Source organism: Ambystoma mexicanum, chromosome 2p, assembly GCF_040938575.1.
Source record: "Ambystoma mexicanum isolate Mex_15411 chromosome 2p, UKY_AmexF1_1, whole genome shotgun sequence".
NCBI lineage: Eukaryota > Metazoa > Chordata > Amphibia > Caudata > Ambystomatidae > Ambystoma > Ambystoma mexicanum.
Genome location: NC_090923.1, coordinates 246909765 through 246981853, shown reverse-complemented (window position 1 = coordinate 246981853; position 72089 = coordinate 246909765).

The following is a 72089-nucleotide window of genomic DNA, read 5'->3' as shown; positions in this document are numbered from 1 at the left end:
CCTCGCAGCCACAGGGAGCCAGTGTAGCGATTTCAGTCCTGGAGAGATACGGTCCCGGGGCTTGAGGCCAAGGACAAGTCTCGCAGTCCTGTTCTGGATGAGTTGCAGAGGGCGGAGAGTAGAGGCAGGCAGATTTAGGTAGAGGCTGTTACAGTAGTCCAGCTTCGAGAGAACCAGGGATCTGGAGACAGTGAGCTTCTGGGGGAAGGAGAGGAAAGGAAGGATACCTCTGAGGAGGTGCAGCAGGTAGTGTGACTTCTTAGAAATGTCAGAAATGTGAGGCGAGAAGGAGAGAGTGGAGTCAAAGATGTCCCCAAGGTTTTTAGCCTTGCAGGTAGGAGCAGGAAGAGGGCCAAGAGAGGCCGGCCAGAGAGCTGCAGGGAAGGAGGGAGTGGGTGTGCCGATGAGTAGAATCTCGGTCTTACTGGCATTAAGGCAGAGGTCGTTGGCGGCACACCATTCCTGGATAGCAGAAAGACAGTCAGAGATGAGGGAAGGAGAAGAGGAGGCCGAGGGTAGCCTGAAAATGAGCTGGGTATCATCAGCATAGCACTTAAAGTAGGGGCAGAGAGCAGCGATGCGGTGGGCGAGAAGTGCCAGGTACTGGTTGAACAGCCAGGGAGAGAGGTTAGAACCCTGGGGGACACCACAGGTAGAGAAAAAGATGTCAGACAGGAAAGACCCCAGTTGGACCTGGGAGGGTCGATTTGAGAGGAAAGAGATCAGCCAAGCCAGAGCCTGACCCGTGATACCCAAGTTATCACGGAGACGGTTGAGCAGGATGGTATGGTTGACAGTATCAAAGGCAGAAGAGAGATCAAGCAAAATGAGAACACAAGGAATGTTAGAGTCAAGGTTCGAGAGAAGGTCCTCACGGATGTTCCGGGGAGCAGTTTCCGTGCTTCTGGCAGCTCTGAAGCCAGACTGGTGGTCATGAAGGCTACCAACAGATTCAGCATGGAGATTAAGCTGGGAGATGGCAAGTTTCTCCAGGAGCTTGCCCAGGAAAGGAGTGATAGAGATAGGGCGATAGTTAGCTGGGCAGGACGGGTCGGAGGAGGGTTTCTTAAGAAGGGGGTGCACAAGGGAGTGCTTGAGAGGGGATGGGAAGACTCCAGAGGCGAAGGAGTGATTGCAGAAGTCAGCAAGGGCAGGACCTGCACTACTTACCTGACGACTCTGTGATGCCGGACCCATGTCACCTCCCCCTGCCAGGCAAACCCCTACACTGGATTTCTAGAAAACCCCACACTTGAGGACTGTTTCCTGTATGCCTAACACCTTGTGTGTGCACTTATCCATACACTTGGCACACTGACCCATATTGGCCCATATTTTTACTAGTAATTTCTTCTTCTTCCCATGTACTGTACCTTCGCCTCCCTCCACCCATGCACTAAGGCGATCTAAGTCACACCTGGCCTAGTAGGTTAATTGTCTCTGTCTCCCCTCTGTTTGCCTTCCTTTGCCTCGTTGTGCTTTGCTACAGGTGTGAGTAGGCGAATTATGAATACCGTAGCATACAATCGCACATCATATTATATCATACACACAATGCATGCACAACAGTGGGATGCCTGCCACTTACCGTGTACACCGCAAAGTTTTTGTTTGGTTTCCGCACTACGCCCCTTACTGCACACTTGTCAAAAAATATTGGGCACACACAGCACACCTTGCATGTTACTAACTCCAAAGAAATATATACATTTGATGCATACACCCATGCTGCCTGCCCCTTACATTGTTCACTTCCACTTTAGCATTATGCACTTCTTTGTACAAAGAAACCTTCTGGTACACTTTTTGAGTACACACCTGACCCACCAACCTTATAAACAATGTCTTTTGCTTCACAGTTTCCTTTCCATGGCTCCCATCCAGAAAATGGCTGAATGTGGCACGTGCAAGCATGTTGTACAGCGTACACTGCTGACTTTTCGTGGTAGGGAGGGAGGGGTGTGTGGGTGATTTAGGGGGGTAAATGTAAAACAGGATAAGGAGTTGGGTCTGCAGTACTGTCTAAGAAAAGAAATGTTGTTTTAAAAACTTTTTTGTCCGATTTTTGTTACGTAGATGCTTGCTTACACATTTTTTTTGTTTTTTATGTCTTCCGATGCGTTTCTGTTAAAAAAAATCAATTTCCTTGCACCCAGTGCAAATCTTGCTCCTTAATGCAGTGATAGTCGGTGCTGAACATCCCAGCACTGCACATAAAGGCACACATGCATCTGTTTATTAAACACCTCCCGACCTGTAGCTGTGGGCAACTTACAGCCTAATGTGCAACACCTACAAATACCTACAGCATGTGCTTGCCTACAGCCCTTGGCCATGTACCCAATAATGTAGGCCTTACCTACACCCAGCACAACATAATGGCCTCATGAAAGAGAACATTTCCAATATACCACAATCCAGAAACGTAACATATGGCGGGTGGTGCAAAAAGCAACAGATATCAACCACAAGTAGCGCCATGTGGCCCCCTAAAGTGCAAGGTGGTGGCATAATGGGTACCATATGGTACCAGACGCCTATCCGGGTACTTGTGCTGTTCAACCACGTCTACAAGGTCCTGCATAACCATTTTTCCAACGTCGCCACCAGCGGAGACATGCATACTTAAAAGTGCATGTCGGCGTTATGGTGGCTTGCTATTCAGCAGGCCTGACCTTACTGGGCTATGGGCTACAGGCTTTTTGCCATACACCCAACAGTGTTGCCCTTGGCTGCACCCAGCTCAACATCTCAACATAACAGACTTATGCAGGTGAACAAGTGTCCAGGTATATGTAGGTCACCCCTATCCACTTCTAAGCATCCACTACATCAGCACTTCTCCCACAGGACACACTGGAGGAGTCGACACTCCATCAGGTCCAACCATATACTACATAGTTTAATAATTGCAACCAATCCCCACAACCATAAAACCACACATCGAGGATAACATTGTAAATCCTACTTTACCACACAGCACTCTTTTGCCAGTGCAAGGTGGCCACCCATTCATGGAAGGGTCTATGGGCTTAGAACATGCAAAACACCGTACTGCAGTGTAGGTTGAAAGTTTCATGTTTTCTGCATTGTTGTCCCCTTCTGCCATTGCTCTACCATCACTGACCGCTGGGCCTCACCACACACTGAAAACCCTAGTGCAACCTATATTTTACTTCTCATTTCATGTGTAATGCAGGCCCTATCTGCAAATGGGCCTGCCAACTTTCACCCTGGCCACACTTGTACATACATTGCTCAATTACATTGTGTTACCTGTGCATACCGGTATGTGAGTGGCTGTGTACATTTTGCATTTTGACTTCCTTTCATGGCGCAATGTGGTAAAAGGATTTGTCAAGGAAGGGTCATTTAAGGCCCTACCCATAGCAAATACATATGGTGACATGTGGTTCCCTCATGTGCAACAGGGGCAATGATGTACACCATATACTAATGTAGGCATAGCAGCTCACTTCTGCTATTCCACCAAGTGCGTAATGTTCCCCACAACCATTGTGTGCTACTCACCAACTCCAAAAGCATGCACAGTAACAACTGAATTGCTGCATTATGTTGTAGAGGCTTTGATTAAGGCCTACACGGTCGGGTGCATTGCTTTTGGCCATGCACCCAAAAGTCTAGGCCTAGGCCACACTCACCACAACATAACAGAGCTATGCAGGCGACCAGGTACACATGTGCCAAACATCACAAAGCAAACATATGCATCAGCACTTCCACCCAACCGCCACATCATAAAGCAGAGACGCAAGGACACGTGTTCCACTTACCGTAATGGAGCAACATACCGCTGTGTTTGGCACCGCTAACCACTTCCAATCAGAAACCATTATAAGCATCCTAACCAAACAAGACAATCTTCACAATATTCAGCCTGCTCTCACCACTCTAGTACGTGCATAGAACGAATGGTGCATACTGCACTGCAACACTTACTAATCTGTGCAATGGACACTACACAAGCATATACAAGAAATATTTGCACCAGGACCTCTTCATTATGTACACTATTCCATTAATACACTCAGTGGACACACTGCATAACTGCTCACTGCACCATCTCTACCCATACACCGACAACTGCATGTTGTTCTACCAATCACCAAACACATACAACCAACATTGTGTGCACTGCAGCCAAATCTGACACAATAATCAACAATGTGGCACCTACTTTCAACCAATGCACTTACCTTTTCAACCACTAAACATCATTTTCTGTGGTAGGGCTGAAGGCATGCAGCCAAGGGACTACAAACTTACCTCACACAGCACACCATAGTACACGCCATCATCATGTGCCGTTGAATGCACTCCCATTCAGCAAATGTGCCTGCCACCGGATACCGCTGTTGGACCACCGACTTCTTGTATATTGATATATATCACATGAAGTTCTTCTCACTCCTGCACCCTTTCCATCCCTTCTTCCCACCCCCAGATGCCGTACACTATGATTGTCAAATCCTTTTGCCCCTGCATTTTCTTCCGATACAACATATTTTTTTTTTTTATTAAAAGTTGTTTTATAAGTTTGATTAACAAACATTTACAACATCATCACATTCAGTTTATAAAATCAATTCATATAAAAATAAATGTGTCCGTTAAACTTCATATTACATATTCTAGTATATATAGAAAAAATAGAGGAATTTCATACATTTTTATACGTATGAGTTACTAGAAAAATTTACTTCAAAAATGATTTCATTTTTCTTTCTCATCTAGTTCCAATACCAATTTTTCAAGAAATGCACATAATAGAACAATTACTTTCATTGAGTATCCCCACATGAATTTTTCCAACACCAAGCCCTCGCTTCCTGCGTCATACCCAGCACATTCGGTCCAATTAGCGTGTATCTCAAGGGTTCAAAATGTTCACAATATAAGGTGAGGTGTTTTAAGTTTTCTATCCAGATTTTGCCCTCACAAAATCTACACCATGGGTTCTGTCCAACTTGAGTATCTTTTTCCCATTTAATAGTTTTATCAAAAGTATGGAACTGATTAAGTTTGAATCTCAGATACAGATCTCTCTGTTTATTCGCCGGAATTTTTGTCAAATAGGCTTTACGAGGCACTCTCGATGTTGCGAATTTTGCAGCTTCAGAGTATAATCTTTTTATTTGCATTTCCTCTATTGTTACTAACCAATCCTGCTCGTATAAGCGTTTCTTTACATATCCCGGCGGAATTCAAGATCTATTGGTTTTAAACCACATTTAGCAAGTTTCTTTATCATACATTTTGAAAACACCAGCAACGATGTAGGAACACGATTCCCAATCATAATTAAGAATTCCTCATACAATGATTGTTGCAGCGGAAACAACATCTTCCCATAATTTGTTAGCTGTCGCCAGTGAAACCTGGTTGATAAGGCGGAGATTCCCAACTCCTGTCGTAAGATACAGTTTGGTAGTGATTTTGAGAGTCTCAAAGTTGATTTCCACAATTGCCCTTGGATTTGATCTAATATTGAGCCTATGTTACAAAGACATAGATCAAGTCCATAAAGTAGAGTTGCTTCCACTTTCAGCATGTAGAATTGCAACAGTGGTTCCATTGAAAATTTACAATGTTTCATGAATACCATCCGCATTTGTGTGGTTAGAACATTTTTTTTACGTTTAGATTTGCAAACCACGTTTTTCTTGACGGTGAATCAATTACATCATATCCCAAGTATCTCATGTTTAATGCAATGGGCATGTGGATAGCATTTATAGACCGTTGCATTTTGGGAAGTTTCTTTTTCATGTTTTTTAGTATGAAAATACTTGACTTCTCGACGTTGCATGTTAAGTTGTTTTTAAAAAGATAAGCTGCAAATATTTCCAATTTTCTTTGTAAGCCATATGGGGTTCGGTCAAAAATCAGCACATCATCTGCAAATGCAATCCATTGGATACGCAAATGTGCCAATCTTGCTGGATAACCTATTTCCGCATTCCATATTGCCTCAATGTCAGAGATGTAGAGGTTAAACAGGGTAGCTGCCAAGTTGCAACCCTGCTTAACCCCCACCTCAGTCGGAATCGGGACAATTGTGAAGCCAGAATTGTTAATGCGGACCAAATATGATGTATTTTCATGTAATTTGGCCAACATTGCAATTAAATGATGCGGAATCCCCATTGCATCCAGCTTTTCCCAAAGAAGAGTCCTAATGATGCAGTCGAAAGCTGCTGTTAAGTCCACGGATGCCATATACAGTGGACCCGTATTTGGAATATTCGTTTGGGCAATTAAATGCGCGAGAACGGTCGCATCAAAGCAGTTCCCATTCCGGCATGGAAGCCGATCTGAAATGTCGAGAGGATAGCTCGTTGTTTTATGATCGCCTTAAGCTGTTGTAGCAAGAGTCTTGGCACTTGCGTCAATCAAAGCAATTGGACGAAAATTGCTTGGATTTGTTTTGTCACCTTTCTTATGAAAGAACTATGACCGATTGGAGCCAAGATGAAGGAATGGTAGATGAGCGAGAAATCTCATCAAATTGGGTTTTTAATATCGGAGCCCATAATTGGACATTTTCTTTCAATACACATGGTGGAATGCAATCCGGGCCAGGAGCTCTTGATTTATGCAGCTTTTCGAGTGCCCATGTGATATCCTCTAGTGACCAACCCTCACATTTTTCCAACGATTGGTCATTAAACTTAGAAGCAAATACTTTAAATCTTTCTGGTAAAGCAAATTTTTCTTTGTAATGTTGTATCCATGTTTCTGCGCTTATACTAGAACTTTGATTCACCATTTGTTGGAGATCATTACCCCTTAGGATTGACCAGATGGAGCGCCTGTCATTTCTACACAATGAGGCTATCATTGATTGATTTGTTGAGTTATGAAGGTAGATTCTATAATTTTTTATGTGATTACCATATTTATTGAGTACCTTTCGTTTTTGTTTATGATAATCAAGGTTAGATAAACCCATTCTATTTAATTGCGAAATTTCACAATGCTTTTGTTTCTTTAGGATTGCAACTCGAGTGGCCAATTGATCAACTACTGGCGGCTTTGTTATTTCTTTTGCTTTTAGAAAGACCAAATATAGGAGCGCTATTGTGATGATTATTGAGTTTTGTATTGTAGATGAGACGGTTACATTTGAATCATAATCATTCCTGCAACTATATGCAAGCATCTTAATGATAACATTTAGATTTTTACAAGTTTTAGTATTCCATCGTAAGGAAGCACCTGGTCGATCTTCCAGAATAAACACACTAAATGGATCTAATGGCAAGATTGGAATAATTAGTTGAAAAGCTGCATATAAAATACAATGATCACTCAATTCAATCGTCGCGATCTCTGCTCCTTTGCAACCAGATGATAGTTCCCCAGATACCGCAATGTAGTCAATACATGAAGATCTGTTGTTTCGGGACCAGGTGGTCACCTTTCCTATTGCAAGAAAAGGTAGTATGTCTATATTCCAACGCTTAAAAAATTGATGAAAGCGTATTCCTCGTCTCCTACTAATTTGGGTTTCATTTAGGGGAGTTACAAGGCAATTTGAATTAAAATCGCCCCCTATAATTATTTTTGCATTAGGCCATTTGCAGAAAACTTCGTCAAGCAAGGAATCCAGATCATTCAATAGTGAATCCACTGCGGTACCCAATGGGTTAAATTGTCTGAATTTGGAAAACAGCCAATCCCAGCATTTTTAGATCTCGTCTGTGGTTCCAAATCAATTCAGCAATTATTGGAGATTGAAGTTCCAAAACCATCCTATAATTTTTTATGGATGGAAGAGTGATCCATATGATGTAATTTGAGACCAGCGCTCTTAGTGCAGGATTTTTTTTAAAGGACTGCAATATAAAGGATCTATTCAGATCTTGGTCTCCATTAATTTCCGGCGTACTGATCCAGCCCAAAATACTTGAAATTGGCTTTACATACATGGATTGATCCACAGATTCCTCGGCGTGATTGGATGATTGGTGGCTTTGAGTTGCATATTTTTTTCCGGAACCAGGCAGGTCAGGTATCTCCCAATGCTTTGTCGTTCCGTTTTCCTCAGATTGCACTGAGGGTACGTTTTTTGTTATATTGGATGTCTGCGCCTCTAACTGCGGGGCATTTATTTTAGACTTTTGTTCAGCCTTCAGTTGAGGAGGAGTGATTTCATCGTTATGGTTCCCCAATGGTAGCCCACTGTCTTCTGAGGAATCTACTTCTGTGATTGTTTGTTCGGTAGTTTTCTTGTTGGGAATTGGTTTGTAGAACGCTATTAACAAAGACTGTTAAGAGGAGGACAGTGAAGCCGCAAATTCTTTCTGTTTGGCCGAAATGAATTTATCGGTCACATACACTTGGTTTATTTCGTTGTTAGGAGCGGCATTCAATTGAAGTTGCAAAGCAAGGCGACTTTCAATAGTGAGTTTGTCCACATCAATCGTTACGTCAGATTCTGTATTGCCAGCAGAGGCATCAATGTTTGCCTCAGTTGGGTTTACCTTAACATTCAATTTTGGATCGAGGTTAAGATTTTGTTTCTGATTTGTTTTTTTTGTTTTTGGTTGAAGTTTTGCATACCTTGTAATTTCTCATTGCGTAAGTTTAATCTATTTACTGCACGGGTATGCAATCTTTTTTGTTTGCGTGATAGAAATAGTTTTTGACCTTGAGGCTCAATGTGTACCTCTCGTGGGGGGGTGGTTCCAAATTCACAACTTCCCTCACATTTTCCTCATTTATTAATTCAATCAAGTCGGATGGACTATCAGGTGATTGATCAGAAGCTTTATTCTGTTCAATCAACTGGTTAGAACCATTCAATTCTGGTTGCTGATCATTAGGTTGAGTAAAGAAAAGTAATTGGTCAATTTTCTCTGCATGAAGCGTTACCATTTGGCAAAGCTGTGCATGTGAGTAAATTTGTATCGTGTCCACATTTTTTGGTGCATTCACAATCTGGGCAAACGTCGAGGGAAAACTATAAACTGGATCCCCCCCATTCCCTTTTGAAGGATCCTGTGGCTCACTAAGGTAATTCTCTGTTTGAGATGCTGTCGTGACAGTGCATATGGAAGGAGTACTGGGCGAGTAACAGCCTTTTTCCTTTTTGTAATTCTCAGCAAAAATATAACCCTCCAATTTGTTAAGTTTCAAAGATATTCCGAGCAACGCTGTTTTTATATCACGAAGTTCGTAATGCGTGTACTCGTGGCCCTTGTCAAGTAAGTTGAGAATCCTTGACATTACGGGGTAGGAAGCTTCAAAGATCAGGAGATCCTCCACATCGGAGGATGATCTGGGTTGGAAATTCTCATGAGTCTCCATCTTCAGCAGTTTACTGTGAGTGGAGTCTTGCGTGTCCGGAGAAGAACATACCACTCCCCCTTTAATTTGAGAAGGGCCAACATTACATAGGTCTATAGTGACCTGATTGGAGGCAGGATTTTCGAAATCATTATAGGAGTTAGCAGTTTCCGGTGCTGAAATGCGTGGGATATCACAATGGAAATGTACTTTATGCTTGCCAATTGGCCGTACTGTAACTGGTGTGGACGGGCCATCAGACATTATGATCCGTTTCTCCAATTCCATTAATACCGCAGGAGCCAAGATCGAAATGTCAGATGGTGGAACTATATTAATGTCTTCCATGCTACCCAAGGCGTGATTAATCACTGTCTCTGGCTCTGGGACACTTAAGAAACTTCTCCTTGTTTTAGATGGATTGGCGAGATTCTCATGCTTATTAGCAGTACTACTTACATTTATTGGATTGTCATTCGCGATGGCATTAACATTCGCGATAGCCTTATTATTTTCATACATTTCATCCAATTTCTTCATTGTAGCATCAATGTTATGTTTTTTTGGAATGATAATCATTTCCTTTAGCCCGCTCCGTAGTGGAGAAGACATCATTTTACATGCAACAAAAGTCGTGAAATTTTTTCGTGAGCAGTGGTGGATCGCGAGCCGGGCTTTTAGCCTTACTCTTGTTTTTACAATATAAAGGTGCTAGCCTCTAAGCGTTAGGGGCTACCCCCCGAATTATAGAAGGATAGTAGCACGTGCAGGAATAGATTATTAACGCAATACCCCTGCTTTCATAAAACCGTCACTCCTGCAAGTAAAATTTGATTGAAGAAGGGTATCAAACCAGCAAACCCTAAATGTTCCTTCCAAGTTCCCAAGTTTAACGCTTCCAGCGCACCACGAACAGCAAACAGTACTGGATTCGTACTTGGCGGTGCGCGCGCGGTGCGCTGGGAGCAGTGTAATTGAAGGCACAGAAAGAGGCGTTCTCCTACACCAGGCGGAGCCTCCGCTCCGGAAGCAACCTAAACAAAAATCAAACAGCTATGGGTTAGTGTTCAGCGTGTCAAAACTGCACTAGCAACACACTCCAATTCTATGCAAGTCCACAGTCCCTAAACAACAACAACACAACTCCACAATTAATGGAGCGGTGTACCTACTGTGCACACTGAGTGCACTGTGCACGCCCACACCCTATACCGCCCGCTTACTAATCCAGGCTGGTGGATACCGTGTCCTTAGAATGGGGTGTTAAACAAAAAGTCATCTAGGTCCTGGTAAGTCAGGCAAAGACTGGTGTAACAGCTTGAGACGTCCTCCAGTCGGCAAGATTTTTCACAGGCTTAAGCCTTCAGCGAAATCCCTCGGAGTCAGTGAAGTCGGGACCACGGCAAACTCAGCAAACAGGGCGGCAAACTCAGCAAACAGTACTTGATTCGTAATTGGCGGTGTGCGCGCGGTGCGCTGGGAGTAGTGTAATTGAAGGCACAGAAAGAGGCGTTCCCCTACACCAGGCGGAGCCTCAGCTCCGGAAGCAACCTAGGTCCTGGTAAGTCAGGCAAAGACTGGTGTAACAGCTTGAGACGTCCTCCAGTCGGCAAGATTTTTCACGGGCTTAAGCCTTCAGCGAAATCCCTCGGAGTCAGCGAAGTCGGGACCACGGCAAACTCAGCAAACAGGGCGGCAAACTCAGCAAACAGTACTTGATTCGTACTTGGCGGTATATATATATATATATATATATATATATATATATATATATATATAAATATATATATATTACATGGCCACGGTAGTGGCCATGTAGTTATGGTTAAGTTGGTGTTTCCATACGAAGAACACTTTTTGGGCGGCTTATAATTTCGCTCTCCCTGGACGGATTCTCACCAAACTTTGCAGAAAATGTATTTGGGTCACTCTGAAATTTTTTGCAAAGTTTGGTGAGGATTCGTCCAGGGGGGGCAAAGTTATAGGGGGGTCCCAAAACTTTTTTTTTTCCCATAGACTGAATGGGAAAAAAATGTTGTTCGTGTCTACAGCCCAAACCGCTGGACGGATTTTCACCAAATTTGACCAGGAGCAGCGGCTTGGTCCCGAAAGCGAGCTTTTGTAATTTTGGTGAAAATCCGTCCAGTAGTTTATTTTCAAAATGACCAAAAAGTAGGTAAAAACAATTAGTGATATCTGTGTTCGGTCCGCGGACACACTTCCCTGTTCGCTCCTCGGACAGTGTCCTGATTGGCCAATCGGCTTGCGTGATGTTCGCGGACATGCAACGTGTTCGCTGATTGGACGGCGTGGAGCGTGAAGCGCATCAGATTTTCGGTAGCGCCCGCCATCTTGGATTCGCGGTCGTCCGCAGACAGCGCGGTGAAACTTTGTTCAAAATTTGTATTTAGTAGAGTGTGTTGGTGTGTAGGAGTGTTTGGGGAGGGTGGGAGTGTATGAGATAGGATGAAAATTGTGTTTTTTATGTGTTAGACATTCTTTTTGTGATCGATTTGTCTGCGGACATCACGGGTGTTCTGAAATGTTCTAAATAAACTGAATGGGGGGTGTTCTGTGGACTCAATATGTGTCCGATTTGTTCGCAAGCAAACTGAAACTGTTCTAAGAACACTCGCAGTGTCCTGAAATGTTCGCAAATAAACAAAATGGGAGTGTCCTGAGGACGCTGTCCGTATTGTTCGTTGTCAAGTTGAATATGTTCTAAGAACACTCGCGGTGTCCTGAATTGTTCGCAAATACACAAAATGGGGGTGTTCTGAAGACGTTGTCGAACACTCGCTGTGTCCTGAAATGTTCGCAAATAAACAAAATGGGGATGTCCTGAGGACGCTGTCCGTATTGTTCTCTGTCAAGTTGAATGTGTTCTAAGAACACTCGCAGTGTCCTGAAATGTTCGCAAATAAACAAGATGGTGGTGTTCTGAAGACGGTTCTAAGAACACTCGCGGTGTCCGGGGAATGTTCGTAGGGGGTGTCCTGAAGACGCTGTCCGTATTGTTCTCTGTCAAGTTGAATGTGTTCTAAGAACACTCGCGGTGTCCTGAAATGTTCGCAAATAAACAAAATGGGGGTTTTCTGAAGACGTTTCTAAGAACACTCCCGGTGTCCTGGAATGTTCGTAGGGGGTGTCCTGAAGGCGTAGTCCGTATTGTTCGCTGGCAAGTTGAATGTGTTCTAAGATCACTCGCAGTGTCCTGAAATGTTGGCAAATAAACAAAATGGGGGTGTCCTGAGGACGCCGTCTGTATTGTTCTCTGTCAAGTTGAATGTGTTCTTAGAACACTCATGGTGTCCTGAAATGTTCACAAATAAACGAAATGGGGGTGTCCTGAAGACGCTGTCCGTATTGTTCTCTGTCAAGTTGAATGTGTTCTAAGAACACTTGCGGTGTCCTGAAATGTTCGCAAATAAACAAGATGATGGTGTTCTGAAGACGCTTCTAAGAACACTTGCGGTGTCCGGGGAATGTTCGTAGGGGGTGTCCTGAGGACGCTGTCCGTATTGTTCGTTGTCAAGTTGAAAGTGTTCTAAGAACTATCGCGTTGATCTGAAATGTTCGTAGGAGGTGTCCTGAAAACGCTGTCCGTATTGTTCGCTGGCAAGTTGAAAGTGTTCTAAGAACACTCATAATGTCTGCGGACATTAAAAGTTTCCATAGACCATAGTTGAAATGTTTGACTCTATGGATGTGATATGCTGCGGTGGTTGTTGCCAGGGCATAGAGTCTTGGGTGCATGGCCATTTGGCCATGCACCCAAGACTCTATGCCCTGGCAACAACCACCGCAGCATATCACATTCATATTTGCTTATAACTTTGGTTGAAAAACAAATGTATAAGGAACAAAGGTATTAGATACTATGGATGTGATATGCTGCCATGGTTCTCCTTATTATTGTATACTTACTGTTTGGTCTAATAACGGGAGTCCATGTTTTTCTTGTTCATTTCTGTGATAAAAGAAAATAGCATGTTAGTATTAGTATTTTGTTATGACTTAATCGATATACTTTTTTTTTTTGGACCCTCATATTTAGTAGATTACAAATCAGTGTACTGTGCAATTTGCTCAGTTTCTGTATTTGTTGCTAAAATCATTGGGTCAGGGGAGAAAGAAAAATCCATGTTGGATTAAAAAAAAAACTTTTTCTGTTATGCTACAGTTTATTTGTTTGTTTGTTTTCAGTGTTCACTTGTTGTTTCTGGCTAATGCTTTATACTTTGGCTTGTTGTATTTTTTTGGAGCATTAATATATTATTTATTTGTTTTGATATTATAAAATTTTGGAGCAGTTAGATACCAATTGGCGTATTCTAACTGTCTATTTTTTTGATATATTTTAGTGGTATTGATGTATCTATTTGGATATTGTTAAATTTTGGGACAGTTGAATACCAATTGGCGTATTCTAACTGTGTATTTTTTGGTCTAATTTAGTGGTATTCATTTATCTGATTAGTTGTTGTAGAATCTTTGAGCAGTTAGATAGCTTTTGGAGTATTCTAACAGTTTATATTTTTTTAACACAAGTTTACTTAGGGTTTAAATACAGTTTAGTTATCAAATTTTGGTTTTAAGAACATCAAATAAGCGTTTGTAAGATTTCCTGGTAATCTCTGCTTTAGAGTAATGGTACTATCATTACATTCAAACCATCCACATTTCTTTTTTATATATGCAGTGTAGTGCCCTGAATTGGTTGTGGCTCCTGCGTGGTAGATTATACCTATTGTTGTGAAGGTTTTCTTACCAAGTGATATTTGACCATGTGTGAATCCAGTCAGCTTGCAGTTGTTTTTGGTACCATCTGCACTGTAACGTAGAAGCATTACTATTATGTATTTACTATGTGTTTGTATTACTAACGTGGAGCGATTATCTGAATTGCAGGTAGAGCATAATCTGCCATGATTTGCATTTTGTACAAGTCGCTGAAATGGAATGGATTCACAATTAGGTATTGATATATATATGAAGCGTTCATTGGGGATTTCTTCTTGTGTCACATTGTTGCAGAGAGTGCATGTATGTTTCCACATGTATGAAATCTGAAAGATTTCATTTATAGGTGTTTTTGTTTTCCAGTACTTGTAGTAAGTACATTAGACATTCTTGTGGATCTTCCTGTGAATTTATAGTGAATTTCACCATTCCAGCACAGTAGTCCAATTGTTGTCTTATTCCAAAAACACTATACGTGTTGTCAGGATTGTTTGCTGGATTTCTGTGAAGTACTAACATTTGCAAACACAATGGGTCTGTACTGTGTAAGTAAATGTTGTCAACAATTGGTGGTAATTGAAATAGAATATTCATTGCTACATTTGCGTAGCAACTTACACCAACTATATTTGAGAATTTAAATGGTCCAGGTAGTTCTGTATATAACTGCTTTTTTTGGAGTTTGTCTTCCTTCTTTAAAGAAGTACTTGGTTTACTTTCCCTACGGTAATTCCCTTAGAGTACAGTCACATCACATGAAACATATACATATGGGAAAACACAAGCTTGAAAGACAGCAATCCTTTTTGTGCATAAAGATAATCACTAGACTTTTGAGCACTTTCTGATAGTTCTGTTGTTTTTTTTTTATGGCTGTACTTTCCCTGTATATGGTCATATTTGTATACATTGTACTCACACTACTTTCCTTAGGGTCCAGTCACATCAAGTGATACATATACATAGGGTAAATAGCAGCTTTGAAACAGAGCAATCATTTATTTACATGAAACTAATCAGTTAAATTATGAATTGTTTCTGCTACTACTTGTGCTTTTTTGCTAACTTCACTTTCCCTGTATATACCCATATTGGTATGTGTTCTTGTGTCTTTGTATTTTGTCTATAGTAATGCAATTATGTAATACATGGGTTTTATTAGCTACTTATTACATATTTCACAGTACACAAAAATCTATTAAGTAAACAATTATCATTTCATTATTCAACATATTAACATTACCAATATCATACCTTCATCTTGTACGCTGCACACAATGTTATGTTTCTGTATGAGTAGCTTAGTATACTAGATAGAACCCCATAATAGGATGCTATTTATATCAATGCATCGTTCAATGCACTTATTAGGGTATATTTCTTGCAATGATTCTTGACACTTTTTTCGCAACATAATAAGAATCCCTTCTACACATATTTCATGAGAAGTACATACACATGTGATGTCATCAGTGAGGTCATCAATGACATTTGTGATGTCATCTTTGATGTCCTGGGTGTTAGTCTTAGCAGTGCACGGTGGCGGCGCGAGTTATGGTTTCTTAGCTTACCATAACTGCCGAATTTCAAGGGTTTTTCGGTTTTACTTGGAACCATAACGTCCCTTTAACAAAGTTTTTTCACAGAATTACATAGGTTTTTAGTAGCGCAACTTAACCATAACGTCCCTTTAACAAAGTTTTTTTCACTGAATTTCATAGGTTTTTAGTAGCGCAACTTAACCATAACGTCCCTTTAACAAAGTTTTTCACTGAATTTCATAGTTTTTTAGTAGCACAACTTAACAATAATGACTTTGACTTTATATACATGTCATATGGAACTGACTAGATCTCTTCTTATGAACGTGATGTCCGCGAACTTATTTAATGTTCGCCGACATGTTCGGAGAACAGTACCACCACCTAAAAACTCTGGGAGTTATGTGTAATAGTTATATCATAACATAGGAACATTTAACAAATTCACAAAGCAGCACACATACAAAGTATATGTAGTAATACTTAAAAAATGTTACCCATATATGTAACACACTAACCATTCATGTAAATACAATATGTTTTAAAATGGAATATACCAAAAGAAGATAAAGTGGCTTCCACCATAATTACCTCACAGACGCTCCACAACCAACAGCAAGACCAGACGTATACACTACTGATTACATATCTCACCAGACATAGTAAGTGCACTTCTTTTTACTCATATATTTATAAACTTTCTATATTAGAAAAAAAAAACATATTACTTCTTTGTTTTCTCACAGAAATGTGTAGTACTCTGGACTGGCTAGAGGACCATTTCCCACGAGACGAAATGCTAGAAGATAGTCCACCTAATGGTACACACTTTACTGTATAAACCAATTGATAAATATTATTTTGTATACATTCAACATATACATTCTTTTTTACAGACCCTACAAAAATTGCAACTTCCAAAGAAAAAGAAGTGGTGGATAACACTCTTGAACACATTACCCACAAAATGGACCAACTTATGGCAAATTTTATGGATTTAAAGAACTTTGTGGAAGATCACCTAAAACCACCAACAACATACCATTGTCCCACCTGTACTTGTCCCCTCTCATCATATCCCATTCATTTATCCCCAAACTTTCTCCATGGACCACAACGTTTTGATGAGATTTCCATCCCTTCTTCACCTGATCCCACTAATATTGAAAACCCTAATTCTCCTGTTTTTGTTCCCGTTTCTGCCCCACCTTCTCAGTCATAAATTGTTTATATATGTTAAATAAAGTTACTTTTTTATATTGTGTTGTAATTACTTTCAGTTCCTTGTAATAAAACCAATTTAGGTGTCCACGGACACCGCGGTTGTTCGGAAATGTTCGTAAAGAAACGAAAATGTAACTGTCCTGATGACACTACATCTGTCCGTAATGTTCTCATGCAAGTTCAAAATGTTCTAAGAACACTCGTAGTGTCCTGAAATGTTCGTAAAGAAACACAAATTAAAGTGTTCTAAAGAACACTATATCTGTCCGTAATGTTCGCTATCAACTTAAAACTGTCCTAAGAACACAATTGGTGTCCTGAAATGTTCGTAAATAAACAAAATGATGTGTCCTGAACAACAGTACAACTGTTCGTAGTGTTCGCTACCCAATTGAAAGTGTTCTAAGAACACAATTGGTGTCCTGAAATGTTCGTACATAAACTAAATTGCACGTGTCCTGAAGCACACTATATCTGTCCTTACTGTTCGCTACCAAGTTTAAACTGTTCTAAGAACACACGCGGTGTCCTGAAATATTCGTTTCACGTGTGACGCACTTTTAATTACTTCAGAACCCGAACAGTGTCCGTAGGACATCAATGCGCATGCGCTAACCAATCTCCGTGCACTTGGTGTCCTGCGGACAGGCGCTTCCTTCACAGACTAGTTCGCAAACAGATCATATGACCGCGCCCACGCTCATCGTGTGTCCTGAAATGCGGACACTGTTCGTGTCCCCGAACAATTTAAAAGTACATTTTCAGTTAATCCATAATACTTTTCAATAAAATCTCACCATGCCACAAGTCCCACATAGCAATCTTGAGTTTCTATATACCTTTTGAAACTTTCCGATCCTTTTTTTGTGTTCGATCTGTCCGCGCACAGTGCGCATGTCCACGAACCGCACACTAGCACCCCTATAAAAGACCATGCCCAAGAGCTTATTCCCATTGTGTTTCTGGCTATTCTTCAGGACACAGTGATTTTTGCTGCCACCTGCAGACTACACCATCATCGATATGGCATCCTTGGCTGCTGAACTGCCACTTGGTGCTGCACCTGCTTCAGCACCACCACCACCCCCTCCACCACCACCACCTCCCCAAGGGCCTGAAGAGAGGAACAGGACTGAGGATGCGGAGGAGGAAGAAGAGGATGATGAGAATGAGGTAGAGGAAATCCGTACTACCCGCACTAGACGTGAGTCTTGGGTGTGGCGGTTATTTACCATTCATGTGAATGGTCCTAAGGCTCGTGCGAACCGTGTTACCTGCAATGAGTGCAAAATGATACTCAGTCGCGGGAAGCACGGTAACTACAGCTTTGGGACCACTACTATGAAGCGACACCTGAGGTCATTTCACTCTGGGGCTATTCGCAGGGTTGTACCTTGCGAAGAACGTAGCAGGTTGATTTCCTCTACTTCATCCTCTTTTTCTGATCCTGTCACCACAAGGACCACCTCTGTGGGACAGCGTCTTTCTCAACCTGCCTCACAGGCCATACAGAATGCTGATGACCCTTACCTTACGAGGGTCACAGTTGTATGTATGTACTGTGACACAGTACTCTGCAGGGGGAGCGACTTCGGAGTGCTTTTGAGACTATCGCCTCAGAGCACAAGAAGACCTGCTCACTACCCAAATAAAACCCACTCTACATCTTCCTCTCTCAGCTCGCCCTTTCTTATCCCTGTGGTTGGTGTCCCCCCTTTACCCTCCTTTACCCTCCTCTCCTAGTGTGTCGTGTCTGAAAAACCAAAAAAAATACAAAATTACAAAAATCAAAAAAAAATAAGGCTCTTTTCAGAACCGCCTTTCCCAGTTAAAAAATAGAAGTGAAAATAAATGAAGCAGGGATCTTTGTATTTTTTAGAAGTTCGCGGACAGTTCGCGAACATTAAAAAAATTGGGTTACTACTCCATCACAAACATTGTAATTTTCTCTGAAAAGAAGCGGTGGCTCTGAAAAGAGCCTTTGGGTGGTGTTTGTAAGTCAAAAATTGTAAATGCTTAACATCTACTTCAAAATCGTTGTTGTAATTCCAAAAAAAGTCGCAATGCATTTTGTACATTTCTCAGAAAAATCTGATTGCCAGCATAAGTAAGATGGACTCCATCTCTGCGAAAAATGTATGTACTACAAAACATAATATTTTCATTGTGAAAAGAAGACATGCCAAAATCTCTTAGAAAGCCACAAACAGCCTTATTAACATTATGCCTTGCTTTTTCCATTTGTGGACCAAATGAAGAAGAACGAAGACACATTTGTCTCTGCGCAATATCACTTGAGAATTAGGAAACATGTCCATAACCTTCCTCAGTTCTTCTTTCATAGCAAATTGCAAAAAAATTCCAGTCACATGCCCTAAACTGTTCCCTCCACAATGAATTACAATTATGTCTGGATGTTGCTCTGTCTCCAAAGTAGCACAGAGAGGTAGCAAGTCCAACCACTTCATTCCACGGACTCCATGCCAGTGTACTTCCACATGTGGGAATCCAAGATCTACAGCTACTCCACAGCTTTCTGCATGCACCTTCAACCAATGTATCCACGAATCTCCTAAAATCCAAACAATCTGTTTTCTGAAACACACAGCCATAGCTATCTTTTGTTCTCTCAGCAAAAAGAGTATCTCAGAAAATCTCTCCTGGCACAACACACCCACCAAACTTTCCTGACCAATCCCTTTCAGTGCTTATTCTCATTTGCATGACTTCTGAAGCCAAAAATCCCCGTATGTAACTCCCGATGTCCGGTAACTACTGCCATGTCCGCGGACATATCGTAACATGAACAGCCCTTCTACCATTTCCACTACACTCTCTGTGCCATTCCCTCATTGGATGTACCTCTAAAAACACATGATCATGCACCAATCACATTCAAGACCTCTACATCTAACTGCATCATCATAGATCAGCACTGCAAATGTACTCTGAATCTCTCTGAGTACAAGTGTCATATCATTGGCAAGCAGCATCTACCAGAAATACTGTACAAGTCTTCAAGATTTCTACTTGCAGCTCCATGCATATCCATATGCATGAACACAAACTTCAGGTATGCATATTTTCTGTATAGTAGATGACATAGCTCTCAACCATTTTTGTTTTACAGGCGGGTGAAATCACCCGATTTTGTTTTTGGCGGGTGAGAATGAATGGGCGTGCAGGAGGCTTGGCGGGTGAGTCTGCCCTTTACAAAAGCGTGTGAGTTGAGAGCTATGTAAAATCTGTAAAATGAATTTACTGTACTTTTTTCAATTTCCTAAAATCAACTATCACTTATACACCTTTATACTTTTTACTTTCTTTATACACACACACTCAAATCATGTTAAACTAACATTTTTTAAATGAAATATATAGACTACATATATTCAAACAAAATTGCATGCAAACACAATCTATGTTTAAACCTTTATAAAAATACTTATACAATATCATATTTTTTGTTTTTATTCATTTATTTACATAATTACTTTATATTAGACATGACATTGAGGCGCTATTACCTAGAACAGTTTACTTACAGAAATAGTAGTATTCACTAATATATTATAAATTTCACAAGACATAGTAAAGATATTTTATTTTTGCTACAGTTAGTCATTCAATACAATTTGTTCATTAAGAACATAGCACATGTACTGAACTGATGCAATGTATCTTATGTAAATAAATTAGTTTAATGGTTTTACAGAAGGCACTGAGGATTTCAATTAAAAAAATCAATATCTAAATTAAAAACTGTGCTATATACAAACAAAGTTACTAATTTGAAGCTTTTACAGTTGCCGTGAAGACCAGTTTCCTGAAAAGAAGCAGCCGAATTCGAAGAAGAAAGAAAAACTAAGAAGTTACCTGTTAATTAAAAAAAAAAAGTAAGTCAAATATCACCATAATATTTATATTATTAATCAAATATACTATAACATTAATACCAGCTACTTTGGTTTCTTAAAATAGAGATTTTGTACCATTTTGTCCAAAAATGTCCATGTCGTAAACAGCGATTTACAACCAGAATGGCCCACAAATTTCTATTTTTGGACACACAAATTAGCCAACTGAACCACTACAATTTTCATATTATAGAACAAACAACTGCTTTAATTGTATACATTAGATTTACTATTTGTACTTTTCCACACCACTAGCTTACTTTTTTTTTGTCATCTGAACCCCAGTTTAGTGACACATAAATTCAAGAACACCTATCCCTACTAGTTTTAGTTCCCAATGCACAATCACGCACCATTACATACATCTTTATCATCTTACTCAAACACTCATGCACACAGCACACATACATTCCAGAACACCCCAACCCATATCTTCTTTATTTTTTTCAACAGACCCTAAAGAATGCCTACCAAAAGACAACTCCGTAGAAAGCAACGCAAAATTAGAGCAAATGAAAATAAAGGAGTCCAACATAAGCATCCATCTCTAGCAGAATTTGTAAAAAAAAGTTGAAACAAAACAGCTAATACAATCATTTAGTGAAACACAAGAAGTTTCAAGTACAACAACTTCGCTTCCTCTATCAAAATGTAAAACAAACCAAAAAACAATTAACAGAAAATCAGCTATCAGTACAGATAAAACTACTTCTTCAAATTTTAATAAAGTGCAAAGTAAGCATACCAAGAAAGGTATTTTAGCCAAAATATACCGTCACAAAGTCCTTCAAAATCTTATAAAAACAGGAGAGAAATCAGGTTCAAAGCTTAAAACCTATCGTAGGAAATTAACCTTAGAAGCATTGATGGACAGTGCAATTCTTCTCAAAAGAAATGTATTTATTTTACTATTAAACAAAATGAAACCACTAACAAAACTAATAACTAAATTACAAAAAAGACTTCTCAATAAGCGAAATGTCAACAGAAAGAACCTCTTAAGTATCTGCGGAGGTGAATGGAATCACACTACGAGCACAGAACCATATTTTAATGAAGAAGCGTACAAACAAAAGCAAACGAATACAATTGCCATAAATAGCAGTGGTCGAGGTTATGAAAAAGTAAATAATACCATAATGGAACAAGAAGTACTCCTTACAAAAATATGCCCTGAAAACTTAGAATTACCCCTCCATTCAACTGAATCAGAACGTCTAGTGTACAAATGGCCATGCACGTCAATGTGTAACATTCCCAAACAATGTTTCAAATCTTTACACCAATTCCTCAATAAATATGTAAAAAGCAAAGACAAAATCAAAATTAAATTACTGCAAAATATAGATACCTGTCCAGTGCGCAAGTACACAGGACTACAAGGACATTCATTGGCCTGCATTACAGGACCTACTTGTAAAACCACTTTCCATGATATCAAAAGGATATCAACACATCATTCAACTATAAGAAATCTAGTCTATAAACTGTACTATGCTAAAAGTCCTGCTTTAGCACTAGCAAAGTTAAATAACATCCTTCTACATGGTACAGCAAAAGACCTACTTGAAGAAATTCACTATATCCAGAAAAAATATTTTGGAAGTGAAAGCCATTTACAGAATGAAATAGCTTTAAACCAATTAAGCAACAATTCTACACATGGCAACCTTTTGCTAAACACATACAAAAAAGAAATACTAAAATTTAAAAGTACATCAGCTGAAGTGCCAAACCATGTATTTCTATGTTGCCGTAGAATTGTTTATAAAAGTAACACAAAAACTGTGGACCTATCATACAAAATAGAAGACAATGAAGATTCTAAATTGTTTGAATTAGCTCTCTACCTTCTAGCAGAAAACATATATGAAATAACTGAACCCTTAATACTTTTCAGTTATTGCACTACAAAACTTGACAACAACCAAACTCCTTCACGTTCTATCACAAATAATTTGAAATTATACCCAGTACCAAAACCTCTACAACAACTTAATTTATATGAGAGCATCATAATTCAAACAGTACACCCATTTCACGCAATAATACGCCGTCAACCAAAAACAGCAAAATTACCTCCCTCTGAATTGGTAAAAGGCATTTGTGGAAAAGTAGTTTATTTACCATTTAATCTAAAAGAAAATGTGCATACTCTAGGAGTGCAACGTCCAATGCAGCAATCTTTAATTATATTAGTAAATGGAGTACCTACAAAAGGCAAATAAATATGGCAACAGCTGGTAGATTTATATAAAGTTAGACAAGCCTTCCAATACCTTAAAGAGAATAATGAATATTACATAGAAATTAATATTGAAGAAAACTTGAAAGATACAACTGAAATAATTCAAGAAACACAAGAAGCTGGTCAATTTGAGCTACTAGATCCTGCTACAATATCAAATACTTTAGACCATCATACAATTCATCCTTTGCACTGTAATGACACCGTACAAGATGTACTAGAAACTTATCAAATGCGTCAAACAAAAGGATCGCCAATCAGTATATGGGAAAAAAGTATAGAAGCACGTGCTTTTCCTCTACTCTTTCCTACTGGCAAAGGAGGAAGGTATGATGATAGACCTCTTCAAATATCAGCTTCAGAATACCGCTCATTACGGATGTATTCTGAAGATCCCAGATTTAGACAAAATGTGGAATACATATTCCACCTACTCTTTGAAAGTGATCTAGCAACTTTATGTTACGGAGTTGCACACATATTAAAATCAGGATCACACTTTCAAAATATGACAGGTACACAATTATTAGAGGAAGTGCAACAAAAGGATGAGGTTTTACAATCAAATATATCTAATCTATTAGCAAATATGCGTGGTACTAAAGGGTACTGGTTTTGACGTCATGGAGATGTACGTTGTATGATCAGAAACCTTGGCCCACCCACTTGGTTTGTTACATTAAGTTGTGCAGAATATGCATGGGAAGATTTACATGATTTCCTACGCATATCAAATAAAAACAAAACAAACATAGATATTCTAACACCTGGAGAACTTTGTTCTTTGGATCCTGTTAATGTTTCAAGATATTTTCACCATCGCTTCATTGCTATGCTACATTTTATTTGTAATAAAACTGTTCCTCCCCTTGGAGAAGTGCAACACTTCTTTTGGAGAAAAAAATACCAAGCCAGAGGAGAACCACATATCCACATGCTTTTATGGATTAAAGATGCTCCTAAATTTGGTCAAGACAGTGATGCCACTGTTTTACAGTTTATTGAAAAATATGTCACTTGTGAAATTCCATCAGAAGCCACAAATAGTGATCTTCGTGCACAAATTTTACAATTTCAAAGACACAAATGTGGAAAATATTGTCGTCGCAAATACAAAAACAAAGGCAAATACTACACCAAATGCCGATTTGATTTCCCTAGACCAGTTACAAATACAGGTCAAGTAAACAACCTCATGTCTTCAGTTAGACATACTGTTAAAGGAAAGTCACCTAAAAATACATATTACATAAAAAGAAAAGAAGAAGAAAAATATATCAATGATTATAATGCAATCATTGCCCACTTATGGAATGCAAACATAGATGTGCAGTACATTGCAGACAATTCTACTGCAGTTGCACGATATGTCACAGCATACTTAACTAAAGCAGAAAAAACAGAGCTCCAAGACCTCTGGAATGACCTGTCATCAGATAAAACAGTATCTCAGAAATTATACAGCTTGGGCATAAAAATGCTCACCCATAGAGAATGTGGATCGTATGAAGCAGCTGATGGTTTAACTGGTACTTCATTGTATGGTAAATCTGAAAGTATAGTATGGCTAAGTCTTGGTCCAGCTAAATCTAGAAAAAGAGTTCTAAAATCATATGAAGATATAGAAACAATAGCCAAACATGATCCCAACAGCCAAGACATTTTAAAAAACTATTTATTGGACACATACTACCCAAACAGAAGTAATACTTTGGAAAACATGTGTCTATACCAAATAGCCCAAAACTACACATACAAAAATAATATGAAACCCGATGAAAAAAAAGGTAAATATAGAGTGACAGACTGTGAAGGCAGCTTAGTTAAACTCACTAAAACAAATTTAATTAATCATATCAAATTGTCATTGAAGACTCCTCAACATAAAGAAGTATATTACATGTCCCTGCTACAACTCTTCAAACCATGGAGAAAAGAAGAACAATTAGTAGATAACTATGACTCATATGAGGATGCTTTCAAAGCAAATGAAAGCACTATAACTGATGTAAACTTTACACAGTACAAAACAATGTTGCACAATGAACAGCAACATAAAAAAGAACTCCAAGCCCAACTAGATAAGGATACTCCTGACAGTAGTCAACCTTCTGTAACAGGAAGCCAAGAACCACTGGGAGAACCACTAATAACAAATGAGGCAGAATTAGCTATGATAGAAGTAGAAAACACCATGTGTCAGTATGAAGATAAGGAAGACTTAACTATACTACAATCAAAACTAAACAATGAGCAAAGTAGCATTTTTCAAGAAGTAACAAAACAAATTGCACATGGTGTAAAACATGAAAATAAATAATGTTCCTGCCATAATTATAAACCTATACTACTGTACTTCAGTGGTGAAGCTGGTTCTGGCAAAACATTCCTAATCAAAATCATTAGTAAGTTCCTTCAACAATTGACAAACAACAAACTGTCAGCTGTTGTCACTGCCCCCACAGGTTTAGCTGCCTACAACATAGGTGGTGTTACATTACACCGATTACTACTATTACCAGTAGAACACCAGAACAAATTAGACTATTACAAACTTTCTGCAGAAGCTGCAATGGAATTACGCAGACTATTGAAACAAATGAAAATGCTACTAATAGATGAAGTGAGCATGGTCTCCAACCAGATGTTAGCTTTGATTCACCTCAGATTACAAGAAGTACTCAAAACAGACTATGAAGAGCTCTTTGCAGGAAAACACATTATTGTTTTTGGAGATCTGCTTCAATTAACACCAGTAAAAGGTGAACCTATTTTTAAAACATTAGGGCACAAACTCTGACGTAAAACTGTTGGCAGCATTGGAAATGTCAACCTTTGGCAACATTTCCAATACAGAGAATTAACAGAAAACATGCACCAATCTGCAGATCTAACTTATGCCAACATTTTAAAAAGTTTGAGAGTTGGTATACTTTCTAAAGAAGCAGAAGCAACATTGAAAACCTGGCACATTAATGCACTTAATGGCGATAATGCATGTGCTACAGATGTTATGGAAAAATTAGCCCACAAAAATGTCAATTGTATGGCCTTAATGCCAACTCTTGCAAGCTGTTTCAAATTCAATGAAATCATGCTAAGTAAAGAAATGCAACCAATAATGGAAATTAGCGCCACAGACAAACTAGATGTACATGGTATGACACTACCCATGTGTGACCAAGCCACAACAAGACTAAATAATTTAGAAAAATCAATCTCAAACACAGCAGGCTTAGAAAAGATGTTAAAATTATCCTTAAATTGCAGAGTAATGCTTAAACGTAACCTTGACGTGGACCAAGGACTAGTTAATGGAGCACTGGGTACAGTTGTTGGCTTTCAAACATACCCACGTGACAACAAAATTCAGTTTGTCAATATACTCTTTGACAAACTTTCAGAAGTAAAACGGATAGGACGCTCAACAGCTAGATTCCTTCTCTTCAAAGATATGTATGTACGCAGAGAACAATTTTCTCTAACTCTTGCATACGCAGTCACAATTCATAAATCACAAGGTCTTACCCTAGACAAATCAATGATAGATATTGGTAACACAGTCTTTAAAGAAGGCATGAGCTACGTAGCACTATCACGCTTACGTACACTTGACGGTCTATTTCTAATCAACTTTGATGCAAGTAAAGTAAACGCTGATATTCCTTGCATTTTAGAATATAATAGACTTCGCTCACTATACACTCCCCATCTAAACACATATTCTGTTCCACAAAAACTAAAACGTTGTAAAAGAAAACTAAATCAAACAGAAATGCAACAAGACATCACTGCAAATCCTCCAAAGAGAGTAAAAGAAACTAATACTTCATCAAGTACCACAAACAAAAAAGAATCAATTAGAGAAAGTAAACCAGGTACTTCTTTAAAGAAGGAAGACAAACTCCAAAAAAAGCAGTTAGATACAGAACTACCTGGACCATTTAAATTCTCAAATATAGTTGGTGTAAGTTGCTATGCAGATGTAGCAATGAATATTCTATTTCAATTACCACCAATTGTTGACAACATTTACTCACACAGTACAGACCCATTGTGTTTGCAAATGTTAGTACTTCACAGAAATGCAGCAAACAATCCTGACAACACATATATAGGGTAATTCATAGAATTTCGCAGAAAAGTGTCGCAAGCGGCTGGCGCAGAGTGTCCGCGTGCGATTGACTGCACCAGGCACGTGCGCTAAAACCGATTTCCGCGCACAGCGTATTCATGGATTTCAGGCTCCCAAACCAGCCGTGGCGCAGAGTATCGCAGCGACCCTGCAGCAGCGCCAGTAACGCCCCCAAGAACGCCCTCGCGCAAGGAAAAGCCATCAAAATCGCTAAATCATCGCAAAGGGCTGCGCTAACCCTGGACCAGTCTACAGGGCTGCCAAACAAGGAACGCAAAGCGGGTAACGTGCATATCAGGGGTACGCGTGAAGTCATACACGCGATTAGCCAGGGTACGTGTATTACAGGGGTACGCGGGAAGTTCTACACGCGGTTGGCCAGGGTACGTGTATTACAGGGGTGTGCGGGAAGTTCTACACGCGATTCGGCTGGGTACGTGTATTACAGGGGTGCGCGGTAATTCTCACATGCGATTTGGCCAGGTACGTGTATTACAGGGGTGTGCGGGAAGTTCTACACGCGATTCGGCTGGGTACGTGTATTACAGGGGTGCGCGGGAATTATCACACGCGATTTGGCCTGGTACGTGTATTACAGGGGTGCGTGGGAAGTTCTACACGCTATTGGCCAGGGTACGTGAATTACAGGGGTGCGCGGGAATTATCACACGCGATTTGGCTTGGTACGTGTATTACAGGGGTGCGTGGGAAGTTCTACACGCGATTGGCCAGGGTATGTGTATTACAGGGGTGTGCGGGAAGTTCTACACGCGATTCGGCTGGGTACGTGTATTACAGGGGTGTGCGGGAATTCTCACATGCGATTTGGCCAGGTACGTGTATTACAGGGGTGCGCGGGAATTATCACACGCGATTTGGCCAGGTACGTGTATTACAGGGGTGTGCGGGAATTATCACACGCAATTAGGCTGGGTGGGTCCTCACAGGTGTTCCCTGTACACCCTCCACGGCCCCTGCAGGCAGCCCACAAAACAGGGGACTACCCTGCACACCTGCTCATGTCCCCCTGCACCCCCACCCCACAGCAGTGCAGGGGCAGCCTCCACCAGGCCCCCACTCATGTCCCCGATCACCCCCACCCCCCCGCCACCAGGGGCACCCTCCACCAGGCCCCCACTCATGTCTCCCACCAACCCCACCCCCCAGCCACCAGGGGCACCCTCCACCAGGCCCCCACTCATGTCTCCCACCACCCCCACCCCCCAGCCACCAGGGGCACCCTCCACCAGGCCCCCACTCATGTCCCCTTTCACCCCCACCCCCCGCCACCAGGGGCACCCTCCACCAGGCCCCCACCCATGTCCCCTATCACCCCCACCCCCCAGCAGTGCAGGGGCACCCTCCACCAGGCCCCCACTCATGTCTCCCACCACCCCCACCCCCCCGCCACCAGGGGCACCCTCCACCAGGCCCCCACCCATGTCCCCTATCACCCCCACCCCCCAGCAGTGCAGGGGCAGCCTCCACCAGGCCCCCACTCATGTCCCCTATCACCCCCACCCCCCCGCCACCAGGGGCACCCTCCACCAGGCCCCCACCCATGTCCCCTATCACCCCCACCCCCCAGAAGTGCAGGGGCACCCTCCACCAGGCCCCCACTCATGTCTCCCACCACCCCCACCCCCCCGCCACCAGGGGCACCCTCCACCAGGCCCCCACCCATGTCCTCTATCACCCCCACCCCCCAGCAGTGCAGGGGCAGCCTCCACCAGGCCCCCACTCATGTCCCCTATCACCCCCACCCCCCCGCCACCAGGGGCACCCTCCACCAGGCCCCCACCCATGTCCCCTATCACCCCCACCCCCCAGCAGTGCAGGGGCACCCTCCACCAGGCCCCCACCCATGTCCACTATCACACCCACCCCCCCGCCACCAGGGGCACCCTCCACCAGGCCCCCACCCATGTCTCCCAACACCCCCACCCCCCAGCATCCAGGGGCACCCTCCACCAGGCCCCCACCCATGTCCCCTATCACCCCCACCCCCCAGCAGTGCAGGGGCACCCTCCACCAGGCCCCCACTCATGTCTCCCACCACCCCCACCCCCCAGCCACCAGGGGCACCCTCCACCAGGCCCCCACTCATGTCCCCTATCACCCCCACCCCCCCGCCACCAGGGGCACCCTCCACCAGGCCCCCACCCATGTCCCCTATCACCCCCACCCCCCAGCAGTGCAGGGGTACCCTCCACCAGGCCCCCACTCATGTCTCCCACCACCCCCACCCCCCAGCCACCAGGGGCACCCTCCACCAGGCCCCCACTCATGTCCCCTATCACCCCCACCCCCCCGCCACCAGGGGCACCCTCCACCAGGCCCCCACCCATGTCCCCTATCACCCCCACCCCCCAGCAGTGCAGGGGCACCCTCCACCAGGCCCCCACCCATGTCCCCTATCACCCCCACCCCCCCGCCACCAGGGGCACCCTCCACCAGGCCCCCACCCATGTCTCCCAACACCCCCACCCCCCAGCATCCAGGGGCACCCTCCACCAGGCCCCCACCCATGTCCCTTATCACCCCCACCCCCCAGCAGTGCAGGGGCACCCTCCACCAGGCCCCCACTCATGTCTCCCACCACCCCCACCCCCCAGCCACCAGGGGCACCCTCCACCAGGCCCCCACTCATGTCCCCTATCACCCCCACCCCCCCACCACCAGGGGCACCCTCCACCAGGCCCCCACCCATGTCCCCTATCACCCCCACCCCCCAGCAGTGCAGGGGCACCCTCCACCAGGCCCCCACTCATGTCTCCCACCACCCCCACCCCCCAGCCACCAGGGGCACCCTCCACCAGGCCCCCACTCATGTCCCCTATCACCCCCACCCCCCCGCCACCAGGGGCAGCCTCCACCAGGCCCCCACCCATGTCCCCTATCACCCCCACCCCCCAGCAGTGCAGGGGCACCCTCCACCAGGCCCCCACCCATGTCCCCTATCACACCCACCCCCCCGCCACCAGGGGCACCCTCCACCAGGCCCCCACCCATGTCTCCCAACACCCCCACCCCCCAGCATCCAGGGGCACCCTCCACCAGGCCCCCACCCATGTCCCCTATCACCCCCACCCCCCAGCAGTGCAGGGGCACCCTCCACCAGGCCCCCACTCATGTCTCCCACCACCCCCACCCCCCAGCCACCAGGGGCACCCTCCACCAGGCCCCCACTCATGTCCCCTATCCCCCCCACCCCCCCGCCACCAGGGGCACCCTCCACCAGGCCCCCACCCATGTCCCCTATCACCCCCACCCCCCAGCAGTGCAGGGGCACCCTCCACCAGGCCCCCACCCATGTCTCCCAACACCCCCACCCCCCAGCATCCAGGGGCACCCTCCACCAGGCCCCCACCCATGTCCCCTATCACCCCCACCCCCCAGCCACCAGGGGCACCCTCCACCAGGCCCCCACTCATGTCCCCTATCACCCCCACCCCCCCGCCACCAGGGGCACCCTCCACCAGGCCCCCACCCATGTCCCCTATCACCCCCACCCCCCAGCAGTGCAGGGGCACCCTCCACCAGGCCCCCACTCATGTCTCCCACCACCCCCACCCCCCAGCCACCAGGGGCACCCTCCACCAGGCCCCCACTCATGTCCCCTATCACCCCCACCCCCCGCCACCAGGGGCACCCTCCACCAGGCCCCCACCCATGTCCCCTATCACCCCCACCCCCCAGCAGTGCAGGGGCACCCTCCACCAGGCCCCCACTCATGTCTCCCACCACCCCCCCGCCACCAGGGGCACCCTCCACCAGGCCCCCACCCATGTCCCCTATCACCCCCACCCCCCAGCAGTGCAGGGGCAGCCTCCACCAGGCCCCCACTCATGTCCCCTATCACCCCCACCCCCCCCGCCACCAGGGGCACCCTCCACCAGGCCCCCACCCATGTCCCCTATCACCCCCACCCCCTGCAGCAGTGCAGGGGCAGCAGGCAGTCAGGCAGCAGCAGGTGGGAGCGTGCTCGGGGCTCTGGGGGGCAGTAGTTCGGCCTTCCGGGCAGGAGCGTGGTATTCCGTGTGCGTAGGCGTGGCCAGCTTGGTACGGAGTGATTTGGCACGTGAAAATCCTGCACGTCAGCGTGAAAACCGAGGAAAGGCCCTCAGCGCGTAAGCGCGTCTGTGACGTGACCCGCACAGGTGTTTCCCACACAGCACGTGATGACAGAGCACACGTGGAAAGACTGCACGTCAGAGTGTAATCGCGTGTGATTGTTGGAAATGGCCCTACACGCAGAAGTGACAAAGCGTGTGATTGGTGGAAATGGCCCTACACGCAGAAGTGACAAAGCGTGTGATTGGTGGAAATGGCCCTACACGCAGAAGTGACAAAGCGTGTAATTGGTGGAAATGGCCCTACACGCAGAAGTGACAAAGCGTGTAATTGGTGGAAATGTCCCTACACGCAGAAGTGACAAAGCGTGTAATTGGTGGAAATGGCCCTAGCGCGTACACGCCGCGTAAGTGACGCTGGACGTGTGGCCCTGTATAAAAGGTATGTGTAGAACACGTTTTCCTTGTACGTGCTTTTCGTGGAGAGCGAGTGGGTGAATTCTGTACTTCTTGTCGTTTCACACGCGATTTACTTCACGGCGTTTCAAGTTCGTATTCCCTGTTACCTCTGACAGCTTTTTCTCTTTTTTCGCTTTTACTGGTTTACCTGGGCCTGTTCCCTCAAACAGTGTTCCCTTCTACTGTTGTCCTGTCTCCTCAGACAGCGTACAAATCTTCTTTTGGCGGGGGTGTTGCCAACCAAACGTGCTCCTTTTACACGCTCGTTTACCAGGCAGACGGTGAGTCACGCACGTATCTAACATCTGTGCTTGCCCCGTGTGTAGCCTACCCCTTCAGAGGTCATTCTAGGCTGCGTGTGACACGCATACGTTCATTCTTGTGTTACTGGGTGCCACAGCGTAGTGCAGGTTTTTCTTTCTGCACACGTGGTCTAGGAGGGGTTGCGTGCACGTCATCTCCCTTTTTTGGGGCTCCTGTGCGTAGCGTGACCCGTCATCTTTCCCCAGGGGTTACAATCAGCCTTGCAAGAGCACCAGGGTACAATTACCATCTGGTACCCAACCCCTTTGACCCCCAATTGCCCAGGACAATAGTTTCCAGCCACTCCCATACGCACATTTACATCAGTGCCATGGCTGGGAGGTGAGGATTCCGTAAGGGTGGCAAAGGTGGAAGAGCCACAAGTGGTGGCCGTGGTGGATCCGGTAGGGGACGTGGTCGTTGCTTGCAGGGTGAGCCTGTCCCCCCATGTGTGGAGGACCAGTCAAGGGCACCCATAATCCCCCCCCCTCCCGTTGAGGCTGATGTGGCTGACACCATCCATGCTCAGCCCTTGTTGGACCAGCCCATTGTGGCACCAGATCTGGCTGACTCCATGGCTGACTTCCAGGTCAGCAGGCCTATGACACGTGCGCTGTTGCAGGTTGATGTCACCATGCCACGTGCATCTGGGCCAGCAAGGTCATCTGCTGCACCAAGGAGGCAGGGCGGAGAGGCTGCAGGGGCAGCTGCGGCTCCATCCACCCCAGCCCTCACACACCCAGCCAGGACAGTGTCGGTCCTAGTCCATGCTGCTGACATTCCCCCTGACACCATCACACTAGAGCCAATGCCTGCACCAACTCCCATGCTGAGTGTGCAATCCCACACTCCTGATACAGAGTCCACCAGGGCTTCTGCCCCTAGTGTCCAGAGCGGCGCAGGACACTCAGGATCACCACCACCTTCCAAGCGGAAGAGGAAGAGTGCTCGTCCGGCACAGGCTGATGCCCCAGACACGGCTACACAGTCCGGCCCATCCAGGAAGCCCAGCTTCACGGATGACGAACTGAATGCACTTGTCGAGTATGTGTCCGGACATGACAACGAGATGGTCATTGTTGCAGGATCCAAGACCACACCTGCACAACGCCAGGCACACTGGCAGACCGTTGCGGACATCGTAAGTGCCCTTGGAATCGTGAGGCGCACAGCCAATGATTGCTATAAGCGCTGGAATGACCTAAAGCGCAGGGCAAAGTGTAAGCTGGCCTCAAGTCATGCCGCAACTCTAGTGACTGGAGGTGGGTCTCCAGTAGTAGACATGGAACTCACTCCACATGAGTCAGTCGCTGGGACCTACGTCACGGAGGAACAGATCCAAGGCGTGGGAGATCTGGCTGATTACGAGGCATTGTCCGGTGAGTGCACATGCATGTGTGTGTCATCCATGTGCATGGTGTGTGTGTGAGGGCTTCTGTTTGTGTGCCAGGTGAGACTGTGTGCGCCTGAGTCGTATGGGTCAGCCATGTGCTTCATGCAATACTTCCTGCGCAGCTGCATTTGGCCATAGCAGTATCCCTTCTGCCAACAGTAGACATCTAGCCCAACTGCACGCCAGTTGCCCTTGAAGTGTCACCTTGCCACAACATAGTTGCTTATTTTTCACTGTTCATTCAGTCAGTTTGTTTGCATTCCACCACTTTCACTAGGCATGTCGCTGTCCACTAGTCACATGTCTGACATGGCTATGGTAAAGTGGAGTGACTTTGTTACCTGGATATCATTTGTACACACATGTCCCTGTGCAATTGGACCATTTCAGACTGGCAGCTCCAGGTGAAAAATCTGACCTGTTAGAATTAGAAAAGCGATTACATGTGGGAACTGGACTGAATGAATAGGTGCTGCCCTCCTCTCCATCTTCACTCAATAGCAATGGTACATGCCATCTGTGTGATGGCATGTGTGTTTCACCTGGCAATCACAGGCCAATGTGTGATGCCACTGCCAGGCAGCATGCAGAAAATGTGTTCATCTTCCATCTTGGTGTCATCAGTGTGTGCCATTTGCCTGCACTTCATACGCAGTGAGGGTGCATGTATGGGAGGGTTTTAGTCATGTGGGACATGTATCAATCAAGTACTGGTTCTCTTGCTTCTCAGCCCTCATTGTGTGCCATGGTGCTAATGCCTGTTTCCATTTCTTTGTTTACATGTCTTTGCAGGGGAAGACGCACCTGATACTGCTGGGGTTGTGGAGATGGTGCAGACCCAGGAGGGGTCCGAGGGCCGACCAACCACCAGTGAGGGACGTGGTGTGGTGGTGGGGGAGAACCCACAAGGGCTGCAGGTCGTGCTCTCAAGGGGTGTCTCTGGCTGCACCTCCCCCGAGCTGTACTCAGGTGTTGATTCGGATGAGACCTACGTGCCGTCGCAGGTGAGTGTTCCAGGGAGGGATTCTGTTCTGTCTCACCCACCTGCACCAGGGTCAGAACCCTCCATGGGGATGTCAGTGTTGGCAGCTACGCCTTCGGTGGTTACGGATGCAGGGTCACACTCCGCGACATCTGATCCTGTTCCTGGGCCAGCAGATCAGAGGGGGAATGCAGTCCTGCAGCCTCAGGCAGTGCCGGCACAGCAAGGCGCAGTTCGCCTTGCCCCAGACAGGTGTGGTGCCCGCCGACGTGGTGGCCGTACGCCACCCGGCAATACCGCATGGGAGCAATCCATTTACGGTATGGCAACCCAACAGGCTGCATCATCCGAGATGATGGCTCAGGCCATGGATAGGGTGGCCACTTCCATTGTCCCCCCAGAAAGGCTGATGGAGCGACTAGAGCAGGCAACCGACTCCATCTGCCAGTCACAAAGGGAGGACATGTTGGGGTCCAACAGGGACAGGCGGGCGGCACTGGCGACTCTGCAGGAGGCCATCTCCATTGAGTCCCAGGGCCACAGGGAAGCCCTGAGGCAGGAGCTCCTTCACCTCAGGACGACTCTTGTTGAGCTTGAGGCTTCAACACACCAAAGGACAGAACAGCAGCTGGAGCGTCTCACCCGTACGCTCTCAGCTGAGATGCAGGCAACGAGGGCGGTGGTCCGGGCATCCCGTGAGTTGTTGCATGGGGACCTCCGCACACTCATCCTCCAGAACCAGACCTACCACACCCGCATGCTTGCAGCCATGGAGGAGCAGACTAGGGCCTTGCGTGGGCTGCCTCCCATAGTGCAACCACCTCCGGATGCAGCTGCACAGGGTGATAATAGCGACAGCAGTGATACTCCCACAATAGGGTAGCCGTGTGGGCCATGAGCCCATGGAGGTGTTTTATCTTCCCAGGATCCACGCAGGTGGGTTCTGGTGTGCATCCTGTCCTCGGACCTCCTGGATGGCCTCCCCAACCCCCCCGGGCCCATCAATGGCCATTTTTGATTGTTTCTTATTTTTATTTTTATTTTGATTTCTTTTATTCCCAATTTTTTTGGGACGATTTGTTGGCTTCCGTGGTTCCTGTGGGCATACGCTGCATTGTGGCTGGGCACATGCAGGCTTGTAATGTATTTGGTTCAGGTGCTTGGGTTTGAGTCACACACACCCCTCCTGCTTCCCGTTTCCATGGGCTTGCAAAGGGTGTGCCCAAGTGACAGTGAATTACACAGTGACGTTGGACTCCCATGAGCTGTGTGGGCAGTCTGTAGTCAATACTGTGTATACATTCCTAGTGCATATTGCTGTTGTGTTGTACACTGCATGTTGCATTGATGTGTAACTCTTCTTCTGTGTCTACCTCCCAATTTGCAGGTCCCTTCCTCATGTCTACACAAGGAACTCTAGTCTGGAGATGGGGTCCATGTTGGCAGCAGTGCACCTACAACTCTACATGGCGCCAACACTGCACAGTTGGTAGTGGTGGGAGTGCAGGCATTTCCAGGTTGTGAGACTACGAATATGTAACATTTGTGATGTCATGTTAATGGTAGTACGTGCTCAAGTATGTTGTTGGTCCGGCATTGCTGTGAGCATTTCAGGTGTTGCAGGTTTCTAATAGGGACACTGTACATAGTGAGACTAGTGTCATGTTGTGGGGATTACTTTGTTTACCTGCAATTAGCATGACATGGCACTGTGTGTCGTGTGGCGGTGCTGGGGTTGGGTTGGCTGACATGGCACTGTCCTCTTGTTGCATTTTGCAAGTGGGTATTCATTTTAGCTGCTTGAATGTGTAACTTCACAAAACTGCATTGGTGGTGTCTGTGTGGGTAGGGATGCACACATTGTGACACTTCCAGGTGAAAAATCTCAGGCTGATATGGTATTCACGGGTCATTCTGCAGACATTCAGGATCAGTTTCAGGTTGAGTCATCATTGATTGTCAGATGGAATGTGCCAGGGCAGTGTGCACTCCACAGGGGTGTGATTTCTATGTGAAGTAATTAGCCACTAGCTGTGTACGGGCTGCCTCCCCCCATGCCCTTTCCCCTCCCATGCGCAGCAGCTGTGCATGTGGTTGGGGATGTGGGGCCACCACCATGTCCACGGCCAGGCCCCGGCGTGTTGCAACGTTGTGCAGGACACATGCTGCCACTATGATCCTGCACACTACTGGGGGAGCGTATAACAGCTGCCCGCCAGAACGGTCAAGGGAGCGAAAGCGTGACTTTAGCACTCCGAATGTGCGCTCCACTATGCCCCGGGTCGTAATGTGGGCTGTGTTATATCTTACCTCGGGTGGCGTGGTGGGGTTCCGAATTGGCGTCATCATGTGGGGGCTGAGAGGGTAGGCACTGTCCCCTGTGGAGGTGGTGATTGGTATCATTGGTGGGGTTGTGACCTTGCTCAGTATCCAACATGCATGCATGTGCAGTGGCATACATACTCACCAAGCAGCCATGTATCGCCATGCCGCCCAGTTTCTAGGACCCGGCTTAGGGTGGACATTCGGTAAATGAAGCTGTCGTGGGTGGAGCCGGGATAGTTGGCATATACTGAGGTGATGATTCCCTTGGCATTACATGCTACCTGCACGTTGATGGAATGCCAGTGCTTGCGGTTCCTATAGATGTGCTCAGATGCCCTGGGGGGACGTAGAGCCACATGGGTGCAGTCGATGGCACCTAGCACTTTGGGGAATCGTGCCACACCGTAAAAATCCAGGGCGGCAGCATGCCTTTCTGCAGGTGTTCTGGGCAGGTATATGTGCCTGCGGACTGATGGGCGTGCAGTGGTGATGTTCAAGACCTGGTGTAGGCAGCGTGACTGGGTGGCCTGTGACACCCCACCCACTATGGCACTTGTCCGCTGAAATGATCCAGTGGCTAAGAAGTGCAGTACATTGAGGACCTTCTCCAGGGGGCTGAGTGCTTGGGAGCACAGGGTGGGTGATGTGAGGTCATCCTCCCACTCACTCACCAGGTCCAGTATAATGTGTGGTGGAAACCTGTACCTCCCATACACCTGGTCATCAGGCATCCCGAAAAGGCTGGTTCTGGGTGTGAATATTCTGGCCCTGACTATCCTCCTCCTCCTCCTTTGGTAGCCCACTGCCACTGCTGCTAGGAACGGTATGTTCATCCTGGCGTCTGAGCTTGTTATTGTTAAAGGGCGCAAATTTATGCTTTGCGCGTGTTCTAGGCGAGCGTGTGACCCGCGCACCCCTGGAATCCAGTTCCCAGTCCAATAGCGTGTGGAAATTCACACGCACCACGGGATACAGGTTCGCTGACGTACTTGCGTGTGTAAGTGCCCGCGCACCCATGAAATACACGTACATAGGCCAATCGCGTGTACGCGCACTTTTGTCCAATCACACGCGATGACACTCTGACGTGCAGTATTTCCACGTGTGCTCCGTCATCACGTGCTGAGTGGGGAACACCCGTGCGGGTCACGTCACAGACGCGCTTACGCGCTGAGGGACTCTGGTCCAATAGAATCCCATATGCATGCTGACGCGCTTACGCGCTAAGGGCCTTTCCTCGGATTTCACGCTGACGTGCAGGATTTTCACGTGCCAAATCACTCCGTATCAAGCTGGCCACGCGAAAACACACGGAAGACCACGCTCCTGCCCAGAAGGCCGAGTTACTGCCCCCCAGTGCCCCGAGCAGCCTCCCACGTGCCATCTGCTGCTGCCTGCCTGCCTGCCTGCTGCCACCGTGCCCTGCCATTTGGTGCCTGCACATCAGCCATCTGCAGGGGTCCAGTTGCTGTGTCCACCCCTGCTGGAACTGAAGACTCCCGACTGGGATTACATCGCTCCACAGCCCAGCCCCAGGACCCAGTTGCCCACCCACACCTGCCTCTGGGGTTGCCATGTCGGGCACTTCCACATCTGGCAGCAGTGGCAACCCCAGGCCAGAGGGGCAGAGGGGCACCAGCTTCACTGACACCGAAGTTGGTGTCCTGGTGGAGCATGTCCTGGGGCAGTATGATGCCCTCTTTGGATCGCCCCGCGCCAGCAAGGAAGGACGGGAGAGGATCTGGGCCGACTGTGTGGTTGCCATCAACGCGGAGGGGGTGGCAACCCGCAACGTCCTGAAGATCAAGAAGCGCTGGGAGGACTTGAGGTCCAGGACCCTTGTGAAGGCCCGGCGCCTCGTGGAGGGGGGCCGGGGCCTCATGAGTTCCATCCAGATGAGGGTCCTGGAACGCGTACGCCCAGCGCTCCACACCCAGATCCTTGAGAGGGAGGCCCATCTGGAGTTGAGCGGTAAGTGTCCAAGCATTACTGTGTGAGACAGGGCATGTTGCGGTGTGCTGGTTCTATGATACTTGCCTGTATGTGTGCCATAGGCCATGTATGCATGTATGTGTGCAGGGACATCATGGTAATGCATGTGCGACCAGTGATGTGTGACCCACATGGTTGTTGCATGTGTTCAAATGCCGCATGGGGAGCCCTATGCAGATTTTGAACATGAGAGCATGCCAGTCTCTGTACCTGGACATGGGTGGGGGTGAGGGATGGGTGCTGATGCCAGGTACATATATGGTAGCCATGTCTGTGTGCCTGACCTGCGTGTCTGTGACTTGTGCATGCCATGGATGCATGACACATGTGTGTGACAATGCACAGATTCAGTGAAGCAGCCAAATTACCCTTGTATCCGCTGTGTTTGGTGTGTTTGGGGCCAGATGGATGTGACTGAGGTGAAGTGTGTGCATGTGATAGGCATGAGCCATGCTGCATGTGAGTTACATATGATTGAATGTTTCAAGAGTCCATTGGACATGCATGGAAATGTCCATGGCATGCACCATGCCTGTTACTGTGTGTGTTTTGCCTGGACTGACCCATGTGTTGTGGAGGGACATGATGGAAGTGTACTTTGACAGTGGTGCTCATCTGCTATTGCTTCCTGTCTAGGGGACCATTGTACAGTGCCCTGATGCTTGTGTTCTTTGTCTCCCTCTACGCAGCGGCTAGTGAAGAAGAGGGCGGAGACGGCGCTGTGGAGCAAGGTGGCGGGGATGCCCCCACGGCTGCAGCGGAAGGGGTGGGTGAGCCCCCACAGGGGCCTGCTACGGTGGGAGACGGTGAGGAGCCATCCAGGTTGGTGGTTTGCACAGAAGAGGAGGAGGCCGCCACTGGGGCACACATGGGGCCTGGTGGGGGCATCCCTGCTGGTGCAAGTGGTGCAGTCCAGGGCCAGGGGCAGGAGGCAGCACAGGTCACCGTGGAGGGGCCTGTGCATGTCGCTGTCCCTGACCCTGTGAGTGCACCACCATGCACCAGCAGGGATGCCCCGTTCCAGGCCCGTCCGCAGGTAGAGGGGATGTCCATGTCACCTGACTCCCCTCCACCTGCGGACGTGGGAACCCCTGGCCGTGTGGAGAAGGTCCTGATTGGGGTCACGATGCGCACGGCTGTGATTCGTGATGCTGTGCGTGCTTCCCGGGAGGAGGACGCACGTCATCACGAAGTGCACCGTGCCGACGTGGCCCAATTGGGATCGGCCATGTTCGGGGGTTTCCTGCATGTGTTGTCCAATCTGGCGGCCCTCTCCTCCTCTGTGCAGGCTATACACCAGTCGTTCTCCTTGCCGTCTTCCGACCCAGATGCCACCAGGGCCCCCTGTGGACCTGCCCCGACCAATGCAGCCAGCTCGGTGGGGATCCCATCCCTGCCACAGTTGGGAGTCGGAGCTCCAGCAGGGGTGGACAACACAGCAACTGGACCCCAGCAGATGGAAGATGTGACAGCATCAGGCAGGGCATGTGCACGACGGCGTCGGTGGTTTCCATCAGCCTGGATGCCGTCGTGCTGGCAGAGGCAGTGGCGCCGGAGGCAGCAGCAGGCTCGACGTGGGAGGCATCATGGCTCGGGGCCTTCAAGATCAGAGAGGCAGGCATCGGCCGGAGGGCAGGGCAACCCTGGGATGGTGGTGTCTTCCGTGTGGGAGCAGTTGGTCCAGCAGATAGGTGCGGAGCGGCAGCGGGCGGAAGAGGAGCGGCTCACCATTTTCAGGGCAGAGTTCTCCATGCGTCAGGCGTTGAGGCGGGCTGAGTGCCTCGAGGAAGCTCGCAGGGAGTTTGAGCTGGACATGGGGTTATCCCTGCGAGACCTCGGGGCCAGGACAGAGTCCCGCCTCCAGGACATCGACATGGAGTTCGATGATGCCCTGGCCAGCAACATCACCGAGTGAGCCGCAGGACTTGCCCGCTGCCTTTGTATATAGTTATTTAGTTAGTTAGTGGTATTTTTTTTGGACCGCTCGGACAATGGCCACTTTTTTGTATATATTATTTTCATTAGGTAGTAGTAGGTTTCATTTATGGTGTTGGGCTCATGGACCCTGGAATTTTCGTGTATATAGTTTGCATTTTGAAGAAACATTTTTTTTATTAATTATTGTGTTCACCATGAGGAAATGGTTTTTCATTATTTTACTTCCACATGATTTTGCTTTGGACAACATTTGTTTTTGAATTACTTTGTTTTTTTTATTTTTACATTTGTTGTCGGACATGGACCATTTATTTTGTTATCCCCATTGTTGTATGTTTGATTTTTTTACTTATTTTTCATCTTTAATACATGTTTTTTTAACTTTCACTTGTGGTATTTTCTCATTGGTTTCATACATGTCATGATATGGGTTTTGACATTCACTTGCACCCATTGTGTATGTGTGTGTGACGGACATGTGTTCATTTACAGACTTGCCATTGGGGTTGTATCATGTAATTGCATTCACTATGTGGGTGGATGCAATCCTTGCCTGGGTGTTTGTGCTGGGTATGCTGGCCATTACTGCCATGATTGAGTATCGTCAGGACCTGGGGGCAGGGGGACATGTGTGGGTGCCTGGTGGAGGATGCCCCTGCACTGCTGGGGGGTGGGGGTGGTGGGAGACATGAGTGGGGGCCTGGTGGAGGCTGCCCCTGCACTGCTGGGGGGTGGGGGTGGTGGGAGACATGGGTGGGGGCCTGGTGGAGGGTGACCCTGGTGGCTGGGGGGTGGGGGTGGTGGGAGACATGGGTGGGGGCCTGGTGGAGGGTGACCCTGGTGGCTGGGGGGTGGGGGTGGTGGGTGACATGAGTGGGGGCCTGGTGGAGGCTGCCCCTGCACTGCTGGGGGGTGGGGGTGGTGGGAGACATGAGTGGGGGCCTGGTGGAGGGTGCCCCTGCACTGCTGGGGTGTGGGGGTGGTGAGAGACATGAGTGGGGGCCTGGTGGAGGGTGACCCTGGTGGCTGGGGGGTGGGGGTGGTGGGTGACATGAGTGGGGGCCTGGTGGAGGGTGACCCTGGTGGCTGGGGGGTGGGGGTGGTGGGTGACATGAGTGGGGGCCTGGTGGAGGCTGCCCCTGCACTGCTGGAGTGTGGGGTTGGTGGGAGACATGAGTGGGGGCCTGGTGTAGGGTGCCCCTGCACTGCTGGGGTGTGGGGGTGGTGGGAGACATGAGTGGGGGCCTGGTGGAGGGTGACCCTGGTGGCTGGGGGGTGGGGGTGGTGGGTGACATGAGTGGGGGCCTGGTGGAGGGTGACCCTGGTGGCTGGGGGGTGGGGGTGGTGGGAGACATGGGTGGGGGCCTGGTGGAGGGTGACCCTGGTGGCTGGGGGGTGGGGGTGGTAGGTGACATGAGTGGGGGCCTGGTGGAGGGTGACCCTGGTGGCTGGGGGGTGGGGGTGGTGGGAGACATGGGTGGGGGCCTGGTGGAGGGTGACCCTGGTGGCTGGGGGGTGGGGGTGGTGGGTGACATGAGTGGGCCATGACAGTTTCATATACAGAATGTCCGCCCTCAGCCGGGCCCTGGAAGCTGGGCAGCATGGCGACACATGGCTCCTAGGTCAGTACAAATGCACATGCATGCAAGTCACACACAGACAAATATCCAAACCCTAATAATCTCAACTATTATCACCTCCCCAGGGGACAGTGCCTACCCTCTGAGCAAACACATGATGATGCCAATCCGGAACCCCACCACACCACCCCAGGTAAGATACAACGCCGCCCATATTGCAACCAGGGGCATAGTGGAGCCCACATTAGGAGTGCTCAAGTCACGTTTCCGCTCCCTTGACCGCTCTGGTGGGCAACTACTCTATGCACCACCAGTAGTGTGCAGGATCATTGTGGCAGCATGTGTCCTGCACAATGTTGCAACACAGCAGGGCGTCCCGGTGAACATGGTGGTGCCCCCACATCCCCAACCACAGGCACAGGCACTGCCCATGGGAGGGGACAGGGCACGTGGCGAGGAAGCCCGGACCCAGCTTGTGGCCACATTTTTCACCTAAACTCCCACCCCTGCGGAGTGCACACAGGCCTGGCACATACCAGGTGACAATCGATGATGACAAAGAGACAGTCAACTGTCACAACCCTATCACCCTGAGATAGTTGCCATGGAAGTGCCACAGCGTCTGCATCCCTAGCTACTTAAACACAAATATCCTGTGTGACCAAAAGGCACACATATGACATATGACATGATATGGCCCATACACAAGTATTTCAAGGCGCAATGAGGCATGGAGGGGGGAACAAGGGAAGACAGACAACGGTACTACTAGGCCAGGTGTCATTGAGATCGTGCAAGTGCAGGGGTAGGGGGGAGGGAAAAGTGCAAGGGGAAGGGGGGAGTGCAGTACAGGGGAAGTAGCCCAAAAACAAAATACATAGGTCGGCTGGTGGCAACTGCAAAGGTAAGTGCAGACAAGTGCTGGGAAGGGTGGGCTGTAGGGATAGAGAGACAGTACCGCAGTGCAGGGGTTGCCAGGGAGGCAGTGCAAGTGGAGAGTGGCTAGGCCAGGGACCGAGGTCGGTGAGAGTGGCCCAGTTGCAGCTCCAGTGCAGTTCCAGTGAAGAATTCTGCAAGGGAGAGGCAGAGAGAAAGCAGAAGCAAAGAAGAAGGTCTTGAGGTGCTTCCAGAACTGGAGATGGTTCCCCTCAAGTTCAAGTGAGGCAGGAAGTCTGTTCCAGGGGGAGGGCCCTGCCGCGGAGAGAAATCTACCCCCGGCTAGTTGTTCTGAGAAGCGGATGACCCTGACATGCAAGGTGTGCATCACACACACCTGCAAAACAAGCCATGGCCATCACTATCATGTCACTCAAACCCTCCCAAACCACAACATGACATGGCAAGCAATACCCATACACCAACACAGTAACGATAAGGTACACATTGCCATGTCCTAAATGTACAGTGGCATCAGACAATGATGCCTGACCCTGAATCAGATGAAATGACAGACCAACAAAATCTCCCACCCAAAATAAGTCATTTCCAAATGCATTACAAGAGTCGTAGACGTAACATAACAATGAATGCCTGTCTACATGCCCATTGTGCATTGCAAAATCAACACTGCAGCTCGTGTGTGCAGTGTCCTACTCCTGCAACACACTGCTCAGCGCACAGCACAGTGAACAGCCATTGTGTGTGATGCACACCCTGAGCATCACATCTAAGTGACAGACCACATCAAACAGCAAATTAGGCATGTACAGGATCCATAATCGGTCACAGAACATGTGCTGCAGGGACACAGTGGGCACCAGAAGGCAAACAGTGTACACATGGATATGCAAGGGTGGGAGTACATGTAGTGCATCAGAGTGCAAGTGTGTGGTTCTGCAAGGACATGCACTCCACATATGCATGTGCACTCAAGTGACCATTAGTGTTCTCTACACATCACATGTGAACATTCACCATGTGTACACCCCAGCATGTCAAACCACAACTATCCCCTCGCACCTGAAAGGAAAACAATACACATGAACAGGCATTGATCAGCAGAACACAACATGTACATAGGATACCACCATTACAATGTCAGAGTTCCCATCACACTGCAGGGCAAGGCAACTATCAACAACAACCCCCCCCTCCCTCACAAATGACCATGACCCACTGAACAACTGCACCTGGGTCATGGAGCCTTCAAACCTCAATTCCACCTGGCCACAGGATCACCTTTACCCTTCGTCACCATCTCCCACCTTGTGTGTAAAAAGGTGCCTGCACCCTCATAATCAATGTCCAAAATCACAAAATCCAAGCCAGAAAAACGAACCAGAACACCCTCCAGTGTACTGTCACAGATCCCCTGTACAGGCGTGGGAGTGTCACGAAACAACCACCCCCACCATGTCCCGGGTGCCTGCAAGGCCAAACTCACACAGGCCCCTGAGACCCTGGTGGGGAAGGAGGTTCAGGGATATGCAGTCGGGACAGGTGTTGACACACTGGATGACTGGAATGAGTGGCAGGAGAGGGGAGGAGGAATGACACATGAAACTAGGGAATGCACGAAAATGTACTACCTGCATGAACACATATACAATCCAAACAAACTTGGACATCATTGTCATGGCCTTCTGTAGTCCAGGATCAGGAGTGGTACGAACCAACCACCCCCTCTAGGGTTTTGGCGCCTGCAAGTTCGGGGCTTACACAGGCATCCGCAACCCCAGCGGGGAAAGAGGGTCAGGGAACGTTGCTTGGATAGGTACGGGAAGCAGGAACACCGGGTAGAGGGTACAGGGTTCAAAATTGCATAGGATCACGGGTGATTAGGGAGCAAAAACATACCAAATTGAACCACACATACATCCATGCATTAGTACACTCCCCAGCAAGCCTATGCAGAGCAGTTCGAAAGAAAAACAACAAGACACTTAGCTCTGGTTTTGAGTGCTGGCCTCCTGCCTGCGCACTCTCAGGTCCGGTTACAGGAGCACTGCAATGCTGCAAAGAGAGCCACAGTCAACAACCTGTGCGTGCCAATTACACAAAAACACAACAGCAAACATGCCCCATAGCAACAAACTACTCTACAAACAGACAATCTGGTGTTGATGCTTCGTACCCATATATAAAATCACCCCTGTGACGGGTCATACACAGTCAATGCAGTAAGTCAGCCGCTGGTGGGTGCGTGGCAAATGGAACACCAATGTGTCACAATTCACACAACATGCAATGTTCCCTGGGTAAGCAGACAAACCCATATAGCAAGCCATGACTACAGAGAAAGTTGCGTACCACCATGACCGAAACAAAGTTGGCAGTGCATTTATCATGAAGTACATGGAAAAGACATGCACTGCACCCGAGTATGTCCCTTGCTGTATGTTCCTGTGAGCTGCCCCTTTCCATGTCTTGGAAGGCTACATGGTTGATACAAGTGCCTCAATGGACCTTGGTGTACCGGAGGGTATGTGCCACTGCCCCTGCATGTGTCCCAGACAACCCTACTATCAACAGCCATCAGTCCACAAACACATCTGAGCTGCATTGTGTGCTTCAACACCAATATTCGTCTAAGCTCACCCTCAGTGCTGTGACTAAGCCTGGTGCAAGCTTTGCTGTGTCGTGGCCCCCCTGTGATGCTCACCTTGCCTGGAGTTCCTTGGAACATGTCAGTAGTTCTAGGATGTGGGTCTGCAATCCCTGTGCCTCTGCTTGTGCACACATGTGCATGTGGGCACCAACAAACGGGTCCAGAATTCCGTCGTCCAATGGGCCATGTCTGCTGGCAAAGGTGCTCTGGAGGCTCATCCCCCTGCAGAAAGGGCATGAAACACATGATTAATTCTTCAAAGTCATCTGTGTGTGTCTCATCAGGCATCTCATTACTTGACCATGTCAGAAAGTCACATCACAAATCACACCATCAGTCCATCTTTCACATCCAAAGTGTGGAACACTATCTACAGCATTAATTGCAACAAGCACGTGTACAGGAAAGATATGAAACATACTACACAATGCATAGCAATCAATGTACACATTAATCATGACACACCCCATCTAGCAAAAGCTGAACAGTGGACAATAACACCAAAATCATCCCCACTAGGGGTGTCAACACAAGTCACACAGCACCAGACATGCCACAGATATGACAGTCCAAAGCCCTTGTGTGATATTCTGTAACACCGAACCATCCTTGCGAGCCCATGGATAAGGGAGGCAGGAGTGGCATATGTGAGTGAAGGACCCCAAGCAGCAAACACATACACACGACAAGCCTGAAGGGCCCAGCTGGAACAGACAGTGGATGCCTTCAAAAGCCACAAAGCACCGCACCGTCACATGAAAGCACAATAGACTAGCAATTTTAAACTAAATCAACTATTAGCTAATTACACTAACAATGGAAAACCTACATTACCTAATTAAACTAACTATCAAACAGAAACTTAACTAACTAAATTAAAAGAAAAATCAAAAATGGCCACATACGACCCGGGGGGAGGGGAGGCACCCAGGAGGGGGGAGGTACAGGGTGCTGCTCAACATCCACATGCGATGATGCTGAGTCAAAAAAAAAACCTCCATGGGCTCAACGCCTGCACAGCCCGACCTATGTGGGAGATTGATGGTCGTCCGAGTCTGGCTCATCCTGTAAAGGAGGACGTGGCACAGTATCCTGGCCACGCCTAGCCGCAGCTTGCCCCTCGTCGGCAGCAAGTCTTCCGGACGGGTGAGCCTGGTTCTGTGTGGCGATGTGACATAGGTCTGCATGCAGAACCTCACGTGATACACGTGCTTCCTCTTGCAAGGTAGCACGTGTAACACAGAGTTCCTCCTGCAAGGCCTGGCTGGACAACCGCTGCACCTCTCGGCAAGCCTATAGCTCAGCCGAGATGGTACGCTCAAGCTGTGCAAACCTCTCCTCTGCCTGCTGCCTCTGGGACATCATAAGGACACCCAGAGTGGATATGAGGGAAGCATACTCCTCCCTCAGGGCATCCATGTGCACCTCTGCGTGAGCAGCAATTGCTTGACGCAGAGACGACATTTCAGCCTGGCGTGCCCTGTCTCAGGCTGCCATGCCCAGCCTGAGCGAGCGGGCCGTGGACCGTGCTGCCTGCTGCTGGAGAAGCACCTGCCTAGCAGGGGGGAGCACAGATCGGGCCACACGCTCCATGCTCTCAGTGATGTTCTCCATTGCTGCCCCCTGCCGTTCGGAATTGGCAGTCATGTCTTGCTCCCACTCAGTATACAGCGGTTGCGCGCGGCGACCGCGTTGCCGGGCTTGACCCCTGCGGGACCCAAGGACCGGGGGCCCTCGCTGTGTTGGCACCGCCTGCGGCTGCACGACTACATGCCCCTGTCAAAGTGATGTCCCAGGCACATCTGTGACTGGTGTGGAGGGTGAACCTGCATCCCGATCCACCATGGGCGGAGGAACCAAGACTGTCTGATCCCTCAATGCAGGTGTCGCAGACAGAGGAGTGTCCACATCAGAATCACTCACCCCTGACACATGGACTTGATGCTCATCCAACTCAACATGGACGTCAGAGTCGTCATCAAGACTGGACTCATAGGCAGCCAGAGACAAGATGGACTGCAGCACTTGGGGGTTTTTGTGGCCTACCACCCCACGACCCCCACTAGTTCCGGGTTGATGTGGTGTTACCAACCCTGTGTCTGGCATGACAACACCATCCTCCGCCTCGATTGCGTCATCACCTGAAAAATAGAGAGAAAAAAGGTCACTACACATGTCAGAAGCACACGACACACACACACACCGACAGCAAAGGCATCCGGCAGACATGTGACACACAACATATGACCTGGCATGCATGCTGGGTCTACTTTGAATAGCTTCTGTGATCAGACCTGTTGAAAGGTGGCAGTTTCCATGGAAGTGGGTCTATGCAGTGCAGAAAATGTGTACGCCACTCACTACCTACATGTACAAGCACTCCATGGTGTGTGCCAGGAAATGTGAAGGCAGTGCAATGTCAAATTCACACATCACGTGCATTGTGCATTCAATGTGTACCATATCTAGAAGCCAAGCACCCCTCCACCCCAGTACCAAAGCAGGGATGCCTAGCATGGTATCAAAAGGCTGACCATACACCTGTGAATTGACAGGCAGTGTTGACTGGCATTAACAGCTTAATGTGATTCAAATGACAACACTGCAAATGATGCTGGGACAGTAGGCAGGACACATGATGAAAACCCCGGAGGCTGCCCACGTGTAAAGAAGACACAACAAGAGTTGGACAGAGTCATTGGCCATTGAACAGGCTGAGGCCTGTGAGCCACACAGATTGTCAGAGCCTAAACATGTGTGCAACGCAGGACTGAGCCACAGTTGACATGGGAAGGCTGATGAGATGGCAGGCAATGTATGTAACCAAGGACTTATATTACAGTGATCATCCAGTCAAGGACACATAGGGGCATGCGTGCAATGCACATGGAGCATGAATGGGCACTCATGTCCCTGCGGGACATCTGACCCATGCACAGTACAAGTGAGATACCCTGCATCGAGTACTAAGGCTGTACCACACGCATATGTCTGGCAGATTCTACGCTGGAAGTTAGCATCTACATAGGACACATGAACCAGAAACTACACATTGGCAAGATTGAAGTAGACCAGTGCAAAGGTGGAACTGGGGTGCAGAGTGGCGGAGGAGGGGCAAGGGAGCATGCCTACATGGAGTCCCGCATGCAGGCAGAGGAGACATGCATGACGGAAGCATTGCATTACTTACACATCAGAACCATGTACACGTCACATGTAGCAGCAATCATGCACAACACATCCCACAAGTGAAACACACACGTCCTCAACAAACACGCATCAACACTCACTGGACTGCGCATCAAAGTCCAGCAGCTCTCCCACTCCTTCGACCAATTCAGGTGGTATGAACTCCGCAACAAGAGCCTCATGTGGAGTGAGCTCTTCCTCCTCTGGTGCAGGCCCACCGCCAGTCACCAGAGTCAAGTTGTAATTAGAGGCACGCTTAGCCTTAGTGCTGCGCTTGATGTCATTCCAACGCTTTTTGCACTACTGCGCCGTGCGCACCTCATGGCCGAATGAACTGACATGTTCCGCAACATGCTTCCAGTGGGTGTCAGGTTGGGCAGCCATAGTCTGACTATTGGCACCCACTAGCATGTCACAGCTGTGGCCCCGCACGTAGTCCACGAAGAAGTCCAGTTCCTGCTTACAGAAAGGCTTCTTCCTCGACGTGCAGGAGGTCGTGGCTGTGTGTGGGGTCCCAGCCTGTGCTGCAGGTGCAACCTTCCTCCTCTTGGACTGTGGCGCAGACCCTGGCTGGCTAATGCCGCCCTGACCAGTATGGCCAGTGGGTTCGGTGGATTGAGCCAAGGGAGTGGCAGGTGGAGGGATGACCAAAGGCCTGACTTGTGTCAGTGGCAGCTGGGTGCCCACTAATGGACCCTGCGCAGCAACATCAGCTCTGGCAGGGTCATTGACCGCAACGATCCTGGTTGGCAGACTCACAACCGGGGTGCTGTTGGGTGCATCTGCCCCTGCACTTGCCAACACCCGGCTGTTCGGGGCAGCAGATGACATGACTGCCCCAGGGACACGTGTCTTGGTCTGAGCAGCCCGGCGTGCCCCTATGGTTTCCCGCCTGGCCTGTTGGAGATCCACCAAGGGCTCTTCAACTGCCAACGCAGCCTGCGCTGGCAGACCCTGAGCCTGGGTGGCGGTGTCCACAGCTATACCTGCAGCTACCACTACCCTTGGGCCCGTGGCAGTCGATGGAACGGACTGCCGGGTCGTACGGGTGCCAGTGCCAGATGCAGGAGCTGCATCCACCGGAACCACAGGGGGTGGTAGCATGACTGCACCGACACATGGCACAACATTGTGCTCAAGTGGCGCACCCCTGCCTCTTCCCCCTCTGTGGCTGCCCTGGACACCCTGGAGTCCCCCGACCCCCTGGTCACCACGGCCACGTCCCCGACCACGCCTGCCACGAGGAGGACGCCCAGCTGAGGCGCCCCTCACCTTTGGTGCCCTCCCAACCATGGCACAGATGTAGTAGTGCTGGCACAGATGGAGTGGTGCAATGGGAGGTGTACACCACAATTGACCAGGGCAATTGGGGTGAAGGGGATGGGAAGCAAGATGTTAACAGCCCCCCTGCACCTGCAAGGCTGTATGTGACCCCGGTGATGTGGTGACGGGTCACGCAACGCTCAGGCACCCCAAAACTGCAGTAAAACCGTGCACGCAACCCTGCAGCCTACGTGCGTGGATTCAACCTCCCACAGTACGCGGTGGCACCCAGTAACACGAATAACGCGTACGCGTGGGACACGCAGGCTACTATGACATCGAAAATGGGTGCGATACACAGGGGCACCCGCAGTGGGAAAAAGAGCGTGTGCGACTCAACGTCTGACTAGCGCGATGCAGAAAAACATGCATAGCCAATACCCCCGCCAAAAGAAGAGATACGTCCTTGATAGCTGTGAAGTTGTGATGGCGCGCGAAACAACAGGAAGCAGCAACACATGTCGGTCTCCACGAAAGGTACGTACAGCGAACTGCTGGGCCCGCTCACCTTTAACCCGTGCTGAGGAAAATGCCCACGCGCGTCACGTCACTTACGCGCATGGGCCCTTTCCTCGGATTACACGCGGACGTGCAGTTTTTCACGCGTGCTTACGCGCATGGGCCCTTTCCTCGTATTACACGCGGACGTGCAGTTTTTCACGCGTGGTTACGCGCATGGGCCCTTTCCTCGTATCACACGCGGACGTGCAGTTTTTCACGCGCGCTGAAATGCCCATGCACGCCTGTACGCGTCACGTCACAGGGGCGCTTGCGCTTGAGGGGCCTTCTGTCCAATGAAAATGCGTATGCGTGCAGACGCGCTTACGCGCTAAGGGCCTTTCCTCGAATTGCACGCTGACGTGCTGAATTTTCACGTGCCAAATCACTCCGTATCAAGCTGGCCACGCGTAAGCACACGGAAGACCACGCTCCTGCCCAGAAGGCCGAACTACTGGCCCCCAGAGCCCCGAGCACGCTCCCACATGCCATCTGCTGCTGCCTGACTGCCTGCTGCCCACGTGCCCTGCCTTTTGCTGCCTGCACATCAGCCAGGGGTGCTGTTGCTGTGACCACCCCTGCTGGAACCGAAGACTCACGACTGGGATTCCATCGCTTCACAGCCCAGCCCCAGGACCCAGTTGCCCACCCACTCCTGCCTCTGGGGTTGTCATGTCGGGGCAAACTCCATCTGAGACCACTGACAACCCCCGGCCAGAGAGGCAGAGGGGCACCAGCTTCAGTGCCTCCGAAGTTGGTGTCCTGGTGGAGCAAGTCCTGGGGCAGTATGATGCCCTCTTCGGAAGTTCCTGCACCGACAAGGAAGGACGGACTCGAATCTGGACTGACATCGTGACTGCCATCAACGCGGAGGGGGTGGCAGTCCGCGACAACATGTCAAGAAGCGCTGGAAGGACTTCAGGTCCAGGACCCTGAACAAGGCCCGGCGCCTCTCGAAGGCAGCGGATGCCAAGGGGCACCGGGGCCACTTGTCGGAAGAACAGATGAGGGTCCTGGAACGCATATCCCCAGCGCTCCACGTCCAGGTCCTTGAGAGGCAGACCCGTCTGGAGTCGAGCGGTAAGTGTACATGCATCCTGATTGTGAGATGTGCGTGTGGTGATTTTTCAGTAGTGTGCAGGTTGCACATCTGTTTGCATGGGGTCGAGTATGGGTGGGGGTGTACAGGGCCGTGGGGCTAACACATGCGAGGGCTGGAATGTGTGAGACATGGATGGTGCTTGTGTGTGTAGGCTTGCATGCCAAATGCAGTTGTGTGGGCACACATGTTTGGATGAAGGTGTATGTAAGTAGACATGTCCGTGATGTCACGCATGTATGTTGTTTTCAGCTGCATGTATCAGCACTGTGTACATGTGCATGTGTGTGTATTTGACAAGGGTGCAACAGTGATGCAACATGGATGCATGTGACAGCGGCATCCATGTTGCATCACTGTTGCACCCTTGTCAAATTTGCCTGATGGGCAGATGTGACATGGATGCTCATCTGAACACTGCAACACTTGGCAGAGGTGTACACATGCATGCAAGTGTGGTGGTGTGTGTACATGTGTGGTGCACTTCCTGTGTTGCATGTGATGTCTGGCTCACCTTTGCCTGCTCATGCTGTTGTATGTGTATGGATGGTGCTGGCAGTTGCGATATGGCTGTGGTATGGCTCATGTGTGCGAGTTGAAATGACATGTGTGTTGGGGATTGTGATGACATGTCTGAGGTTTGCCAATGCCACTCATGTACAACTGTCATGTGTGTATGTGTCCATTGTACAGTGCCCTGATGCCTGTGTTTTATTTCTCCCTGTCTGCAGCGTCAACTGATGAAGAGGGCAGAGAAGGTGCTGTGGAGCACAGCGGCGGGGATCCCACCGCCAGTAGGAGACGCAAGGCCCGGCTCCCCTCCCATGTTGTCATCTCGTCGGGGAGTGAGGAGTCCGGTGCTGCGTCCCAGGCCGCAGCTGCCGGGGGGAGGTCCAAGAGGCGGAGGTTGGAGTTGGACTCCTCGGCAGCAGAAGATGCAGCTGGGACCCCACAGGGCCCAACGGGGGAAGATGGCACGGAGTCATCCAGGTTAGTGGGGGGTTTGGTGGAGGAGGAGGCCGTGCAAGCAACAGAGACAGGGTCTGGAGGTGGGGATCCCACTGGTGCTAGTGGTGCAGTGCAGGACCAGGGACAGGAGGCAGCACAGGCCGCCGCGAAGGTGCCTTTGTGCAATCCTGTCCCTGATCCTGTCCCTGCATCATCTTGCACCAGCAGGGATGCCTATGTCCAGACCCGTTTTCAGGCAGGGGATGAGCTCACGTCAACTGGCCTTCCTCTGCCTGCGGACGTGGCTATCCGGGTCCGGGTTGAACCTGTTCTGAGTGGTGTGGCGTTGCGTCAACGGGCCATGCGAGGTGACCTGCAGTCTTTTCATGAGGAGACTGCACGTCATCTCGAATGCTCGTTGACCACGTCAGCCTGCTGGGACAGGTCACCTAGGCCGGATTCCTCCGTATGATGGGGCTTGCTCCGACCCCCTCCTCAACTGAACCCCCTACGCACCAGTCGTCCTCCGTGCCATCTTCCCACCCATCAGTCACCTGGGTGCCCTGTGGAGCTGCCTCTGACGGTGCGGCCAGGCTGGTGGAGGAGGCATCCCTGACACAGTCGGGAGTCGGACGTCCAGCAGGGGTGGCCACATCTACGACTGCACCCCAGCCGGCGGAGGATGTGCAGGCAGCAGGAAGCAGTGCACGGGCAGAGGCACAGCAGCAGCAGCAATGTGGTGGGAGCCATGAAGGCTCGGGGCCTTCAACATCGGAGGGGCAGGCATCGGCCGGAGGGCAGGAGGACCCAGGACAGAGAGTGTCTTCCGTGTGGCAGCGGTTGGGCCAAGCCATAGATGCGGAGCGGCAGCGGGTGGAAGAGGCACGGCTCACAATGGTCAGGGCGGAGAACTCCATGCGGAGGGCCCTGAGGCGGGCCGAGTGCCTCAAGGCAATCCGCAGGGGTTTGGAGGTGGACACGTCGACGGCCCTGCGGACCCTCGGGGCCATGGAGGAGGCCCGCCTCCGGGACATTGAGCAGGAGTTCGATGATGCCCTGGCCCGGGACATCCACAAGTGAGCCGTCAAACTAGCCCGCTGCCCTTGTACATAGTTATGTAGGTAGTGTTATGTTTCATTTTTTTTTGGATTTATTTTGACCTTTCGGACATTGGCCACATTTTTGTATATAGTTTATTTTATTAGTTAGTGTAGTTAGATAGGTTTCCTTTCTTTTGTTGGGATAATGGACCCTGGCTTGTTCCCATGTACATAGTTCACTGTTGGATTGTATTTTTCTTTCACATTTTAACCACGGAGCAATGGCTTTCTTTTTTATTTCCCATTGGATTTTGTTTTGTGGACAGTGACTTTGGACACCATTACTTTGGAATTTGATTTTTGGTTTTGCTTTTTTTCACGGACATGCTTCTTTTCATTTTTGTACATTCACATTTATGTTTCTTTATTTTTGATTCTATTTATGTTTGCTTTAATACATATTTTTTTATCATACTTCAATGTGTAGTATCATCTCATTGGTTTCATGCATTTCATGATATGGGTTTTGAGATTCACTGACACCCATTGGGTGTATGTTAGGGAAATGTGTTTGTTTCGGAACTTGCATTTGGTGTTCTGTCATGTAATTGCCAATTTTGAGTGGGTGGATGCAATACTCGGGTGGGTGTTTTGCATTTGGAGGCTGACCATAGGGACCAGGGATCTAGATTGTGATGACATGTTGGCTGGGGAACATGAGTTGGACATGGGTGGGGGCCTGCTGGCAGGTGTCCCACAGTGCTGGCGGGTGGTGGTGGTGGGGAACATGAGTTGGACATGGGTGGGGGCCTGCTGGCAGGTGCCCCACAGTGCTGGGAGTGGGGGTGTTGGGAGACATGGGTGGGGGCCTGGTGGAGGGTGCCCCTGCACTGCTGGGGGGTGGGGGTGGTAGGAGACATGGGTGGGGGCCTGGTGCAGGGTGCCCCACAGTGCTGGAGGGTGGGGGTGGTGGGGACATGGGTGGGGGCCTGCTGGTAGGTTCCCCACAGTGCTGGGGGGTGGGGGTGGTGGGAGACATGGGTGGGGGCCTGGTGGAGGGTGCCCCTGCACTGCTGGGGGGTGGGGGTGGTGGGAGACATGGATAGGGGCCTGGTGATGGGTGGGGGCCTGCTGGCAGGTGCCCCACAGTGCTGGGGGGTGGGGGTGGTGGGGAACATGAGTTGGACATGGGTGGGTGCCTGCTGGCAGGTGCCCCACAGTGCTGGGGGGTGGGGGTGGTGGGAGACATGGGTGGGGGCCTGGTGGAGGGTGCCCCTGCACTGCTGAGGGGTGGGGGTGGTGGGAGACATGGGTGGGGGCCTGCTGGTGGGTGCCCCTGGTGGCTGGGGGGTGGGGGTGGTGGGAGACATGGGTGGGGGCCTGGTGGAGGGTGCCCCACAGTGCTGGGGGGTGGGGGTGGTGGGAGACATGATTTGGACATAGGTGGGGGCCTGCTGGCAGGTGCCCCACAGTGCTGGGGGGTGGGGGTGGTGGGAGACATGGGTGGGGGCCTGGTGGAGGGTGCCCCTGCACTGCTGGGGGGTGGGGGTGGTGGGAGACATTGGTGGGGGCCTGGTGGAGGGTGCCCCTGCACTGCAGGGGGGTGGGGGTGGTGGGAGACATGGGTGGGGGCCTGGTGGAGGGTGCCCCACAGTGCTGGGGGGGTGGGGGTGGTGGGGACATGGGTGGGGGCCTGCTGGCAGGTGCCCCACAGTGCTGGGGGGTGGGGGTGGTGGGAGACATGGGTGGGGGCCTGGTGGAGGGTGCCCCTGCACTGCTGGGCGGTGGGGGTGGTGGGAGACATGGATGGGGCCTGGTGGAGGGTGACCCTGCACTGCTGGGGGGTGGGGGTGGTGGGAGACATGGGTGGGGGCCTGGTGATGGGTGGGGGCCTGCTGGCAGGTGCCCCACAGTGCTGGGGGGTGGGGGTGGTGGTGACATGAGTTTGACATGGGTGGGGGCCTGCTGGCAGGTGCCCCACAGTGCTGGGGGGTGGGGGTGGTGGGGAACATGAGTTGGACATGGGTGGGGGCCTGCTGGCATGTGCCCCACAGTGCTGGGGTGTGGGGGTGGTGGGAGACATGGGTGCGGGCCTGGTGGAGGGTGCCCCTGCACTGCTGAGGGGTGGGGGTGGTGGGAGACATGGGTGGGGGCCTGCTGGTGGGTGCCCCTGGTGGCTGGGGGGTGGGGGTGGTGGGAGACATGGGTGGGGGCCTGGTGGAGGGTGCCCCACAGTGCTGGGGGGTGGGGGTGGTGGGAGACATGAGTTGGATATGGGTGGGGGCCTGCTGGCAGGTGCCCCATAGTGCTGGGGGTTGGGGGTGGTGGGAGACATGGGTGGGGGCCTGTTGGAGGGTGCCCCACAGTGCTGGAGGGTGGGGGTGGTGGGAGACATGATTTGGACCTGGGTGGGGGCCTACTGGCAGGTGCCCCACAGTGCTGGGGGGTGGGGGTGGTGGGAGACATGGGTGGGGGCCTGGTGGAGGGTGCCCCTGCACTGCTGGGGGATGGGGGTGGTGGGAGACATGGGTGGGGCCCTGGTGGAGGGTGACCCTGCACTGCTGGGGGGTGGGGGTGGTGGGAGACATGGGTGGGGGCCTGGTGGAGGGTGACCTTGCACTGCTGGGGGGTGGGGGGGAGACATGGGTGGGGGCCTGGTGGAGGGTGCCCCACAGTGCTGGGGGTTGGGGGTGGTGGTAGACATGAGTTGGACATGGGTGGGGGCCTGCTGGCAGGTGCCCCACAGTGCTGGCGGGTGGGGGGGTGGGGAACATGAGTTGGACATGGGTGGGAGCCTGCTGGCAGGTTCCCCACAGTGCTGGGGGGTGGGGGTGGTGGGGACATGAGTTGGACATGGGTGGGGGCCTGCTGGCAGGTGCCCCACAGTGCTGGGGGGTGGGGGTGGTGGGAGACATGGGTGGGGGCCTGGTGGAGGGTGCCCATGGTGGCTGGGGGTGCAGGGGGACATGCATTGGTGGGCAGTAGTGCAAGTTGACATGTGAGTTGGCTGGGGGGCATGGCCATGGTGGATGGGGTGCCTGCAGGACATGTGCAGGGTAGGCCCCTGTGGTATGAGCCACCTGCAGGGGCCGTGGAGGGTGTAGAGGGAACACCTGGGAGGATCCACACGTGCAATTCACGTGTGGTGCTCTCCGCGCACCCCTGTAATACACGTACCCTGATGGAATCGCGTGTGGAACTTCCCGCGCACCCCTGAAATACGTGTACCCTGCTCGCACGGGGCCAATCGCGTGTGGAACTTCCCGCGCACCCCTGAAATACACGTACCCTGATGGAATCGCGTTTGGAACTTCCCGCGCACCCCTGAAATACACGTACCCTGCTGATGTCGCGTGTGAAACTTCCCCCGCACCCTGAAATACACGTACCCTGATGAAATCACGTGTGGAACTTCCTGCGCACCCCTGAAATACACGTACCCTGCTGAAATCGCATGTGGCACTTCCCGCGCACCCCTGAGATACGCGTACCCTGCTCGCACGGGCCCAATCGCGTGTGGAACTTCCCGCGCACCCCTGAAATACACGTACCCTGCTGAAATCGCATTTGGCACTTCCCGCGCACCCCTGAGATACACGTACCCTGCTCGCACGGGCCCAATCGCGTGTGGAATTTCCCGCGCACCCCTGAAATACACGTACCCTGCTGAAATCGCGTGTGAAACTTGCCCCGCACCCCGAAATACACGTACCCTGCTGAAATCGCATGTGGCACTTCCCGCGCACCCCTGAGATACGCGTTCCCTGCTCGCACGGGCCCAATCGCCTGTGGAACTTCCCGCGCACCCCTGAAATACACGTACCCTGCTGAAATCGCGTGTGAAACTTCCCCTGCACCCCGAAATATACGTACCCTGCTGAAATCGCATGTGGAACTTCCCGCGCACCCCTGAGATACGCGTACCCTGCTCTCACGGGCACAATCGCGTGTGGAACTTCCCGCGCACCCCTGAAATACACATACCCTGCTGAAATCGCTTGTGAAACTTCCCCCGCACCCCTGAAATACACGTACCCTGCTCGCACGGGGCCAATCGCGTGAGGTACTTCCCGCGCACCCCAGTGATACACGTAGCCCGCTTGCCGTGCTGGTACAGGGTTAGCGCAGCCCTTTGCGCTGGATTGGGTATATTGATGGCTTTTCCCTGCGCGAGAGGCGTTCTTGGGGGCATAACTGGCGTTGCTGCAGGGTCGCTGCGCCACTGTGCGCCACGGCTGGTTTTGGTGGCTGGAATCAATGAATACGCTGTGCGCAGAAATGGATTTTAGCGCACGCGGCTAGCGCAAGGATTCGCACGCGCACACTGTGCGCCAGCCGCGTGAGCCACTTGTGCGCTGAATTCTATGAATTACCCCCCATGTGTCCTGGGATGTTCGTAAATAAACAAAATGGGTGTGTCCTGAGGACGGTGGATGTTCGTCAATAAACAAAATGGGGGTGTCCTGAGGACGGTGGATGTTCGTCAATAAACAAAATGGGAGTGTTCTGAGGACGCTACATCTGTCCGTATTGTTCGCAAGCAAGCTGAAACTGTTCTAAGAACACATGAAGTGTCCTGGGATGTTCGTCAATAAACAAAATGGGAGTGTTCTGAGGACGGTAAATCTGTCCGTATTGTTCGCAATCAAGCTGAAACTGTTCTAAGAACACTTGTGGTGTCCTGAAATGTTCGTAAATAAACGAAATGGGAGTGTCCTGAGGATGCTGTCTGTATTGTTTGCTGGCAAGTTGAATCGTTCTAAGAACACTCATCATGTCCGCGGACATTAAAAGTTCCCATATGGCATAGTCAAAATGTTTGACTCTATGGGAGTGATATGTTGCGGTGGTTGTGGCCAGGGCATAGAGTCTTGGGAGCATGACCATATGGCCATGCACCCAAGACTCTATGCCCTGGCCACAACCACTGCAGCATATTTTAACCCATAGTGACTTATAACTTTGGGATCCAAGAACAAATTTATAAGCATCAAAGTTTTAAGCCACTATGGGTGTGATATGCTGTGGTGGTTGTGGGCAGGGCCTATAGTCTTGGGTGCATGGACAAGACCAAATTTATAAGCACCGAAGTTATAAGTCAATATGGGTGTGATTTGCTTCGATGGTTGTACTTATTATAATATACTTACTGTTTGGTTTAGTAACTGGAGTACATGTATTTCTTGTTCATTTCTGTGATAAAAGAAAAGATCATGTTAGTATTGGTATTTTGTAATGACTTATAACATTGCATAATCAACATTTTTTTTTACCCTCATATTTAGTAGATCAGAAACCAGTGTACTGTGCAATTTGCTCAGTTTCTGTGTTTGTTGCTAAAATCATTGAGTCTGTGGGAGAAAAAAAATCCATGTTGGATTTAAAAAAAAAAACTTTTTTTGTTATGCTACAGTCTATTTGTTTGTTTGTTTTCAGTGTTCACTTGTTGTTTCTGGCTAATGCTCTAGGTATAGGTTTGTTGCAGATTTCTGGAGCAGTTAGATACCTATTGACATATTGTAACTGTCTATTTTTTGTTATAATGAAGTGGTATTGATTTATCTGTTTGGATATTGTAAAATTGTGGGGCAGTTAGATACCAGTTGGCGTATTCTAACTGTCTATTTTTTAATTCTAACTGTCTATTTTTTATATATAATGTAGTGGTATTCATTTATCTGTTTAATTGTTGTATAATCTTGGGGCAGTTAGACACCTTTTGGCATATTCTAACTGTTTATAGTTTTTTTTATAATGAAGTGGTATTGATTTATCTGTTTGGTTATTGTAAAATCTTGGGGCAGTTAGACACCTGTTGGCATATTCTAACAGTTTATAGTTTTTTAATAGAAGTTTAGTTAAGGTTTAAGTATAGTTTAGTTAATACATTTTGGTTTTAAGAAGATTAAATAAGTGTTTGTAAGATTTGCTGGTAATCTCTGCTTTAGAGTAATGGTACTGTCATTACATTCGAACCATCCACAATTCTTTTTTTATATATGCAGTGTAGTGACCTGAATTGGTTGTGGCTCCTGCATGGTAGATTATACCTATTGTTGTGAAGGTTTTCTTACCAAGTGATACTTGACCATGGGGGTCATTACAACCCAGGCGGTAACCATGGCGCTAGTAGCGCCATGGTTGCCGCCAGTATTTTACTGATTGCGCCATGGTGAATGGCGGAATTACCGCCCCATTCCAAGGTTGGTGGGGCGGTAATTCCCCATTCACCATTGGCCCTTCCCCATTCCCATTTTTGCCCCCATAGGGCTCAATGGAAATGGGAAAGGCGGTAGTTACAGTACCGCAAATTGCGGTACCGTAAATACCTCCAAGGTCCCTTTGCGGGTCCAATCCTTAACGGCTGGTAAAAACCAGCCGTTACGGTCGGGACCCGCAAAGGGACCTCGTAATTAGGCGGTAAGGGGTTAACAGCGCTGCCATCTTTTACGGCGCCGTTAACCCCTTACCGCCTGGGTCGCAATGAGGCCCCATGTGTGAATCCAGTCAGCTTGCAGTTGTTTTTGGTACCATCTGCATTGTAATGTAAAAGCATTAGTATTACGTATTTACCATGTGTTTGTATTAGTATAGTGGAGCGATTATCCGAATTGCAGGTAGAACATAATCTACCATGGTTTGCATTTTGTACAAGTTGCTGAAATGGAATGGATTCAGAATTAGGTATTGATATATATTAGAAGCGTTCATTGGGGATTTGTTCTTGTGTCACATTGTTTCAGAGAGTGCATGTATGTTTCCACATGTATGAAATCTGGAAGATTTCATTTATCGGTATGTTTTTGTTTTCCAGTACTTGTAGTAAGTACATTAGAAATTCTTGTGGATCTTCCTGTGAGTTTATAGTGAATTTCACCATTCCAGCACATTAGTCCACTTGTTGTCTTATTCCATAAACACTATCTGTGTTATTAGGATTGTTTGTTGCATTTCTTTGAAGTACTAACATTTGCAAACACAATTGGTCTGTACTGTGTAAGTATATGTTGTCAACAATTGGTGGTAATTGAAATAGAATATTCATTGCTACATTTGCGTAGCAACTTACACCAATTATATTTGAGAGTTTAAATGGACCAGGTAATTCTGTATCTGAGTGATTATTTTTGAGTTTGTCTTCCTTCTTTGATGAAGTACCTGGTTTACTTTCCCTAATTGGTTCTTTTTTGCTTGTGGTACTTGATGAAGTATTAGTTTCTTTTACTCTCTTTGGAGGACTTGCAGTGATATCCTGTTGTATTTCTGTTTGATTTAGTTTTCTTTTACAACGTTTTACTTTTTGTGGAACAGGATATGTTTTTAGATGGGGGTGTATAGTGAACGAAGTCTATTGTATTCTAAAATGCAAGGAATATCAGTGTTTACTTTACTTGCATCAAAGTTGATTAGAAATAGACTGTCAAGTGTACATAAGAGTGATAGTGCTACGTAGCTCATGCCTTTTTTAGAGACTGATGAATGTCAAAATGTTAATGCTTTGTCTAGGGTAAGACCTTGTGATTTATGAATGGTGACTGCGTATGCAAGAGTTAGAGAAAATTGTTCTCTGCGTACATACATGTCTTTGAAGAGAAGGAATCGAGCTGTTGAGCGTGCTATCCTTTTTACTTCTGAAAGTTTGTCAAAGAGAATATTGACAAACTGAATATTGTTATCACATGGGTATGTTTGAAAGCCAACAACTGTACCCAGTGCTCCATTAACTAGTCATTGGTCCACGTCAAGGTTACGTTTAAGCATTACTCTGCAATTTAACGATAATTAAAAAAAGAATTCCAATCTAGCTGTGTTGGAGATTGAATTTTCGAAACTATTTAGTCTTGTTGTGGCTTGTTCACACATGGGTAATGTCATACCATGTACATCTAGTTTGTCTGTGGCGCTAATTTCCAATATTGGTTGCATTTCCTTTTTTAACATTGTTTCATTGAATTTGAAACAGCTTGCATAAGTTGGCATTAAGGCCATACAATTGACATTTTGTGGGCTAATTGTTCCATAACATCTGTAGCACAAGCATTATCGCCATAAAGTGCATGAATGTGCCGGGTTTTCAATATTGATTGTGCTTCTTGAGCTAGTATACCAACTCTAATACTTTTTAAGATGTTGGCATAAGTGAGATCTGCAGATTGCCGCATGTTTTCTGTTAATTCTCTGTATTGGAAATCTTGCCAAAGGTTGACAGTTCCTATGCTGCCAACAGTTTTACGGCAGAGTTTGTGTCCTAACGTTTTAAAAATAGGCTCAACTTTCACTGGTGTCATTTGAAGAAGATCTCCGAAAACAGTAATGTGCTTTCCTGCAAAGAGCTCTTCTTAGTTTGTTTTGAGTACTTCTTGTAATCTGAGGTGAATCAAAGCCAACATTAGGTTGGAGACCATGCTCACTTCATCTATTAGTAGCATTTTCATTTGTTTTAATACTCTGCGTAGTTCCATGGCAGCTTCTGTAGAAAGTTTGTAATGGTCTAATTTGTTTTGGTGTTCTACTGGCAGGAGTAGTAATCGGTGTACAGTGACACTGCCTATGTTGTAGGCAGCTAAACCTGTGGGGGCAGTGACAACAGCTGACAGTTTGTTGTTTGTCAATTGTTGAAGGAACTTACTGATGATTTTGATTAAGAATGTTTTGCCAGAACCAGCTTCACCACTGACATACAGTAGTATAGGTTTGTAATGTTGACAGCTGCATTCTTTGTTTTCATTTTGTACCCCATGTGCAATTTCTTTTGTTACTTCTTGAAAAATGCTATGTTGCTCATTGTTTAGTTTTGATTGTAGTATAGTTAAGTCTTCTTTATCTTCATACTGACACATGGTGTTTTCTACTTCTGTCATAGCTAATTCTGCCTCATTTGTTATTAGTGGCTCTCCCAGGTGTTCTTGGCTTCCTGTTACAGAAGGTTGACTACTGTCAGGAGTGTCCTTATCTAGTTGGGCCTGGAGTTCTTCTTCGTGTTGCTGTTCATTGTGCAACATTGTTTTGTACTGTGTAAAGTTTACATCAGTTATAGTGCTTTCATTTGCTTTGAAAGCGTCTTCATATGAGTCATAGTTATCTAGTATTTCTTCTTCTTTTCTCCATGGTTTAAAGAGTTGTAGCAGGGACATGTAATATAGTTCTTTATGTTGAGGAGTCTTTAATGACAATTTGATATGATTAATTAAATTTCGTTTCGTGAGTTTTACTAAGCTGCCTTCACAATTTTTCACTCTGTATTTACCTTTTTTTTCATTGGGTTTAATATTATTTTTGTATGTGAAGTTTTGGGCTATGTGGTATAGACACATGGTTTCCAAAGTGGTACTTCTGTTTGGGTAGTCTGTGTCCAGTAAATTGTTTTTTAAAATGTCTTGGCTGTTGGGATCACGTTTAGCTATTGTTTCTATATCTTTGTATGATTTTAGAACTCTTTTTCTAGATTTAGCAGGACCAAGACTTAGCCATGCTATATTTTCAGATTTTCCATACAAAGCAGTACCAGTTAAATGATCTGCTGCTTCATAGGAGCCACATTCTCTATGGGAGAGCATTTTTATGCACAAGCTGTATAATTTCTAAGACAGTGTTTTGTCTGATGACAGGTCATTCCAGAGGACTTGGAGCTCTGTTTTTTCTGCTTTTGTTAAGTATGCTGTAACATATCGTGCAACTGCAGTGGAATTGTCTGCAATGTACTGCACATCTATGTTTGCATTCCATACGTGGGCAATGATTGAATTGTAATCATTGATATATTTTTTTTCTTCTGTTTTTTTATGTAATATGTATTTTTAGGTGATTTACCTTTAACACTATGTCTAACTGAAGACATGAAGTTGTTCACTTGACCTGTTTTTGTAACCGGTCTAGGGAAACCAAAGCAGAATTTGGTGTAGTATTTCCCTTTGTTTTTGTATTTGACACATTTGTGTCTTTGAAATTGTAAAATTTGTGCATGAAGATCACTATTTGTTGCTTCTGATGGAATTTCACAAGTGACATATTTTTCAATAAACTGTAAAACAGTGGCATCACTGTCTTGACCAAATTTAGGAGCATCTTTAATCCATAAAAGCATGTGGATATGTGGTGCTTCTCTGGCTTGGTATTCTTTTCTCCAAAAGAAGTGTTGCACTTGAGGGGAGGAACAGTTGTACTACAAATAAAGTGTAGCATAGCAATGAAGCGATGATGGTAATATCTTGAAACATTAACAGGATCTAGAGAGCAAAGTTCTCCAGGTGTTAGAATATCTATGTTTGTTTTGTTTTTGTTTGATATGCGTAGGAATATCAACATTCTAGGGGCTGAGTTGGTTCATTTGTGTGTCGAAAAATATGAAATTGTGCGCCATTCTGCCTGTAAATGTCTGTTTAAGAAATTGGGATTTGTAGACAGAATGGTGCACAATCTCTATTTTTAGGCACATAAATAGCATGAGTTAATCTTACAGTGTGTTCGAATAATAGTACAAATAATATGGTGGTATTCAACTTACTTTTTTTCTGAAATTAGCAGGTTTCTTCTTAGTTGTTCTTTGTACTTCAAATTTGGCTGCTTCTTTTCAGGAGAATGGTCTTCACTGCAATTGTAAAGGAAACAAATTAGTAATTTTGTTTGTATATAGCACTGTTTTTAATTTAGACATTGTTTTTTTTGTATTGACATTGACCCTCAGCGCCTTCCTCAAAATCATCAAAACTATCTTATTCACATAAGATGTGTCGCACCAGTTGAATACATATCATATGTTCTTAATGCATAAACTTTATTGGAATGACTAACTGTATCAACCAAAATATCATTTCTATGCCTTGTGGAATTCATAATGTACCACTGAATAGCACTATTTCTGTAACTAAGCTCTTGTAAGTAACAGCGCCTCAATGCCATGGGCTGCTTGCGCAGTATATAAATATAAGTAAATACATGTTTATGTTTTTGTACAAGTATTGTTGTTTGATATTTGAACATACTGTGTGCATGCAATTTTGTTTGAGTATGTTAACTCTTCATATTGTACTTTAAATATGTTAGTTGAACATGCTTTGAAAATGTGTGTGTAAAAAGAATTTACATAGCAGATAGGTTTGGAAGTGACAGTTGATTTTATGAGATGGAAAAAATGACAGTAAATTCATTTCATAGATAATACAAGATAAAAGTCAGTTAATCTGTTTATATGAATCTATAAGAATTGTACATGTACTATACAGAAAATATGCATACCTGTAGTTTGTGTTCATGCATATGGATATGCATGCAGCTGCAAGTAGAAATCTTGAACACTTGTACAGTATTTCTGGTAGAAGGTGCTTTCCAATGATATGACACTTGTACTCAGAGAGATTAACAGTACATTTAAAGTGCTGATCTATGATGATGCAGTTAGATGTAGAGGTTGTGGATGTGATTGGTGGATGTTCATGTGACTTCTTAGCTATATCCAATGAGGGAATGGCACAGAAAGTGAAATGGAAATGGTAGAAGGACTGTCCATGTTACGATATGCCCGCGGACATTGCGGTAGTCCGCGGACATCGGGTGTTACATCCGGGGATTTTGGTTTGGGGAGCCATGCAAATGAGAATGAGCAGAGAAGGTGATTGGTCAGGAAAGTTTAGTGGGTGTGTTGTGCCAGGAGAGAGTTTCTCTGATACTCTTTTTGCTGAGAGAAGAACAGATAGCTATTCGTGTGTGTTTCAGAAAACAGATTGTTTGGATTTTGAGAGACTCGTGGATACATTGGTTGAAGGTGCATGCAGAAAGCTGTGGAGTAGCTGTAGATCTTGGATTCCCACATGTGGAAGTGCCATGGCATGGAGTACGTGGAATGAAGTGGTTGGACTTGCTACCTCTCTGTGCTACTTTGGAGACAGAGCAACATTCAGACATAATTGTAATTAATTGTGGAGGGAACAGTTTAGGACATGTGTCTGGAATTTCTTTGCAATTTGCAATGAAAGAAGAACTTGGGAAGGTCATGGACATGTTTCCAAATTCTCAAGTAATTTTTTCACGGATTGCGCAGAGACAAATGGGCTTCGTTATTCTTCATTTGGTCCACAAATGGAGAAAGCAAGGCGCAATGTCAATAAGGCTGTTTGTGCCTTTCTAAGAGATTTTGGCATGTCCTCTTTTCACAATGAAAATATTATGGGCCTCATTACGACCCGGGCGGTAAGTGAATAACGATGCCGGTAAAGGAATACCGGCATCGCTTACCGCTCCGGCCGATTATGACCTGATAAAGCGCTATTAGCGGCACCGTAATTAATGGTGCCGCTAAAAGCGCCAAGTGCGCGGGCACGCGACCACCCATGCCGCAAATACCGGCATGGTGCAAACAGGGGAACATTACGAGTCACGCGGCCATGCAATTAACGCCGTAGTGAAGGCCATAAAGTACATTACCGCCATGGTACAAATACCGGCAGCGTGGACCACCCGTAAACGGCCATGTGCAGTGTTCACAACTGCCACAGGTGCACACAATCAGCACAGGTGGAGGCAATACAGACTGGGCCAGCAGAAAAGGAGCACACCCCACCCCTTCCCACACCCAGTCACACTCCATAATGATTCCAATAGTACTAGCAATTCAGGGGCTGGAGGACTTGATTGCAGTGGAAGTGCTACAACAACAACAACAACAACAACAACAACAACAGGCAGCACAGAGGAGACGCAGGAGGAGAAGGAGGGTGAGGCAGGCCCAGCATGCCCCACCAGTGCAGCCAGTGGCACCACGCAGGCAGCCCCCAATTCCACACATCAGAGCTAGTCCATTCAACCTAACCCCTGAGCAAATCCACACCCTGTACCATCTGGACCAGGACACCATCACTACCATTGTGGACATGATACATGATGACATTGTCAGCCTGATTGAAACACGCACCGCCATCCCACCCCTACTGAAGGTAGTGTCTGTGCTCCACTTCCTGGCCACTGGCACCTACCAGCACACAGTGGGGCACATGCATGGCATTTCACAACCATTATTCTCACGTACGCTGAATTAAGTGCTTGATGCCCTCCTCAAGCACACAGACGACCACATCTCCTTACCACTGTCTGCCCAGAAGATCTCAAACACCAAAGTCAGTTTCCATTCACTGGCCGGCATCCCTGGTTGCATTGGCACCATCGACTGCACCCATGTGGAATTGGTGGTCCCACATGCCATGGAGGTAGCGTACCGCAACCGTAAACTATACCACTCAATCAACGTGCAAATGGTATGTGACTCAAACAAGATCATCACGCATTGTTGTGCCCGATTCCCCGGATCAACCCATGATTCAATGGTCCTGCGGAACTCCACGATACCACGCTACATGGAGCGACATGCAGGGCAGAGATCCTGGCTTCTCGTGAGTCTCATGTTAGGCCCATGGAAATGTGATGTGGGTAGGTGATTGGGGTAGAGATGCATACCTCACCTGGCTGAGATGGGGGTAGAGATGCATACCTCACCTGGCTGAGATGGGGGGTAGAGATGCATGCCTCACCTGGCTGAGATGGGGGGGTAGAGATGCTTACCTCACCTGGCTGAGATGAGGGGGGTAGAGATGCATGCCTCACCTGGCTGAGATGAGGGGGGTAGAGATGCATACCTCACCTGGCTGGGATGGGGGGTAGAGATGCATGCCTCACCTGGCTGCGAGTGCCTGATGGAATGGACCATGCTCATACCCCAAAGCAGCCCAGACCGGACCTGACACCTGACCCCATAATGCAAGATGTGAGCAGCCCTACCGTGTAAATGATGCAGTGTCACAACCATTCCATAGCCATGTGCACTGTATCAAATCAGACCGTATCCCCCTCAACATAATGCAGCTACAAACAATTACTATGGCCAACACACAGCACCAAATACAATCAACTGAAAGGACAGTCCCCCATTACAGCGTACAAAGGAGTCACATGAGGGTGAAATACATCATTACACCACTACACTGACACAGCGGTCCTACTGAATTGCAAGTCACCATTTGTTCTGCATAGTGAGATCATCATGAGGCTGAAATTAACGGTGTCAGGACGAAAGTACACAAATTACAGGACATCAGCCCGATCATGGAAACAACGGCCGTGGACTGACACAGTGCATGAGCACTCACAAGGAACTGGACCCCCCTGCGCCCTCTAGTTGATGGCACGCACACCAGTCCACAAGAGTAATACACACATAGCAGTCACATTGTCTGTCTCCATTCATGCATGTGAATGTGGTTGTAATCAAAAAATAAATGCATGCTATGGTGTCATACATTGAGGTATATTTCAACAAAAGGAAGGAATATACAACAAACTATATAAAACAGTGAACTTATCCCCTCAGAAAGCAGAAATACATAACAGCCGCTAAATCAATATGGGCTGCATTATGTATTCTCAATAAACATAAAACAGTATTATCAGAAAATATCATTTTTAATATATTAATCTCTAATTCAGCACAGGTAATACAAAAATAGTTTCAAAAACATATACACATAACATAGTCATATACATGTTAAAAACATTCCACCTCGCAGTATAGAAACATTTATGCCGACAATTAGATCAGCATAGCACCAGAATGGCAACTTAATTGATCTCATTTCCCATTGTGTGTCACAGCCAACTTATATAAGTTTCTGTCCTCTGTGTTCTCAATAACCGGACATTCATCAGGGGCAGAGGTAATCCTGTGCTTCAGGTAGATTCTTCCTATTCAACCAACAACTTGCTATTTCTAAGGAAAAAAGAGAGAAACATGTATCACTGACACCGGCATAATCGGTTTAATTACTCACCAAAGCCACGCCCTAATCACCAATAGGGTACCAAGATATAGTAAATCATATACCTGGTCTAAGATCTCAAGAAATATATAACTTGGACCTCAAAAGCCAACCCATTTATGGCTCTTCACTGCAGAAGCAGTTTCTGTCCTCTGTGTTCTCAATAACCGGACATTCATCAGGGGCAGAGGTAATCCTGTGCTTCAGGTAGATTCTTCCTATTCAACCAACAACTTGCTATTTCTAAGGAAAAAAGAGAGAAACATGTATCACTGACACCGGCATAATCGGTTTAATTACTCACCAAAGCCACGCCCTAATCACCAATAGGGTACCAAGATATAGTAAATCATATACCTGGTCTAAGATCTCAAGAAATATATAACTTGGACCTCAAAAGCCAACCCATTTATGGCTCTTCACTGCAGAAGCAAAAGGGATTCAGCATCAAGTCCTACGAAATACCTACCCCAACGCTAAAATGTAGAGCTCTCTTACTCATAATAGCTGTTCTTTTCCCCTGAGTAGAAACAAATCTTAGCATCTCAATCATCGGTTGGATACTGATACAACCCAAAATTTGATGTTCTAATATATAATTTACTCACCATGGGTTGTGGAAGCTGAAATTTCCTTAGATCCAGCCAAGTCTCAGTAGTGGTAACCACCCATGGACCCTTTCCAATTCCTCTAGACCTCCAAGTGCCTGAAAAACAGGTGGAGGAAGATAGATTACATTAACCCACCAAATATCCATTATTCCTCACCTCCAACTCAACAAAATAATCTTACCTATCTAAGGCTTTTGTGAGCCAACAAATATGTTTTGATCGGAGTACTATCTGGATACGGCCTCTTCCTCTTAACGGATGTGAACCTCTCGCTCTGTAATAATACAATGCTGAATCAGCAAAATGTCAAGGAGTATCCCCAAACGTCATCATGCACCCTTCATGTAAAAAATGGGGCCGGGCTCAAAAAATCCCTAGTGATAGCGAGGTTGCCCCGCAACCATTGCTACGGGAAAAACAAAACAAAACAATATATATATATATTATCCCTTTTGCTTCTGCAGTGAAGAGCCATAAATGGGTTGGCTTTTGAGGTCCAAGTTATATATTTCTTGAGATCTTAGACCAGGTATATGATTTACTATATCTTGGTACCCTATTGGTGATTAGGGCGTGGCTTTGGTGAGTAATTAAACCGATTATGCCGGTGTCAGTGATACATGTTTCTCTCTTTTTTCCTTAGAAATAGCAAGTTGTTGGTTGAATAGGAAGAATCTACCTGAAGCACAGGATTACCTCTGCCCCTGATGAATGTCCGGTTATTGAGAACACAGAGGACAGAAACTTATATAAGTTGGGCTGTGACACACAATGGGAAATGAGATCAATTAAGTTGCCATTCTGGTGCTATGCTGATCTATTTGTCGGCATAAATGTTTCTATACTGCGAGGTGGAATGTTTTTAACATGTATATGACTATGTTATGTGTATATGTTTTTGAAACTATTTTTGTATTACCTGTGCTGAATTAGAGATTAATATATTAAAAATGATATTTTCTGATAATACTGTTTTATGTTTATTGAGAATACATAATGCAGCCCATATTGATTTAGCGGCTGTTATGTATTTCTGCTTTCTGAGGGGATAAGTTCACTGTTTTATATAGTTTGTTGTATATTCCTTCCTTTTGTTGAAATATATGTTATATATCCTCACTTAGTAGGAGGGATCATCACCAGAGTGTGGGGTTATCCCTGTAGAAGAGTATCTGTCATACATTGAGGTCCCATTTGATGTGATGACTTACACATACATTGTTGCCCACATGCAGGTGATGCAGGCTATCCCTTGAAGAGGTGGCTCCTTACCCCAGTCCGGAACCCACAGAACAGGCACGAGTAGGAGTATAATCATGCACATACACGTGTGGTGATTGAGCAGACATTTGGCCTCTTGAAGACACGGTTTCGCTGCCTCAGCAGGTCTGGTGGGGCCCTCCTGTATCGCCATGAGAAGGTGGCAAAGATCGTCATGGCATGTGTCATGCTACACAATATGTGCATCAGACGGACTGTGCCCCTGCCCCCTGACACTGAACTGCAACCACCTGACGATGAGGATAAGGAGGGTGGGGATGGGGCAGCACCTCAGGGAGGCAGTGATGCACAGGAGGGACGTGACATGCGTCGGACTTTGATCAACCAATGTTTCTAGCACACAAAGACGGGGGGTGTTACATGGAGATGGCATTCGGGGCACTGGGTGTGTCAGGGACATGGACACTGTAGACTGTTAACCAATAAAGCACACATACGCAATAAGCAATGTCCACACATGTGAATTATGAGTAACCAAAATGTGTATTGAAGAAGCATAATAAAGTGAACAAGCCCTCCACCCCACACACCCTCTCCCCCCTCACCCCTCAACTCCCCCACACACCCTCTCCCCATCCCCCCTCAACTCCCTCACATACCCTCTCCCCCTCCCCTCTCAACTCCCCAACACACCCTCTCCCCCTCCCCCCTCAACTCCCCCACACACCCTCTCCCCACTCCCCCCTCAACTCCCCCACACACCCTCTCCCCCTCCTACCTCAACTCCCCCACACAAACTTTTCCCTCCTCTCTCCTCAACTCCCCCACACATGGTGTGCAGTAGCGTGCACTAGTGGTCCACATGACACCAGTATGCAAGGCTGTGCCTACTGGCCTCCCCCTCTTCCAGCACCAGGTGCCCCCCTGTCCGATCGGCACAGGTTCCTGCCAGACCTGCGCACGGGGCTGGTCCTGGTTGAACTAGCAGCTGAAGATGTACTTGGTTGCTGGGATAACTGTGGTGGACGCATGTCCTGCATTGCTGCCACCATCTCAGAGAGTACGTGCCGCACTGCGGCCAATTCGGCACATATTTCCTTTGAGGATGTCTCTATAGCTGACTTCAAGGATGCAGCACATTCCCAGATGTTGTCCCTTACACTCCCACATTCAGTTATGTGCTGCGTCAAGAGGCCAGTGAGCTCCTGCTGGCACCTTTGAATGTCCTGGATCCCGTCTTGGGTGTTTGGGGCTGCGGTGGATCTTTGAGGGGTTCCCGAAATACTATGCTCCTCGGGCACAGTTGGGGTGGGGCTGGGAGTTGCAGGCCATGAGTGATCCGGAGACAGGCCGTGCATGCTGGTGTTGGGCAGGCTGCATGGGGACGGGAGTGGGGAATGCAGGGGGCCAGTGGGGGGAGTTGCAACATGCAGCTGATCCCCTTCCTCATAATCAGAGACTGCTGCTGTGGCAGCTGTTTCACCAACTGTGCTGCTTGCAGCTGATGCAGTCCCTTCTGCTGCTGTGACCTGGGTGCTGGTGGCTGTTGTGGGCGCCATAGTGGGGGACGTTGAGCATATTGGTGCTGTGGCCTGTGGTGTGGTCTTGGCCTTCCGATGTCGTGCCGGTTGGCCTATGCCCCTTGAA